Source organism: Adiantum capillus-veneris, chromosome 3, assembly GCF_014529385.1.
Source record: "Adiantum capillus-veneris isolate H3 chromosome 3, ASM1452938v2, whole genome shotgun sequence".
Lineage (NCBI taxonomy): Eukaryota > Viridiplantae > Streptophyta > Polypodiopsida > Polypodiales > Pteridaceae > Adiantum > Adiantum capillus-veneris.
The window spans coordinates 41,001,941-41,074,029 of record NC_140933.1 but is presented as its reverse complement, the minus strand read 5'-3'; positions in this window follow the sequence as shown (position 1 = coordinate 41,074,029).

Sequence of the window (72,089 nt, the reverse complement as noted above, 5' to 3'; positions counted from 1 at the left end):
GGCATGAACAATACTTGTAAAAGAGAGAGAGAATTAGAGAAATTGACAACAGTTGAGGATTGGATTTACTTGGATCCGGTTCCCCCTCCAAAGGACTTTTTGTATTATAAATTCTCCCATGAGGAGAGACTGGGTACAATACATTCTTTTTGTTCCTTGAGACCTTTTTGATGCAATGAAGATGGTAAACTTCATGCACCAAATTTATGCCCATAACTACCTTGCAAAAATATTAACTTGTCCACCTTCAAAGGTGGAGAGAGCTAGGAGGGAGTGAGGGAAGGGAAGAGGAAGATGTCTTAAAATCTATTATCTAACCAACCCAAATGATTTTCTCATATTAAAATGATCACTTAATGTGGGAGAATAGACAGGAACAAGAGTTATAATATAGACATGTGCTTATGGGTCTATATCAACACGGGGCCAATGGTAAAGGGGTCCAAATGAGAGATGATATGTCAAAGAGAAAGGCTAGCCAATGGAGCTTAAAGACCCTAGGGTTAGCTTTATTAAAGACCTCCAATGGTTAGTGTTAAAAGTTCTTTGACCTTAGGGAAGCTAGGGATGTGCTTGAGGTGGGAATCCGGCCCAAGCTTGAGGTGCTTGTTGTGCCTGATGACTGAGATGCTTGAGGTGCTTGTCATGCTTGAGATGCTAGGGTTGTACTTGAGGTGGAAACCCGGCCAAGCTTGAGGGGCTTAAGGGCCAGGCTTGTGGTCAGAATCTGGCCCAAGCTGTCACAAAATTCAACAAATATACCTACAAGGAGGGGGCGAGCCATGCAGGTAGGGGGGGTGGTTGCTTGACCTCTCTCTCTCTCTCCCAAAGGGCACCCATTGCTCAAGAGGCAAGTAGGACACATGTCAAGCCCCTAGCTAGGTTTCCCTCAAGGAGTGTCCAAAGCCTATTGGTTGATCCCTAGAGAGGTCCAATGATAATTTAGTTAGTTTAATTAATTGTTTTTTCATTTATCAATTCCTCTCTCTCAAAGGGGAAAGGGGGAAACTTGTACCAGGGCTACCCTTGTTGCTTGATATGCACCCAACTTGTGATTGGCTAAGCTTGGAAAGGCCAATGAGCTTTCATCTAGAGCTAGAAGAGGGGGTCGACCCAAGCAAGAAGGGGGCCTGCTTGCAGGATATACTCTCCCCCTCCCACACACACACACACACACATTGTGTGAAGTGCAAAGTGCAAGAGCTCCATCTCCTTCTCCAAGATGAAATTGAGAGCCTACACCAACACTCTTGGCTATGGAATGAAAATCCAACCAAGAGCCATGCTTCAATGCTTAAGCTTTCCATCTTCATTACTATGCTATTATCTATAATAGAAAGAAGAGTGATGATAAGTGAGGAACTATTTCTTTCTCCTATGAATGTTTCTTCTTCCTCTTCCCTACCCTCATTCCCCGCTAGCTCTCTCCACCTTTGAAGGTGTTTGAGGCCTTGTGACTGAGGTTGGGGATAGTTAATTCTTTTTACAAATTCTATGTTATTCTCATGATGCATGAAGCTTTCCATATTCATTGCATCACCTAGGTCATAAGGACAAAGTTTGGATTGTACCAAGTCTCTCTTGATGGGAGAATCTATAATACAAAAGCCTATTGGAGGGGACTGGCTCCACATAAATCCGGTCCTCAATTGTTGTCAAGTTCTCTAAACTCTCTCTCTTGAGAAAGTATTGTTCATGACAAGTTAATTAAGTACTATGATTATGTTGATACCATAAATTAAGTTCGCCCTCTATGTTCTCAAAGTAGTCTCACAAAAATGCTCTCTTCAATTCTCTTAATTCCACTATTCTTGTGAGACTAGGGGAACTAGTGCCTTGGAGTCCACCTCCCAACCTCCCACTATATAGCATGGCTCCTAGCCCTTTGCCCTAGTTGCACTCCCTTACTACACTGCCTAGCCTGGCCTTGCCCTAGTCTACTCCAGCCTTGCCCTTGTCCTGACATTACTCCCCCCTTAAAGAAGAGTTTTCGTCCTCAAAAACAAAAGTGGGAAACTTCTTCTTAAGAACACTAATGTTTTCCCAAGTGGCGCCTTCCTCAGGTCGATCTTTACACTTGATTAAGGCTTGTTGATGTACATGATGACGCGTACATAAATCATGATACTCGAGAATGCATTCAAGTTCATGCGGTAAGATAGGAGGTTCAATGAAATCAACCAAAATATGTTGGTCAATGACATTGTCATCCCCATGTAACCGCTTACGTAAACGGCTTACATGAAACACCGGATGAATACGAGAATGTGTAGATAGCAATAATTTGTACGCACGATCACATACTCGCTTGAGTATTTTGAAAGGCCCACAATATCGTGGAGATAATTTAGGTGTTGGCCAAGTTTTTAGACTTTTTGAATGTTCTGGCACACGTAAAAATACTTCCTCCCTTCCTCAAAGGTAACTTGTCGACGTTTCTCATGAGCGTACTTCTTATACCGATCTGCGCTTGTCGGACATTCTGACGAGCGAAAGTTTCAACATATCCATGTGGTCTTGGAGAAAATCCTTAACCTGTTGGATTTTTTCGATTGCCAACCCCACCGTAACAGGTGACCTAGGTTGAAAACCATACATGAGCATGAAAGGACTAAATCCAGTTGTGACATGCTTAGCACTATTGTAGGCAAACTCGAGAATAGGTAAATATTCTTCCCAGTCTGATTGTTTCTTGCTAACGTATGCTCTTAGCATATCCTCTAGCACTTGGTTAACTCGTTCACTCTGACCATCTGTTTCTGGATGATCGGTTGTACTGAGGTTTAGTTGTGTACCCAATTGTTTGAACACAGCCCTCCAAAAATGACTGTTAAACTTGGGATCACAATCACTGACAATGTTACTTGGCAAACCATACAACTTGTATAGGATGGCCACAAATAACTTGGCTAGTTCTGGAGTCTTAATCATTGATTCGGTTGGAATAAACTTACATAGTTTAGTCAACCGGTCTACGACCACCCATACCAAGTCATGACCTCGTACAGTGGTTGGTAAACCCACAATAAAATCCAGAGAGATACTTTCCCATTTACCATTGGGAATCTCCAAAGGATGTAAGAGTCCTCCTGCTTTCAGGCTCTCTGCTTTGTTAACTAGACATTTTTGGCAATGCAAGACATAAGCTTGAACAAAGCCATGTAAACCTGGCCAGTAAAACTGTCGTCGTATGAGAGCATAAGTCTTTCTAATACCCGGGTGCCCTGCACTTGGACTATCGTGACATTCATAAAGAATTTGGCACCGAATGTATGTGTCCGTCAGTACACAAACTCTCCCCTTATGGAGCAGGTACCCATTGTTGATGGTGAAATGCTTCCATCACTGTAGTTCATCACTCGATAGAGGAGAACTATGTGTGGAGGTTAACGCTACACTACCATCATTGGAGCGAGAAGGATTCCTCATTTGTACATGGCTCCACACTTCGGAATATGCGTCATCATGCTCATATTTGCCCTTTAGAGAATCCAAAAATTCACTACGAAGTTCCATGAACAAGAGAGAATTGATCTCCAGCATACGACTTAGAGCGTCTTCAAATCAGTTTGTTGTGTAAACCATTTGATGCTTTCATGGTCAAACACAATCTCAAATTGAGCACCATATAATAATGTCGCCATGTTTTTAAGGCAGGCACTATTGCATAGAGTTCACGTTCATAAGTAGAGTAATTCTGTTGTGCTGCATCAAGCTTTTTGCTTTCAAATGCAATTGGCCTCCCGTCTTGTAACATGACTGCTCCAATAGCACGGTCATTGGCATTCGTTTATAAAACAAATTGTTTCAAAGGATCTACAATAGCTAGTATTGGAGTTGTAGCTAATGCATCCTTGATCATATCAAAACTATGTTGTTGAGCAGGTCCCCATTGAAAAGCTTTGCCTTTGCCTTTCACTTGGTTCGTCATGGGAATAGCAATATACGTATAGTTTTTAACAAACCTTCAATAAAAACCTGCAAATCCTAAAAACATATGTAAGTCTTCCAGATTTTTAGGAGAAGGCCACTACCAGATTGTATCCACTTTGGACTGATCCATATGTAGCCCATTAGCTGAAATAACATGCCCAAGATAGTGAATTTCTTCTTTCAAAAAATCACACTTAGGCATATAATGGATTTGTTCGTAACAATGCGAACACCTGCCTCAGATGTTGTAAGTGTTCTTCTTTAGAAGCACTGTATACTAGAATGTCATTGAGAAAAACGATGACAAATTTACCTAAGTACGGCTTCAAGACACTATCCATAAGTGTCATAAATGTTGCGGGCGCATTAGTTAACCAAAAAGGCATAACCAAAAACTCATAGTGTCCAAACCTTGTTCGGAATGCAGTTTTGGGTTTATCAGCAAGTCGAATACGTACTTGGTGATATCCTGACCGCAATTCTATTTTCGTAAAAATATGAGCATGAGTGAGTTTGTCCAACAACTCATCCACGCGTGGCAATGGGTACTTGTTCTTAACAGTAACCGCATTTAACCCACGGTAGTCTACGCACATGCGCATACTACCGTCTTTTTTCTTCACTAATAGGATAGGAGAAGCCCATGGTGAAGAAATGGGTTGGATAAATCCTCTGCTAAGGTAGTCAGCAAGCTGACGTTCCACCTCAGCAGCTTCAGAGTAACTCATGCGGTAGGGTGGTTTACTGACAGGTTTACTGTTTGCAACCACATCGATGCTATGTTGCACCGATCGTGTCGGCGGTAATCCTGATGGCAAATAATTAGGAAAAACATCGTGAAATCCTTTAATAAATTCTTTAACTCACTAGTAACTTTTGCTTGTTGGGAAGTAGCCATTGGTGCAAGAGATGAGAGAGAAGCATGTGGCGTTGAGGAATGTTCAACAGATTCAATGTTAGAGAGAAAATGAGACAATGAGTAACACAATAAAACTTGATCTATTTCATTATCAGAAACGAGCTGCATAAGCTCAACTATACATATCAATGGTGAAGAAGGTACATCCTTCTCTCCTAACAACAACACATGTGCGCCATGGGATTCAAACATCAAGCTCTTGTGCTCATAGCTACGCTTCAGTGATGGTCCTAGGCTATGCAACCATTCCCTAGCAAGGACCATGTCTGCCCTCTCCATGTTCATAATACTTGTGAGATTCTCATACTTCTTCCAAAGTGGTTGTTTGCATGAATATTACAATTATCTCAAAAGCCTTGCTTAATCTGCATGGAGCTTTAAATTAATAATAATTTATTATTTTTTCTAAAACCAAAAGATAAAATTGTTCAAAAGATTCCTAAAACTCTAAGAATTCCTATTTTGGCCCCACACCTGCATATTAGACACTCACAATCACAACCTACACCATGTATGCCATGGTCTCTCTTCCTTATTATATTTAGTGTATCCTTTAGGAAAATCCTCTTGAACATGATAAATGCAACAACATATATATCAAGCATGTGGACAAAAAAGAACTTCAAAATGTAGAGAATCGTGAGGAAGATTCAAGATGCAGCAGTTGCACCGTGTGCAATGCTTTCTCCTTGCCATGAGTAGCAAATTTCCCCTTAGGACAATCCTTTTTGCCATGACCGCTTCCTAAACATTGAAAACATAATTTCTCTTTCTTAGCTTTATCAAAGTACTCAGGAGAGAGAGGACCTCTGGACCCCTTGGGTTTTTAGATGCTTCTGAATTGGCTACTATAAATTCCTTTTATTGTGCCCATATTGTGTGCATGTATTACCATGCGTATTAGAAGGCACATGATTATGATGTGATTTCTTTTCATTTGGATCATCGTGAATATGTGCTTTCACTATGGCTTCCTCAAGTGTTTAAGGGTCTTGAGTCTTGCGTGCTTCTTAAGCTCTGGTGTCAGACCACGAATAAACCTGCGTACTTGCTGAAAGGTTTCTAGGCCTTCCAACTTGAGGATAACATCCCGATAGTGAGATATATATTCAAGTAATGGTGGGTATTGGCGCATGGAACACGTGCCAAGCCGTCCAATTCCGATCTGCCTCATTTGTAGGAAATAATTCTTTGCGAAGCATAGTTTCAAAAGCTGCCCAACTTTGTGGTATGATACTCCTCTCCTTGAAAGACATCCACCATTTGTAGGCCTTGCCTTCCAGAGTTAAACTTGTTTGCAGTGATCTGACTGTGTCTGGAGCACGCCATAAGGCGTGAATTCCATCCCACTTATTGAGAAAGATATTCACTGCATCCTTATTGCGATCTCGGTCTTCTCCCTTAAAAGTCGGTGGTTTGATGTTTTTCAACAACTCATCCACCTCTTTTGTAGTGAGAGTGTGCAAAGCATCGGCACATGGACCTTGTCCCTGATTAGAAGGGTCGTGCCCCTGTGTAGCAACGTGCTCATGCATGTGCGTGTCAGCAGGACCCTTGGACTACTGTTGCAGTAATTGTATCACTAACATGATAATTTAGTGACATTTTCATTTGAAGATGCAAAATTTCCTTCCATAACTGATATGCGTGTCTGAAATGCACGAAATTTTTGAATATCAAGCAGTTCATAAGTGTCGCACCCGCCGTAGCGTCGCGAGCATTCTCCTTGAGAGCATCCGGCCGTGAGCCATCATGGGCAGGATGCGGCGTATTATGATCGAATCAAAAGTCATATTGATATTTGAATCCATGGCGACACAGTGCAGTGGAAGGAATATCAAGAAAAATACATGATGTCGACAAGATGTTCCGTAGATGTAGGATGTACCGCAACCGGTAAATATCGATAAAGAATCCCGTAGACACCGGTAATTAGCATTGCTAATTTTGTTCGTGCTCCAAGCTTGAAGTGACCGGGAATTTCGTAGGTAGTCCAAGTTGCTTGAAAGAACCCGCCACAAAGATTGTTGGTCGTCCGATCTTTAGGAGACCGTAAATTTACCCGTTGAATAGCACCAAGTCGATTTGACGCAGTCGGCAACAAATTTCAAATCCTTTATTTGTAGTTCTACATCATCATGTCTTTCATGTCGTTATCACAAGCTTACGGTGCCTGGGAAACAATCCCGTTCTTTCACGAGCAAAAGGGAGAATCCCTGCTGTGGGTACCGACCCCTAAGATTTCAAAAAAATCGAATTTGGCCACGAACTCTAAGGGTTGGTCGCCCATGTGTGTGAAAAAAAACCTACACAGCGATGGCTTCTTCGTAGGCAGCATGAGATGTAAGAAGGTGCTCAGCATGCCGCGATTGTGGCTTGAAACCACCCGCCACAGAGACGTAAAATGCCCAGCAAGTCCGTGCGCATCCGGCAAGCCCGAGAGCGGTGGTTTTGGCGCAGGTGCGGATCTCGGCCCTTCTCCTCACAAGCGGGGCTGCCCACCCAAAACTGTCTCGTCGAGGACTATCAATGAGAGAGCTCCATGGCCTTGCCCTCATGCACATGCAAAAAGTTCTCCATGCCTTCCCCAAAATTAGCTGGCTCTTGATACCCCAGGGGATTCACTATTAGTAATGGGGGGATGTCACTTGCGTGCATCGGAATTAGAGAAACCCCCCTATGTACAGTATCTTACATGCTAACCTACCCCCTACATATGGACAAGATACGAACGTTCTCGCAATGAGCCATCCCCCCTCATACGGATTTCGTATGGAATGTAATGACCTGCTATTTTATGTATGCTAGTAACATAACAATTTTAGAGGCACATGCTTTTGCAAAAATACATGTTGAAGTGCAAATGAATAGAAGTGTAGATTGTAGTGTGTTTTCATTTGCAATATATGTTAAGAGAACAAACCATGAAAAGCAACAAATATGATGAATACTAAATTATAATAAACTAATCAATTCAATAATGTAATTTGTCAAAAGACAGACATCATTTCCCTTGTAAACTGACACAAATCTCAGTCTCAAAACAAATGATACTAGCCACCTACTCAGTAGGCTTCCCACATGGGATTTAAGGCACACATATAAAATGGATTGCTCTCTAAATAATAAATATTGGTATGCTCATAAACAACCATGGAGAAGAGTAAAAAATGCCCCCTTGCACAACACAAAAAACTTAAAGAACAAGCATTTTTCAGCACTACCAAATACTTGTTCACGACAAAGGCCAGCAAAGAGTCGTAGCAGCATTCATTTGTACAAATGCAAATTGAACGTCAAGGCATCCATTTTCCATACAGGAAACAAGTAGACTATATTGGAGAAACTAATCAATTCTTACACATAGTTACTCAATATTATATTCACCAACTCCAGCATAACGAACAAACTGTGCCACATCTAGACATATTTAAAATAAGGCTTAGGCATACCTTGTTAATGAAACTTTGCAGCCGGTTAAGTACCACAACATCCAATGACGCAATAAAACTTTGCCAAAGAGATAATCCTTGGATTTTTGTTGACTAGCAGTAAGCCACTGAGCTCAAATTTCCTAGTAAAAAATTACGCATTTGAGGAATGCCAATGTAATATGAGTGAAAGCATCATATCAAAAGAACCAACCAGATTGCACAATGGAACTACCTTAGCTCAATTCCGTTTCATTCACATGTGACTCAAGCTCCTTCAATGTTGGAGGCTCACTAGGCAATCATGATGTGGGAAAGGCAAGCTATGTCAAGGCTCGCCAATGTACCACAATCTACTTCGGATTCTCATGAAGCTGAAAAGTAGCAATGAATAAGCTATGGGCATTGCTTTGGTCTCATCAGATTTTTGAAAGGTACTATGAAAGCAGATTACCAAATGGCTTGCTAATTAATTCAAATTTCTCAATTCTTTGTTTCTATCAAAAAGCATAGATGACCACAACAATGATTAGCAGGAAGACCACCACAACCACGACCAAAATACGAGACCAAATAAATGACTAAAACCTGCATCCCAAACAAATTCATCAATTCCCATACCCATATTTAGGATTACATCTCGATATTTATGTGGGGAGCACTCCACACAAACTCACCCTTGAGCATATATTCAATAGACATGTTAAAAACTATACGTAGGATTGGGTATGCATATATGCTCCACTCTGCACAAGTTACAATATCCAAGCATATATACAAGGAAAAATGTTTTTCCATCAGTCCAAGAACAGCGAATACCCAGCAACCTTGCCTAAAGAGGAGGAAGTCAGACTCCCAAGAAGAGGAAACCTGAGAGGAGGGCAAGGGCAGTCCACTGTCCAAGGCTAAAGCTTAATAGGGGGCAGACTGAGAGCCTGAGAAGAGTCCGAAGGTTTCTCACAAGTCTCTGCTCATGAGTCTTCGTGTTTTCACAAGACCTTCCAAATCTCTCATGCGTTGACGTAGCAAATCCCACATTTCTTTTCCCTCTTTTGTTGCAGTTCCTTTGTTGTGTGTGGGGATGAAGTTATCTCCCAATATCTTTCCAAATCCCTATAGGCACCTACACAGAGAGGCTGAGAGCAAAAGTTACACTTGTGGCGCTTGCGCCACGGATCTTGAGTCTGGCTCATTCAAAATTTTGGGTGAGCAATGAGTTGCCCATTTTCCATTAGGCTAAGTTAGAATTTAGCAATGGCCACTGGCCCATTTCCCATTAGAATTTAGGAAACTATCAAATTATGAATGGCTTAACCACACACCTTGATCCCCCTCATCTACTTCTAATTCCTATCAATATGTAAAATGTGAATGTGAATCAAAATGTCTCCACTCCTACCTTTGGTGGGCCTTCACCTCAGTTCAAGTCCATGAAGAGCTTTCCTAAGGGTTGCCCTTCTAATGACAGGAGAGTGGGTTTAGCAACCTTCCATGAGGATGGGCATATTTTGCCTTCTCCCTTCAAAACACAAGTGTTGCCTCAAAGTGGCCTTCATACGAAGGACTCAAGAGTCAAAGAAGGGAAGAAGGGTGTCAAATCCTAACACTTAGTCATATTACACCAAGGTACTCCTTTGCGAGAAAAAATAAACCAAAGTAATGCTTTGGTTAAATTACTAACTATATCTCATAGCACGTTTTAAACCTTAAATGTTACGTTGCACCATGGTCAACAACGGTAGAGAAAGCTTCTCAATGTAGAAAAGCTAAGTAAATGTTATCTCTCTCTACACTATAGACAAAGGGGGAGGGATTCGAGTCCCCCCCAACCCTCGGCACACAAGTGGCGTGAGTCTAATTCTTCTATGAGAGCCAATATGCTCTACAACTTGACACACAATGAGACAAGGTGCGAGAGAGAGAGAGAGAGAGAGAGAGAGAGAGAGAGAGAGAGAGAGAGAGAGAGAGAGAGATTGGGGGGTCCATCGGAGATGATGCCTTCACTCATCACCTCCACAGTAGTACAAATTATGATCCCAAGATACATACATGAGGCTTCTCCATTCTAGACATTCCTTGTTTATATCAATTCGAGTATACAAACCAGTGTTCCTAAGTGAAGTTGTAAGCTCTCACATCCTATTTTAAGACCTCAAAAACAAGGACAAATCCCAAATCCCCTATACAAGGCTTGGCAAACATCATTTGCACACTTCTTATTTAGGATTTTAAAAACAAAAACGACTCCTAAAGCCCCAGACAAGGCTCGACAAACATCATTTGACTACAGCTACAACCATGCACATCCAATTTAGGACTTACAAAACAAGGACAACTCTTAAAGCCCCTAAAAAAGGCTTGTCAAACATCATTGAGTAAATCCTTGTTGTATTTTTATAAGGGCTGAAATTCAACATTCAAATAGAAAACTCCTCGTAATTTGGAGGATTATGGTGTCCCACTATATAGCATGGCTCCTAGCCCTTTGCCCTAGTTGGACTCCCTTTCCACACTGCCTAGCCCGGCCTTGCCCTAGTCTAGTGCAGCCTTGCCCTTGTCCTGACAATTCTCAAAGTTCATAGGCCATTTCCATTACAGGAAGAAGATGTAGCATACGAGAAAGAAGTAGTTTTCTCACATATCATTACTCATAGAGCATAGCATAGCATAGTAATGAAGATGAAGAAGATGGTAGCATTGCTTTGAAGCATGACTTTTGGTTGGATTTGCAATCCATAGCCAAGAGGTGTTGGTGTAGGCACTCTACTTCTCAATCTTGGAGAAGGAGATGGAGTTCTTGCTCAACACAATGAGAGAGTGTGTGAGTGTGTGGGAGAATAAGCCAAAAGGAGCCTCCCTCCTAGCCTTGGTCGACCCCTCTCACTCCCTACTCTTGCTTGCACCTCATTGGCCCTTGCCAAGCTAAGTCAATCATAAGCTTAGGTCATAACTAGAAATAGAGGTAGCATTTGAACAAGTGTCCTCCTTTCCCCTTTGAGAGAGAGGGCTTGAACAATGCTTGAATAATTATTTAATTATTCTAAATTCTCATTGGACTTCTCTAAAGGTCATCGAATAAACACCATTTTAGATGAAATGGGAAAATCCCACAACTTTGGGACTAATTTCAACGCCTATGGATTCCTATTTTCCATTAAATTTGGAAAAATTTCATTTAATTTGGGAATGTGACAAAGAGATAGATTCTCAAGAAAATGGTGGTGTTGAGAAACACCTTTTAAAAATTTTATTTTTATGTGGGTGTTTCAAAATACTTCATAAAAGAGATAGATTCTCAAGAAAATGGTGGTGTTGAGAAACACCTTTTAAAATTTTAATTTTTATGTGGGTGTTTCAAAACACTTCATAAAAGAGATAGATTCCCAAGAAAATGGTGGTGTTGAGAAACACCTTTTAGAATTTTTATTTTTATGTGGGTGTTTAAAAATACTTCATAAAATCATACATAAGTTGGGGAAATAAAACAATGAGCAAGATATGAAATGCTATTCAATTTCTCCTATTAAGCTAGCCTGTGTCTTCTCCATGACATTTGATGGGATCTTGATTGTTTTCGCATTCTTCCACCCCTTGGAGTCCATGACCATACAATTGTATCAACACACTCCCACCGCTTTGGGTCAGCAAGATTGCAGCACCAACTCTTTTTCCAACAATCCTCATACTGTTCTTGGATTGTGGGATTTCGTTTTCGATGTTTTGGTGCCCAATACTGAATCAGAACTTTCTTGTAGTTAGGAGATGATTTGTCTACATCAACGTTTGACTCTGTCACTCCTAGCCATATCGGATATTCAGGATCTACAGGTCTCACAAGAACAAGATCCCCTTTTCTTACATCAATTTGAGGCCTAAAGGCCTCTTGTGGCCTTGCACTTTGAGGACCAACATAGTGATCATTCAATTCTTCATATCCTTGAAACTCATCTCTGTCTTCCTCTATCTCTTGCATTCGATGACTCCATATAGTCTTTGGCCAAAATGTTGTATATTCACCAATGTGTTTATTGGTTGGTTGTTCAAGCTCATTGATTATGTTTTGTCAATAAGTGATAACAGGCTCCATGTATTTTGTGGAGTCATGGTCCTTTCCCTTTAATAGAGAACATCTTTTCCAAAATTCAAGATATGACTTAATCCCTTGAATAACAAGCGGACTATCTCTCACATTGTCTGCTATAGGTACCACATCTGGACAGCCTGTTGGTAATTTTGGTTTTCCTTGGTCATCTTTTTTCCACAACTCAATTCCCGACTCCTTTGGCATCCAATCGGGTGATTTGGGATGAATTTTGTACTGCATTACTAGGACTTCACCTTGCATATAGAAACAAAATTGAAGTGGTGTAGAGTGTCCAACTAGAGAATCTTGTCCGTCACACATGTACCCTTGCAAAAAGGATTTAAAGTCGGGAACTTGTGTCATCAAAAATGGTGCTGGAGCTGAGCTTTCAAATTTTTGAAAATGTTCCATCAGATGTGGAAAAGTGAATGTCAATCCTGTTCACAATCTTTCTGAGAACCTACTAAACATCGCATCTATGTCCTCATGTGTATGACCCACCATTAAGAATCCCAAATGCACGGTTTTGAAAACTCCTTTTGCTACTAACAAGGATAAGTATGCAAACAAATATCGATTTTTATTCTCTCCTGCACAATTATCTAGCTGTAGCAAAAGATTCTCAGTCAATTTTTGAAATACAGGAGTGGATATGGTATCCACAACACATTGAGAGGAAGTTGATTGTATATGTACAATCTCTTCATTACATCCTTGGATGGCCAATGGTGGTGTCATTGTTGATGCATTCCTCTCACGCTCTTGCTTCATTTTGTTTTGGAGGTCTAGAGCTCTCCTTGAGTTCAATGCATTGAATAACGTTACATTGCTGTGTGGCATAGCATCATGGCATAAATCTCCTAGTCCATGGTTTTCTGTTCTTTCCAGATTCTGTAAGCATAATGCAAGGGAACCAATTGTAGCATTGGGATCCGAAGGCCATAGACCATTAAGTGAGAAGTGACCATACATTCCATGACCATGTCCATGTGTTATCATACATGTTGATGATACTTGCAATTGATATTCATTCGCATAATCTTTTGAGTTCACACGCAACCTAGGTATTGTTGTCTTTTTTTGATCCATTTTATCATGTATAATGCATAAATACTTATCCTTTTGCAACTGGGAGAACTTACGCCACGTGTAGTACACATTCCTACAACTTTGTTGTTGCAACATGTGAATTCGACGTTCATCCTTCAAACGTGAAATCATCTCGTCATACTTTGTTGACTCTAGTTGAGACTTTATCCGACTACAGACAACACATTTGGAGAACTCACTTGTTTTTTACAATGTCAAATGAGCAAACTCTGTATTCCAAATCCTATTGAATGTCGTGCTAGACATTGTCTTGAGACTCATACTGTTAAGTGTTTTATTGACATCATGTAAAATGTCTACTTGCTTGTACGTGTTTGGTATTGCAAGAAAAGTTTCCCTAGTACCATCTTCCATGGTTCTACTCTTATGTGGCTGTTCGACAGAAGAGCGACTCACACACCCATAAAGTGCATGCAAACACTACCTAGATCAACATAATGTCAATCGAGGACATAGATGACATGATAGGCACACGGAGGAAATCTCTTAAGCTTGTCAGGCTGAGACCATCCTACACATACAACACTCTGGAAGGGCAACTAAACCACAATCAAGAACCTCACTGCTCTCAACTACACCACCTAGCCACATACACACATACGAAAGGTAACTCACCTAATCATGCCAGATTCCTACGAAACTTAAGGAACACCATCCCCTCACTAGGATACACCTGTCCCTAAGCTTCTACACTCTAAACCCATCTACAGAAAACGCGTAGGATGACAGAGCTGAAATTTGAAAGTGTCCGAAACTGAAATTTATGAGTACCTATGCGTAGCTTACGTCGCCACAATTCTATAGACTACTAACACGCAGAAAACAGAGATCGTTTGATACACTTACGGCCACAAATAGCTCGTAGATGCGTCGGCGTGTGCGCTTCGTCTCGAGTGGAATGCTTGGTGTTGTCGCGTAGCTCTCCTCGAGCCTACAGCAATGGTGCAGTTGGATCTCCAATGCGTTGAGCGAGCCAGGCGTAGTGAGAGGATGAAACTCACGCTCACTCTCTTTCTATCTCACACACAGTAGACAGCAGCGCTAAAGTTTTGATTATGATAAAAGTCTCTTTACAAAATGACCTAGGTACCTTATATACTAAGGATACCTTGGATTTAACCAAAAATGGAGTTGAATGGGTCAAATGGCTTTGTATTTACAATCTGGAAGTGCCATTGCACCCCGGCTTCTGAAACTAGAATAACTACTCATTATAAATGATGTTTATAGCCATAATCTGCATCATTTCATAACTCGCAGAAGATAAGACTTTGGTACGAAACTTGAGTTATGTTGTGTTGTTGACCCAGCGGTCAACATTCCCCCCTTCCGCGTTCATGTCGTCCCCGACATGACCTGATTGTCGATGGCGATGTGGTCTTTGCTGTCGTTTTGTTGTTGGAAAGAAAGTATAGACTATAGCCTTTGCAGTAGCTTGTCTTGTTCGTCCACTCCGATGTACATAGTCTTCACATGATTCAGGAAAATCATAATTGATGACGAACTTTATGTCTTTCACCTCCACGCTCCGAGCTGCAGCATCTATTTTTGTCATTATAGGTCTACTGCCAGATCTAAATTCAAAAAGAACCCAATGTCGTTTAACTTGACTCTTATCATCATGGATAGAGAAAGCTCCATCCATCATTTGCTCCGGCAAATCTGTCAATTTGGATTATTTGTGATTCTCAGAAACAACTTCCACAATCTGTAGAATTGAGTGATTGTCTTTCTGATCTTGTGAGCCAATGACAACTTTGTAAGGAGTTATGTTGTGTAGTTGACCCAGCCGTCAACACTTTTCTATTGTTTTGGCTTCATCTGTTGCACTGCTTGTATCTTTGTCGAACCACAACAAGAACTATGATCCATTAGAGCGGACGTTTATCATCGTAACCATTCATCTTTTAAGATCCTCTGATTTCTTTTCTGTCTGCTCTTCTTCATTGGGGACTTCTTTGTTCCTATGCAATCATGTTGTTAGTGTTGTCTGCAGCTTTGTCATTGTAGGCCATTCTTCGACTCGCCATTGAGGAGAAGTATGCTATGATCTAAAATTGGTGCTCCAATTCATTTGTCAATTGATTTGAGTAGCATTTCCTTATTGTTGATGTAGAAGGAATATGTACAAGAGGATGGTGATAGGTGTCTTTAGATTAGGGTCTAAAACCTGGATGACCAAAGGGAAAAAACCCGGTGGGAAAAAAATGACTTTGGTATACGCTCTTATTGGAGTTGAGTAGTTGAACGTGAAGTACATGTTCATGAAAGGTGAGTGCTTGGGTGAAACACGGAAAGAGTGCCTGATGCAAGTGCCAATTATGGGACACTCTATATGCATATGAGAAATTTGTCAGCAAAAGCATGCAATGTGAAAGAAGGAGATGATGGGTGTTTCGAGGAATAAATGTAGCACATGTGACATCAAAAGATGTCTCAATAGCTTCCACCTTTCCAAGAAGGGTTTTTGATATAGAAGTTTCTCCACTCGTATCTCACTGTGCTCAGTATGTGAGTGTCTTTTGGACCTTCTCCTTCACTTCACCAGACTTAAGTACTTATACTTCGAATCTTTTGCTCACCTATACTAGCATGAGTGACACAACGTAAATATGCTCAACTCTTCCAGCTTGAGCAGTACCTAGAATAGTTAAGACGCTTAGACCACAGAGAATATTACTTGAAGCTTTGGGACTAAAACCTCACTCATTTTGTGGCGTAGCTACTCGACTCTGACTTGTATGACTTGTCGGTTGCATGTTGACACTACTTTGTGACAAGTTCTTCGGCTATTGTAGTGGCTGCTGAGACATACTTCGTGAAGTTTCATCGTTTCCTTGTACCTTCTTCTCTTTGTAGTGCTCAGGCCTCTCGTCAGTCTTTTCTTCATGTGGATTATGGATTTTTTTATTTTTTTCTTAATAATAAACAAAGAAAATCTTAAAACAACTCAACAAAAGAAAAATCATTCAAATAGAAATCCAAATGCTATGTACACTATACACATGTCCCTAGGGGCTCATATATGGATTTTGTCCCCATACTCCTTTGTAACACTACTATGAGGGCATATACTCTAAATTTCGTCAAAAAATTATCACAATAAAATGAAAAAATACAATGCCTCTCACAAAACATTTCCCTCTAATAGTCATAATATTAGGTCCGCATTCAGAATGCCTCCCCCCTTCCTATTTGGAGTCATCCTTTACGACAGGGTATCATAAAGGGTATGTGTTGTGCTTGGGCAATTAAAAGTTGTGCCTATGCAGGCCTTGTAATGTAGCCCTATTATGCATACACAGTCAATGCATAAAAAAGATTTATGTTGTGCAAGATGTGGGTATAAGCAATTTGCTTATTGGTATTTGTTGGCGAGGCTTCCTATTCTAAGCAATGTAATGGTCTTTGAAGCTCCTGTATCGTTGCTTGATTGAAGCGACTTGCTCTCTTCTAACTGTACTATAATCGTAGGAAGAATTGTAAGAATTCAAGCGGCGATGCACTGACAGCAGTTTTGTTGTTCTTCTTTGGGACCCATTTCTTTGTGATTATTGGCTATTTTGTTGTTGATGCTCGTTTGGGAACCCATACTTGCCCGTGCTTCGTTTGTGTTTGAAGAGACTTCTTTGGGATCCACCTTTTTGTTGTGTGAGTCGACAGTGGTCTTTGCTTCAGCCCTTGTATGCTTGATTGGGGACAGGATTCAGGCTTTGAAAGTTCATATTGTGGTTGTTTTGGAATCCAAATGAATTCCCGACTTTTTTGTGCTTGAATCAACTTCTTTGGAGCCCAAACTTGAGTTGTGAAAGCTTGCGACTTTGTGATAGTCTTACCCGTTCGTGCACGCTTTCCTTGTTTTTGTTTTGGTGTTGGATCTTGTGATTTGTCATTAGAGATCTTTGTCTTCTTGATCCATATCTGTTTTTGGCCGATCTCGCTTTTTGGTATCCAGATTTGTCGAGCTTTTTGGCTTTGACTTGTTGTCCTGTTCTTTTGACCTGTCATGGTTGTTGCTGAAGGGGTTGGTGATAGTGATGGCCTAAGTTGATGATAGGGGATGTCGTAAGATTCATCACTATCGCTACTATCCTTAGCAAGGTTGTCTTCTTGTACTTTCCCTTGATTTTTTGGCTGGTAGTGGAAAGTTACTGTCTGTTTGCTCGTGGGTGGTAGTTTCTTGGAGGACTTTTCTAGCCCATTGATTAGAGCATTGTCAGCTTGTTGCTCTGGTCGTATTCCTCCTAGCTGAGTCTTTGCATCCTTATTAGGAGCCGTGTATGAGGATGCTTGTGGTGGCTGTGTCTTCACCGAGGACTTTGGAATCCACTTTTGATGCACTTTATTCGTGTAGCGATGACATTGATTCCCGGGTCGTTGATCTTCTTGAAGCTCAAAGTGATCTACAGAGTCATAGAACTCGTCGTCTTCTTCATCTTTTGATTCTCCACATTTCTTTGTTTGCTCCTTATTTTGAGATCTTGTTGACGTCTGGATCTCTTCGTTTTCCTGGATTACACTCACTGCAAAATAAGGAACGACATCATAGCCATTTTCATCACAAAACTTTGTTGTGGGAGCATCCTCCACGGCGCACACGTCCAGAGTAGCCAAGATGTGTTCCCATCCAAAAGGCTCTAACTCTTCTTCAGGAAATGGTTTTGGGATATAGTCCATATCCTCTATAACCTGCTCTAGGATACATTCCTCACGTTTCAAGGTGCCACATTGTGAAGTTCCACACATCCACAGTTCGTTAGGCTTACCTAACCAAGCTGGAAGTTCTGATCCTTCTACTGTGGCGGAATCAAACTCCTCAATCGGTGTTCTCGTCACATCTCTATAGCTATGGTCCCTCAAGTTTACCTTTGTTATGGTTTCCATATGTCTTAGGTATATATGGTCATAACCCCAATCTTGGACCATCTTCAATTGTCGCATGAATGGTCTTCCCAGAATGATGTCATAGTTGTTCTTCTTGCCAAAGTCAACAACAGCAAAAGTGTGTTCATATTCAATGCCACAAGAAGTAACAAGTACTTTTTCTAGCAGTCCTAGGGGATTTTCCTTGTGTCCGTCTGCAAGATGTAGGGTCATTCGTGTGGATCTCAAGGCAGGTTTTCCCCACTTTTCCAAACCTCTTTGGTTGCAATGGCCACACCAGCTCCACCGTCAAGGATTGCCATGGTTTTCACACCATTGAATTCCAAAGGAAGGGTGGTGTCCATCTTCTCCCTCGTAATACTCGTCTACCTTGTTTAATGGCACTGGCCTAGTATTTAGTTGAGGCATTTCAAGCTCTTTGATGCCTTCCTCGATTTGAGTCATTGGGGTTTTTACACCAAATTTCTTTAGACATTTACCCACATTAGCCCACATGTTTGGTCTTATTTTGAGCAACTCGGCTAACATTATTGTACAGGTGACTGGGGTAGATAGAATATCTACTAGCCCCTTTGAATCGATGGCCTTGTTGGGAGACAGTCTCTTTGATCGGACTGCAACCACATCTGACTTGGTCTTGTACTCTCCCATGTAGGACGGTAGTGTTCTTAGCGAATGGGGTTGACTATCCATAGATTGTACAGATCCTTTGTCGCCCCAACACGATTGCACGTCTAGATTCATTTGAGATCCAGTCTCAAATTCCTCTATTGGTGGTAGAAACACTCCTCGTTCATCACCAGTCTTGTCTACTCGTCTTCTTAGGTCATCGGCTTCATTGGCCTCTCTGACTTGTTTCCACAATTCGTCAAGACCATCTATCTCTTTACAATCCTCAGGTATAGCTTGGTGAAATTCCTCGGAAGAGTTATCCATGGTATTCAGTACTATCCTTGGTTCTAATGCTGGGTCTTTGAGTTTTGGTCTGTGCTCATGACTAGAATCTGGCTCTTTTAGTTCCTGGTTTGGTGGGATTACTTGTGTAGGCATGACATGGATCACATCCTCAGGTTTTGCAACTGGTGGTTCTAGTAAAGCTTGGGCTGTTTGAATCGTTTTCTTGCACATTTCAAACCTTTGCTTTTCTAGTTCCGTATAGGGATATGTCATCCACCTGTGTTCTTGGGTTTGGTTGTTTTTGAGCCTCGCATCATAGGCTTTCAAGAGGGCATCTAGTGTCTCATTAACCTTCTCTACCAACACAGATCCTCCTAAACTAGCACTTCTCAGTTTCTCATGCGTGGATGGTTCTTCTAGAGGTTTAATCATCTGTGTAAGAGGAGGTTCCTCCTTTTCCTCATGTTGTTTTATCTTCTCCTGAGCTTCGGTAAGCTTCTTAGATAGGGATTTTTGCTCTCGTTCCCTACATGCTTTCATCCTAGTCTTTCTAGCTTTCCAACTATTTCGTTTGCTCTTGGTTTTCTAACTAGGTGTGTCTGTCTTTGGACTCATGTCACTTTCTGTGTTCTTTGTCTCTGGATTCTCATCAGCTTTCTTTTGAGCTTGTGCTCTCGTAACTACTTGAACTGGTACAACATTTTCATTTTCTGAGCTACTAGGTAGCTGAACACTCCCTGATACATTTGTCGTAATTTTCGTGATTTGGTTTGGTTTTTTCGGGCAATCAGAGATCAAGTGAGTGATGCCACACTTAAGACAATAGGCATTTACTTCAGTGATCTCCGTATGAGGACATTGTTTGACCAAGTGGTTGTCACGACTTTTGTGACAATCTGTCTCTGGTTGAGGAGATTCTTTTAGCATTTCCTCTTGGCTATAAGCAAGCTTTGACCTAGATAAGCCGCTATTTTCAATGAATCGCAATGTCCTTTCGTCCATTTCATACCTTCTGTCTTTCAACTGAAACCCAGGAGGTGGAGGTTGTACCGGCCTCACCACTCCATGTGTTTCTCTCACATTTTGTTTCTCCGAAGGGTAGTACTGTCTTTGGTTGCTATACCACATTGTAGCTAGTGCTGGCGTTGGTTTAATTGATGCTTCCATCATTGGCATGTATCTCATGTCTATCGGCATTCTAGCACATGGCAGCGGAGGTTGTTTTCCTAAGACAGGCCTTAAAACTCCTACTGGTCTTGGTGCATTCCCCGTAATGTATCTAGGTGGAGTAGGTGCTTCTGGAACAGGTTGTACATACCTCTCCCTAGCATTTTCCATGCTATAATAGCACTCTTCCCCCGTATGGTTCGTCCATTTTCTCTCAATTTCACACCACTTCGGCTCTCCCAAATTAGACCTTACAAGAGGAATCAACCTCTTGACCAAGTCGTCGATAAGCTTTTCTTGATCAATAGGTGTCGTTGGCTTGTCAATGGACTCACTTATCTGTGAAACACTGTGCTGAGAGGATGTGTCATCTCCTTGACTCTTTAAGTCCTTTTCTTTGTACGCCTCACAGTTATCCACTAGATAAAGAGCTTCTTTGATCAACTCGTTTAGCGTCATCCTCCTTAGCATATGCAGATCCTTCTGAAGGCCCGCATGTCTCATTCCCTGGATAAAGATTAGCATCAGTCGTGCTTGCGTAGGTAATTCCGCTCTCGGACAGAGCTTAACATATCTCTTGAGTCGTAATGATGCTTTGCGTACTGATTCATTCTCTTTCTGTTTGAATCTATGGATTTGCGAGACCGTATTGTGAGCAATGCCTTTTGGTGAGAATTCTTCAATAAACTCCTCAAACAGCTCATTTAGGGTCTCAAAATCTCATTTTTCCACCGAGTCGAACCATGTAGCGGCATCATCTTCTAGAGTCAATCCAAATCCCGCAAACTGTGTCGCAAAATCTGAAACTTCCTCTGCTCTAATCACTCTTCTAAAAGCCGCTACGTGATCTCTCGGATCTTTATCTCCGAAGTATTTTCTGTTTACCCATTTCTGGACTTGGGATGGTCTAACTCGTCGATTGTCTACAAGTCTAACCAGAGACTCTCCCAATCCTTCTCTCGTTATCGCTCTTGAAGGGAATCCTGGTGGCTCTCTTCTTGGAATTCCTATAGGAATTCTCGTGTTTGGTGGAGGCATTTGTGGTCCTTCATTGACCAAATATCCACCTCTTTCTAGTACATTCTGTGGATTTGTGCTTTCTACAACTCTGTATTCTCGTCCATACTTGTCGACAACTATAGATCTCCATTGACAGTCCACTCCGTATGTGTAGACATATAAGAGCTTGTAATCCGTTATCTCTTCTAGGTATGGATCTGAGCACCTATAAAGATTGACCTCATTGTCGTCAATGTATCTATATAGTCCTTCACTCTCATGACCAATCATCCAAACTCTCTCAACAAGATGGGTCTTTATCAATTGCAAGTTTGGAAGATCCATTGTGGGAGGATATTCCTCTATCGTCAGGATCTCCAAGCTTGTGTAAGCTGTGTTTGAATCTATGGTAGACATGATTTCTGGGCTTAAGAGCTTTTTCTTGGTTCAAGTAGACTTAGTCCACTGTGTTCAAGTTCTTTGGTTAGGGAAAAGTCGAAACTATGTCAAAAACCGCGATCGTTTAGTCACAATTCTCGCAAATTGTCGCTTTCAAACACCCCTAACTTCCGAATAAATTTTGAGGCCTTAAACGATGTTTTTTTCAAAGTTGAACTAAATGGTTGCCGTAGGCATATATTTAGTTTAAGTTTTGCTCTAAGATCTGTAGAGCCGCTCTTAGGCTACGTTTTGATATAAAAACTTTTTCGATCCAATACCGTTTGTGAAAGTTATGGCCAAAACAGTGAATTGCAGTTTAGAATGGTCAAAATGAGTCCAAATTCAATTTTAAAAAAAGATTTGGGATCTCTGTGACACTGTGAACACTCCTGTATGGTCAAAAGTATAGTTGGACCCTAAAACTGGCTTGGAGACATCCTACGCGTAGTATGTCTATATGCTCAGAATTTAACAAAATTTGGTCCAGAGACTCCCCTTAAGTCCAACAACACAATGGTATGCTTAGAATTTAATTTGGATCTAAAAATGGCCTTGAGACATCCTACGCGTAGGATGTCTTTTTGCTCAGAATGACTTGAAATTTTCACCCCAGCTTCTCCTTGATGTGCTGATCACAGTGGTGTGCTCATAGGTTGGTTTGGAGTCCTAAATCAAGCTGGAGACATACTACGCATAGGATGTCTTTTTGCTCTATTTCAGCTCAAACTTGCACTGTAGCTTCCCCTTGATGTGCTTAACTCACTGCTATTTTTACTGTTTGATTCTGACACCGATAGGTTGGTCAAATGCTCAAGAATTTGTTCCAAAAGCCTGATGTCTATTCTGATGAATTCCTAAGTCAAATCAACTCCAAATTGGACCAAATTTTCCTAGGAGGCTTGCCTAAGGCTATATGACAGCATGGTATGGTCACAGTAGAATTTTGGTTTCAGAATTATGCATTAGACATCCTACGCATAGGATGTCTAACTGCTCAAAATTTCCCCAAATTTGAACCACAGACTCTCCTTAAGGTGCTGATCACTGTGGTATGCTCAGAATTTTGTTTGGAGTGCCAAATCACACATATGACATCCTACGCGTAGGATGTCTTTTTGGCATGTTTGACCTCAGACTTGTCCCACAACTTCCCCTTGATGTCAGTAACCCAGTGGTATGCTTAGATTTTGGTTTGGATTTCAAAAGTCCCAAATTTTAGCTGTTCACCTTTTTCAGTCAAAAATGCTAAATTCTGTTCAATCTTCCTTCCACTGACCCAAATGAGATGAAATTTATCACATGCACTCAATACAACATTTATAACATGCACATGAAGTCACCCTATGGTTTGGTCTCAAAAATTATGCCTTGGACACAATTTGGGTAGGATGTCTGGCAATTCTCGTCTTTTGGCTTTGATCTGTCATAATTTGGTCAAATTTCCACTTTCCATGTGAAAATAGGGTAAAGCCTACCTTCTGAACACACTGGTCAACTCAGAATTTCAAAATTTCCACCAGATCACCCTGTACACATCCTACGCGTAGGATGTCTACTGCTGATTTTTTGAGACTGAAGTGTCCCTGATGCTTCCTTATGCTCTCAGCAAGTGCAAGTATGCTTCACAATTGCAAAAACATGCAAAAATCACTCAATTTAAGCCTTTTCTAAAATTTTATGTTTTCTGACTCCGCCTTTTGGCTTTTGGTCAACAAAATTAGGGAAAAACACCCAAGTCAATATGTTACTAGGGTAAAACCTACCCTCTGAACCCACTGGTGCAGTCAGAATTTTCAAATTTGGTCTCCAGAACCCCCTTGAGACATCCTACGCGTAGGATGTCTATGTTTACAGAATTGCAGGTTTTCTTCACAGAACCCTTGCAAATGCTCCTTTATATGCACAGCATCAGTCAGTCATACAAAAATATCCACAAAAGCTTGTTTAATGCATTTTTACCCTCAAAAGCACACTTTTCCGTGATTTCAAATGCAATCAAGCACTTTAGCAAATAATTCAGTGATGTATTAATAGCTTTAGATCAGAATCGGATCACTTACCTAAAGCTACTCCTACAAGTCATATGGGGTTTTGCATCTATGAGTAGAAAAACGCTTCACTGCCACACACGGACTAGTAAACGCTTTTATCACCTCACAAATCACTCAACCACCAACAACTACTCTAATCCACAGATCCTAACTAAACCTATCTAGTCGCAGACCCTCGGCAAGACACACGCTTCCTGGCTATCCACTTGATCGCAGAATATCCTCTTCCGGATCCACTTAAGAAAAACGCTTTCTTTAGCCGAAACTAAATCAAGCAACCATCACACGAGTGTTAGTAGGAAACCTAAGTCTTAGGTCCTTGTGTCCCCTGCAGCGGCGCCAATGTTGGACGGAAGAGCGACTCACACACCCATGAAGTGCATGCAAACACTACCTAGATCAACATAATGTCAATCGAGGACACAGATGACACGATAGGCACACAGAGGAAATCTCTTAAGCTTGTCAGGCTGAGACCATCCTACACATACAACACTCTGGAAGGGCAACTAAACCACAATCAAGAACCTCACTTCTCTCAACTACACCACCTAGCCACATACACACATACGAAAGGTAACTCACCTAATCATGCCAAATTCCTACGAAACTTAAGGAACACCATCCCCTCACTAGGATACACCTGTCCCTAAGCTTCTACACTCTAAACCCATCTACGGAAAACGCGTAGGATGACAAAGCTGAAATTTGAAAGTGTCCGAAACTGAAATTTATGAGTACCTATGTGTAGCTTACGTCACCACGATTCTATAGACTACTAGCACGCAGAAAACAGAGATCGTTTGATACACTTACGGCCACAAATAGCTCGTAGATGCGTCGGCGTGTGCGCTTCGTCTCGAGTGGAATGCTTGGTGTTGTCGCGTAGCTCTCCTAGAGCCTACAGCAATGGTGCAGTCGGATCTCCAATGCGTTGAGCGAGCCGGGCGTAGCGAGAGGATGAAACTCACGCTCACTCTCTTTCTCTCTCACACACAGTAGACAACAGCGCTAAAGTTTTGATTATGATGAAAGTCTCTTTACAAAATGACCTAGGTACCTTATATACTAAGGCTACCTTAGGTTTAACCAAAAATGGAGTTGAATGGGTCAAATGGCTTTGTATTTACAATCTGGAAGTGCCATTGCACCCCGGCTTCTGAAACTAGAATAACTACTCATTATAAATGACGTTTATAGCCATAATCCGCATCATTTCATAACTCGCAGAAGATAAGACTTTGGTACGAAACTTGAGTTATGTTGTGTTGTTGACCCAGCGGTCAACAGTGGCATTCTCTCCGAGTTTTCATCAACAAAAGAGCGCATCAATTCCCTTCCCATTTCTGTATGGTCTCTTCCTTTTCTCATGACACCATCATTACCATGCACTGAGCGTCTAACCCCATTCTCAAAATGTTCACGGTAACAATAAAATGAAGTTTTTGGAATGCCATGAATTTCGTACCAAGCTCTACTGCAAACCTCACTGCCATTAAAAGAAAACACATAGCATGTCTTTGTAGTTGTTTTGTTCTCATGCCATGCAGTCAACATTGTAGCATACACATAGTTTGTTCTATTTTGCAAACTCTGTCCCCAAAATTCATTGCGCATAGCCATGACCTTATCTTGATTCGCATATTGACAACACCTTTTGGAACAACAATCTATGGTTGAAACAAGCTGGACAAATGCTAGAGATGCTTGATTGGATCTCTTAGAAGCTTTCACTGACATTTTTGGCTTCCTATTTACAAAGTAATATTTCCACTTTTTTGAAATAGGATCTACCAAATAAGCTGATTCAATGCATGTGTCTTGTAACGCATGCATAGCATGTAGATCCTCATAGCATAACAATTCTTTTCCATCCATAGTTGTCACTCTCTTGATAGGCCAACAAACTAGATTAATGTTGCATACACTAGCTTCTGCGAAAATAGTAGCCTCATCTGCAAAGGATGTTTCGATACCAATACCAATGTTATCTTCACCTAGCTCACCAAAGTTTACAGAGTCAAACGGACACATACATGACAACCCCTTCGGCTACTACATGTGTTTTGCTTTCATCCCAAAGTTGATCCCTCTTATCCTACCAAACCTCTCTGTAGCTCATTCCATTACATTTTGCATCCAATGCTCCTTCTGCTTTGTCAGCCTCATGCACAGAAGCCCCTTTGTACTGCATCTCATTTATATGTTGCAACAACCCACTACTCCATTTCACAATACTATGAAAAGCATCTCCCACTGTCAATGCATCCATAGTTGGAAAAGGGATGAGTGCTTTCTTTTCAAAACACAAATTAACTGACACCAATACATTGCCTTCCCCAATAAGCATGCAAGAACAATATGCACTTGGATTTATTTCAAATACAGTCCCAATGGCAACCTTTTGTGTCGCTACAAACATGCACACTCTATCACCATGATTGAAATTAGTCATACATGTAAGAGATTTGCAAGAATAATTGTTAAACAAACCGCTTGCAGAGTATATTGATTTACGTAGCATAAAGCATAACAAGTATGTATGTAGGTGTTTCATGAGAAGCACCCTGTGGCCTGAAGGTCATAGGGTTCCCTCTATGCTACTAAGAATCTCTTTGTGCTCTATGCTCTATCGTCTATGCTCTATTATCTATATTGACTTCCTATGGCCCCTAGACCACAAGGCGCCCTCATTGTTTCCAAAAAACCCTCATTGTTTTGCTATGGCCCTTGGGCCATGGCTCTCTATGCCGGTATAAAGCATATTTGCTCTATATTAGCTCCCTAAGGCCTGAAGGCCATAGGGTTGTCCTCAAGATCACCTCACGGAGTTTCATGTCAAGTATATATACATCTTATGGCCTTAGGGCCATAGGGAGTTTCATGTCAAGTATATATACATCCTATGGCACCCCATGACCCTAGGGCCATAAGATCTCCAAATGAAACATACGGCAATGTATGGCCCTTGAGCTTATACATTGCAACCCCATGACCCTAGGGCCATAGGATCGGCATATGAAACATACGACAATGTATGGCCCTTGAGCTTATACATTGCAACCCCATGACCCTAGGGCTATATGATTTCCAAATGGAACATAGGGCAACGTATGGCCCTTGAGCTTATACATTGACACCCTATGGCCCTAGGGCCACAAGACTTCAAAACATATAAAAAGACAACCTATGGCCCTAAGCCCAAGGGTGTGAGTTCAAGGGTGGCCAAGATGTCAATGCAACCCCATGGCCCTATGGCCATAGGATTTCCAAATGGAACATAGGAAAACGTATGGCCCTTGAGCTTATACATTGACACCCTATGGCCCTAGGGCCACAAGACTTCAAAACATACAAAAAGACAACCTATGGCCCTAACCCCAAGGGTGTGAGTTCAAGGGTGGCCAAGATGTCAATGCAACCCCATGGCCCTGTGGCCATAGGATTTCCAAATGGAACATAGGACAACGCATGTCCCTTGAGCTTATACATTGACACCCTATGGCCCTAGGGCCACAAGACTTCAAAACATACAAAAAGACAACCTATGGCCAAGATGTCAAAGGTGGCCAAGATATCAATGCAGCCCCATGGCCCTAGGGCCATAGGATCTCTATATGGAACATGTGGCACCCTATGGCCCTTGAGCTTATACATTGTCACCCCATGACCCTAGGGCCATAGGATTTCCAAATGGAACATAGGCAATGTATGGCCCTTGAGCTTATACATTGCCACCCTATGGCCCTAGGGCCACAAGATCTCACAATATACAATAAGAGAACCTAAGGCCCCTAAGCTAAAGGGTGCGGGTTCAAGGGTGGCCAAGATATCAATGGAGCCCCATGGCCCTAGGGCCATAGGATCTCTATATGGGACATGTGGCACCCTATGGACCTTGAGCTTATACATTGCCACCCCATTACCCTAGGGCCATAGGATTTCCAAATGGAACATAGGCAATGTATGGCCCTTGAGCTTATACATTGCCACCGCATTACCCTAGGGCCATAGGATTTCCAAATGGAACATAGGCAGTGTATGGCCATTGAGCTTATACATTGCCACCCCATGGCCCTAGGGCCGTAGGATCTCCATATGGGACATGTGGCACCCTATGGCCCTTGAGCTTACATATTGCCCCCCCATGACCCTAGGGCCAAAGGATCTCCAACTAGAAAGTAGGGCAACGTATGGCTCTTGAGCTTATACATTGTCGTGGACCTAGGGCCATAGGATCTCCAACTGGAACATAGGGCTATGTATTGAAGCTTATCCATTGTCGCCCTTAAACCCTAGGGCCATAGGATTTCCAAATGGAATATAGGGCAACTTATGGCTCTTGAGCTTATACATAGCCACCCTATGGCCCTAGGACCACAAGCTTTCACATTGCCACCGTAGGGCCACAAGGATCTCACAAGATAGAAGAAGAAAACCCTAGGACATAGGATTTTCAAATGGAAATGAGTGCACGCTTTGATCCTTGACCTCCAACATTGCCATCCTATGGTGTGAGCCCAGGGGTGGCTGAGGTGTCTTCATAATAATTTCGGCCATTCAAGGGATATCCGCAAGTGGCATAAATTTAAAAAATAATTAAAAATAATTAAAAATAATTAAAAAATAATTAAAAAATAATTTTAATTTACACTACGACAAACTTTGTCATAATGGGTTTTCAAATACACTTGCGAGATAATAGTACACAATTTTTGGGATAATTTTTTTAAAATTTAGCTATTTTTAGTGTATTTTTTACTATGCAGATTTTGATTCTGGAGTCAAATTTTGCTTCTTGGGTGTCGTTCCACTCGTACTACAAAGATATGGACATTGTGACGAAGCCTTGCACCAACATTTTTTTTTCCATACTCTTTTTTTTTTTTTTTTAAGCTCTTTCAATTTCGGAGCCGACGAGCTATGTCTCATTTTCGCACAAAGCCTAGAACTCTAGTAATCTCGACTGCAAACCCGTGAGAATAGCCCCTATATTCAAATTCGAATTTTGAATTTCTAACCTAACCTAACTAACCTTATCTCTCTCTACCACAATTTTTTTCGCGCTGTCGCTCTCTTTCTCTCTCTCATTTCTTGCTCGAAACCTACACAGAAACCTGCATAGAGCTTGTCTTTCTTTGTCTCTCTCTCCCTCTCTCCCTACGCATACAGTTCTACGCCATCGTTGCGATGCACACACAGATCTACGTGAAGCCATCGCCACAACCTTCAACAGAAGGACTGCTGTCGCGACCTCCCAAACACAGGTCTATTACCATCATCGTCGCGGCCTCAACACACCTAAGTGACTGCTTGCTACTGCTGCAGCCGGTTTTCATCAAACACAGATTTACTCAGAGGTAACCTGTAGAAACCCTAATCTTTTTGCTTAATTCGGTTTTAACTGTTCTTAATCTAATTACGTTTTAGCTAAGTTGTGAAACACCTCTCTCCAAAACAATAAACAAAAATCATTAATTACATCTCTAAAACTGTAAAACTGTAGACTTTAGAACTATAAAACAGAAAAATCTCTAATTAGAGATCTAAAACTGTAATACAGAATACTCTAATTAGAGACCTAAAAATATAAAACAGAAGACACTAATTAGGGACCTAAATTTGTAAAACGAAAAACTCTTATTAGGGACCTAAATTTGTAAAACAGAAAACTCCTCATAAGTGACCTAATACTATAAAACTGTAAAACTCTAACTGCAAAAATCTCTAATTACAAAAAAAATTATAAACCTGCAAATACAAAAGACAATAACTACAAAAAATGTTGAAACTATGGATACCTGTAATTGGGTTGTGGGGAGTTGGACACACATTGTAAGAGGACGAGTAGAGCGCGCTGTTGTATGAGGATGGATTAGGGTTCAGTTGTTGCAGGAGGATGGGAAAAAAAAGAGGCAAAAAGGTGGGAAAGAAAGTGTACACTATATGTGTTTGTAAGATATGGTGTAATATAGTTTCTTTAATTTGTAGTCACCACTAAAATAAAACTAGACATCGAATCTTTAGAAGGGCAGACATGGTGTGGCTACATAGGGTTTCAACTCATACTAAAGAGTAACATATGGCCCTAAGTCACCCTATGACCATAAGGCCATAGGGTGGTCTCACATCGTACTATAGGGTGACCAATGTCCCATTTGGCCATTGGGTGCCAATGTACAATCTCAAGGGTCATAGGTTTCGCTATGTTCCTATTGAAGATCGTATGGCCATAGGGCCATAGGATCTCCAAAACATATATATGGCACTATGGCCATAGGATCACATGGTGCTCTATGTCCGATCTAGAGACCTTGTGGCCCAAGGGCCTTAGGGTGGCAATGTACAATCTCAAGGGCCATAGGGTTCCCTGTGTTCCTTTTGGAGATAGGGTGGCACTAGGGCCATAAAATCTCCAAAAGCAACATAAAGAACCTAGGGCCATAGGATCAAAGGGTGACCTATTGGAGACCTTGTGGCCCAAGGGCCATAGTATGGGAATGTACAATCTCAAGGTCCATAGGGTTCCTTATGTTCCTTTTGGAGATCCTATGGTCTTCGGGCCATAGGATCTCCAAAATGAACATATGGCCCTACGGACATAGGATCACAGGGTTCCCTATGTTCCTTTTGGAGATCCTATGGTCCTCGGGCCATAGGATCTCCAAAATGAACATATGGCCCTACGGACATAGGATCACAGGGTGCGCTATGTCCCATCAAGAGACACTGTGGCCCAAGGGCCATAGGATGACAATGTACTATCTCAAGGGCCATATGGTTCCCTATGTTCCTTCTGAAGATCCTATGGTCCTAGCGCCATAGAAGCTTCAAAAGGAACATAAGGAACCTATGGCCATAGGATCAAAAGGTGCCCTATGTTCCATCTTGAGACCTTGTGGCCCAAGGGCCATAGGGTGTATTTGTACAATCTCAAGGGCCATAGGGTTCCATATGTTTTTTTTGGAGATCCTATGGCCCTATATCCATAGGATCACAGGGTGCCCTACGTCCCATCTAGAGACCTTGTGGCCCAAGGGCCATAGGGTGAAAATTTAAAATCTGAAGGGCCATAGGACTCCCTATGTTCCCTAGGGTCACAAGGTGCCCTACGTTCCATCTGAAGACCCTATGGCCCAAGTGCCATAGGGTGGCAATGTACAATCGCAAGGGCCATATGATTCCCTATGTTCCTTTTGGAGATCCTATGGCCCTAGAGCCCTGGTGCATGGGGATGCCATGGTGCCCATTAATATGCACCATGGTGTACCCTATGTACGTAGGCCACCCTCGGGCCCTTGGATGCCCTCTGTCCCATCTAAAGACCTTGTGGTCCAAGGGCCATAGGGTGACAATCTACAATCTAAAGGGCCATAGGATTCCCTATGTTCCCTAGGGTCACAAGGTGCCCTACATTCCATCTCAAACAATGAGGTCACCTTGTGGCCTTCGAGCCTTAGGATCTCTATGTAGAGCATAGAGCAAAGAGCATAGAGAGCTTCTTACTACCATAGAGGGAACCCTATGGCCTTCAGGCCACATGGTGTCAATATAGAGATAATAGAGGTTCTTACTAGCATAGAGGGGACCCTATGGCCTTCAGCCCACAAGGTCTCCTCAATATAGAGAAAATAGTGTTTTTTACTGGCATAGAGAGCACCCTATGGACCTGGGTCCATAGGTTGCCAAAAAACTGTCATGAATGGCATAAGATGTGTAGAGCATAGAGAGGTTCTTACTAGCGTACAGGGGACTCTATGGCCCGAAGGCCACAGGGTCCCAATATGGAGCATAGATCGGTTCTTACTAGCATAGAGAGACCAAATAGTGTTTTATACATGGGGCCATAAGGTGTCAAAACAATGAGGGTTTTTTCAAAACAATGAGGGCACCTTGTGGTCTTGGGGCCATAGGATGTCAATATAGAGCATAGAGAGCTTCTTACTACCATAGAGGGAACCCTATGGCCTTCAAGCCACAGGGTGTCAATATAGAGAAAACAGAGGTTCCAGCATAGAGGGGACCCTATGGCCTTCAGCCCACAAGGTCTCCTCAATATAGAGCAATAGTGTTTTTTACTGTCATAGAGAGCACCCTATGGCCCTGGGTCCATAGGTTGCCAAAAAAACACTCATGAAGGGTTTCTTTAAAACATACAAGGCACCTTGTGCCCTTAGGGTCATAAGATGTGTAGAGCATAGAGAGGTTCTTACTAGCATACATAGGACCCTATGGCCTGAACGCCATAGGGTCCCAATATAGAGCATAGATCGGTTCTTACTAGCATAGAGAGACCAAAGAGTGCTTTATACCTGGGAGCATAATGTGACAAAACAATGAGGGTTTTTACAAAACTATGAGGGCACCTTGTGGCCTTGGAGCCATAGGATGTCAATATAGAGCATAGAGCATAGAGCATAGAGAGATTCTTACTATCATAGAGGGAACCCTATGGCCTTCAAGCCACAAGGTGTCAACGTAGAGAAAACAGAGGTTCTTACTAGCATAGAGGGGACCCTATGGCCTTCAGCCCACAAGGTCTCCTCAATGGCATAGAGAGAATCTATGGACCTGGGTCCATAGGTTGCCAAAAAACCCTCATGAAGGGTTTCTTCAAAATATATAGGATGTGTAGAACATAGAGAGTTACTTACTAGCATAGGGGGGACCCTATGGCCTTCAGGCCATAGGGTGTCAATATAGAGCATGGATTGGTTCTTACTAACATAGAAAGACCAAATAGTGCTTTATACATGTGGCCATAGGGTTCCAAAACAACATTGAGGGTTTTTTCAAAACAATGAGGGCACCTTGTGGCCTTGGGACCATAGGATGTCAATATAGAGCATAGAGCATAGAGAGCTTCTTAATAGCATACAAGGAACCCTATGGCCTTCAGGCCATAGGGTGTTAAAGTAGAAAAAATAGAGGTTCTCACTAGCATAGAGAGGAACCTATGGCCTTCAGCCCACAAAGTCTCCTCAATATAGAGAAAATAGTGTTTTAACTAGCATAGAGAGCACCCTATGGCCCTAGGTCCATAGGTTGCCAAAAAACCATCATGAAGGGTTTCTTCAAAACATAGAGGGCACCTTGTGCCCTTGGGGTCATAGTATGTGTAGAGCATAGAGAGGTTCTTACTAACATACAAGGGACCCTATGGCGTGAATTAGGGTGCCAATATAGAGAATAGATCGGTTCTTACTAGCACAGAGTGGACCCTATGGCCTTCAGGTCAAAGGGTGCCAATATAGAACAAAGATCAGTTCTTACTAGCATAGAGAGACCAAATAGTGCTTTATACCTGGGGCCATAGGGTACCAAAACAATGAGGGTTGTTCAATGGCATAGAGAGCACCCTATGGCCCTGGGTCCATAGGTTGACAAACAACCCTCCTGAAGGGTTTCTTCAAAACATAGAGGGCAACTTGTGGCCTTGGGGTCATCGGATGTGTAGAGCATAGAGAGGTTCTTACTAGCATACATAGGACCCTATGGCCTGAACGCCATAGGGTCCCAATATAGAGCATAGATCGGTTCTTACTAGCATAGAGAGACCAAAGAGTGCTTTTTACCTGGGAGCATAATGTGACAAAACAATGAGGGTTTTTACAAAACTATGAGGGCACCTTGTGGCCTTGGAGCCATAGGATGTCAATATAGAGCATAGAGCATAGAGCATAGAGAGATTCTTACTATCATAGAGGGAACCCTATGGCCTTCAGGCCACAAGGTGTCAACGTAGAGAAAACAGAGGTTCTTACTAGCATAGAGGGGACCCTATGGCCTTCAGCCCACAAGGTCTCCTCAATGGCATAGAGAGAATCTATGGACCTGGGTCCATAGGTTGCCAAAAAACCCTCATGAAGGGTTTCTTCAAAATATATAGGATGTGTAGAACATAGAGAGTTACTTACTAGCATAGGGGGGACCCTATGGCCTTCAGGCCATAGGGTGTCAATATAGAGCATGGATTGGTTCTTACTAACATAGAAAGACCAAATAGTGCTTTATACATGTGGCCATAGGGTTCCAAAACAACATTGAGGGTTTTTTCAAAACAATGAGGGCACCTTGTGGCCTTGGGACCATAGGATGTCAATATAGAGCATAGAGCATAGAGAGCTTCTTAATAGCATACAAGGAACCCTATGGCCTTCAGGCCATAGGGTGTTAAAGTAGAAAAAATAGAGGTTCTCACTAGCATAGAGAGGAACCTATGGCCTTCAGCCCACAAAGTCTCCTCAATATAGAGCAAATAGTGTTTTAACTAGCATAGAGAGCACCCTATGGCCCTAGGTCCATAGGTTGCCAAAAAACCATCATGAAGGGTTTCTTCAAAACATAGAGGGCACCTTGTGCCCTTGGGGTCATAGTATGTGTAGAGCATAGAGAGGTTCTTACTAACATACAAGGGACCCTATGGCGTGAATTAGGGTGCCAATATAGAGAATAGATCGGTTCTTACTAGCACAGAGTGGACCCTATGGCCTTCAGGTCAAAGGGTGCCAATATAGAACAAAGATCAGTTCTTACTAGCATAGAGAGACCAAATAGTGCTTTATACCTGGGGCCATAGGGTACCAAAACAATGAGGGTTGTTCAATGGCATAGAGAGCACCCTATGGCCCTGGGTCCATAGGTTGACAAACAACCCTCCTGAAGGGTTTCTTCAAAACATAGAGGGCAACTTGTGGCCTTGGGGTCATCGGATGTGTAGAGCATAGAGAGGTTCTTACTAGCATACAGAGGACCCTATGGCCTTCAGGCCATAGGGTGCCAATATAGAGCATAGATTAGTTCTTACTAGCAAAGATCAGACCCTATGGCCTTCAGGCCAAAGGGTGCCAATATAGAGCATGGAGAGGCTCTTACTAGAATATAGGGGACCATATGGCTTTCAAGTCACATGGTGCCAATATAGAGCAAATAGTGTTTTTACTAGCATATAGAACATCCTGACCTAGGGGGATTGGTTGTCAAAAATCCATCACAGAAGGGTTCCTATGGTCTTCATCCCACAAGGTCTTCTCAATATAGAGAGAATAGTATTTTTCATTGGCATACAGAGCACCCTTGGGGCCCTTGAGGCCAACCCTATGGCCTTCAGGCCTTAGGGAGCTAATATAGAGCATGGTGCTTTATATCGGCATAGAGAGCTATGGCCCTAGGGCCATAGCAAAACAATGAGGTGTTTTTGGAAACGATGAGGAAACCTTGTGGTCTTGGGGCCATAGGAAGTCAATATAGATCATAGATCATAGACGATAGAGCATAGAGCACAAAGAGATTCTTAGTAGCATAGAGGAAACCCTATGACCTTCAGGCCACAGGGTGCCATTATAGAGTAAACAGAGGTTCTTACTAGCATAGAGGGGACCCTATGGACTTCATCCCACAAGGTCTCCTCAATATAGAGCAAATAGTGGTTTTTACTTGCATGGAGAGCACCATATGGCCCTGGGGTCATAGGTTACCAGAAAGCCCTCATGAAGCGTTTCTTTAAAACATTGTGGCCACCTTGTGGCCTTGGGGCTTTAGGATGCCAATGTAGAGCATAGAGAGGTTCTTACTAGCATGCAGGGGACCCTATGGCCTTCAGGCCACATGATGCCATATGGTGTTGGTGTAGAGGCTCTAAAGGGGTATTTAGGCCATTCAAGGGATACTTCTTTGAGGGTCCTGTAATGTCATAAGGGAACATGTGATCACACTACCATAGAGTGGCCTAGGTACACTTGTAGAACCATTTTGTTGGCACCCTTTGGACCTAGGATCACATGGTTTAACATAGAGGTGACTCTATGGCCCTAGGTCCATATGGATGTAATAATATCCATCTTGTCTAAATATATGTCATTCTTTTTACAGAAAATGTCTCAGAAGAGAAAGTCAAAGTCAGTTGATGCAACAGGCTCAACACCAATTTCTTGGTATCTAGATTTTCACTTACCAAATGGTGGAAGTGATGAGAAAGTCCACTTGTTCTTTCAAGATAAAGAGCAATTGCCCTTCAAGGACTGTGGTATTGTCAAGGAGATAAAGAAATATTGTTTAGATCTTGAAATGTCTCCATGCCTTGGAGTAAAACTACTCAATGGTGACTCCTACTTGTTGGAGTCTGTGGCCTTTGCTCAAAAATTGGTGAAGGTTGATTATGAAGGAGTGACAATGACAAAAGCAGGGTGGGTGGAGCTTCAAGACGACACTCCAAGTGAGAACTTTATATACTTATATATTGAGGGCTTTAAGAAAGTCAATCAATATTTAGGTAAATTGAGCAGCACAAAGAAGAATAAGAAGCGAAAGAATGAAGACACAGCTACAGCAAATCAATCTAAGACGCTCAAGGAGAGTCAGACTCCCTCACTTGGAGAAAATAGTGGAAATGTGGCCGAAGAAAATCTTTCAGTTATACCCTTACAAACTCAAGAAGCAGGAGATTCTAGTGTACTTGCAACCCTAACGGTTGGAACCCCCTCACTGGCAATGGTTGTGGACTCAGCATCCTTAGCTGTGTTGGACTCTATTATACAGCCCAAAGAAAAAGATCTTGATAAAGAAGTTGCCAAAACTTCTAAGAGTGGGCTAGATGGATACGTCGGAATTGATCACTATTTTAAATTTGGTGTACAATTTACCCAATTGATCCTAGTTGAGCAATGCAACCTTGCACCAGATGGCTATAGATGCAGACCATTGTCAGATGTATATGTGAAATATCTCTTGGTGTACAATTTACCCAATTGATCCCAGTTGAGCAAGGCAACCTTGCACGAGATGGATATAGATGCAGACCACTGTCAGATGTATATGTGAAATATCTCTTGAAGCAATTTGCAGGGCACTTTAGGCCAGTCTCTAGTGCAGCAGACTTGATGCCGTATAACCCAATTACAAAAATGCCTTTACAAGCAGCTGAAGTGCATGGAGACAAGCTATCAACATACCACTACTAGATTCTAGCTGGTCAGCATTCCATCATAGCGGCTAGAGCTTTTTTGCTTAACAACAGCACTAAGTATGCTTTGAGAAAAGAGTTCTACAAGTTTGAACTGCAAGGATAGTGGTAGACGCTCTGAAAGAGGTTTCTGTTCGAATTTCCAAAATGGAGAACATGGAGAGAATAACAGCAATGAAACACCAACCTTATGTGGAGGTCTTGAATCATGGCTATAGTCAATGGCTTGCATATTCTAAACCAACAAAACCCAAGGCAGGTGTTCTTGTTGGTCATCCGAGTCGAGCAGGTTGGGATGTAAGTTCCACTTCCCTATACTTGTTTTTGTTACAAATATGTCTTGAAATAAATTTAATTTTCTTTTCTTTATTTTGAAGGCCTTTGTAAATGTGGCGAACATCGTGTTCAACCATAAATCATTTGCCAACAAAGAAGCACACATGGTCATGTACGATGATGAAATCTATGATCAGTGGATACACATCTTGGAGAAGCATCAAACATTAACTGCTCGTGGGCGACAACCAAGCATAACAACCTTTAGATGCCTAAATGGTTTAGAAGATAATGATGTCAAGCTACTACAACAAGAGCTGGCAGATGAGAAGATCTGCTAAGTGAAGCAACCACGTCAAGCGGGCATGCTCGACCTCACTGCACGTGCAACGGTCTTAAAGAAGATCGGTGTTTTTGAGCCTCAAATGTTGATGGCATTTAAAGAGATAGATCCATCAACAATAGCAATTACTTCATAAGATAAATGTAAGTCTCATTATAAAATTATAGATGAGATTTACAAATCTCTCTTCACGAGTTCTACGCAATGGCTAAATCTCCTACTACAAAAAGGAAAGGAGAAAGAGCCAATTCCTGAGATCACTAGGGGATATGTGTAGTGGATCATTGCACAAAAGAATGTCACTTCTAGTTTGCAATTCATTTTACCATGGATAATCAAGTGTGTTGGAAAGAATTTGGAAGGCATTGAGTTTCTCTGCAGTGAGAATAGCTCTAAAATTCGTGTTGGTGTTTGCATCATAGACACAACACACAAAAGTATTACATCTAGTGGTTGGAGTGCTGCCCAATTTGGTAAAGTAATTGATGGAGTATGTGGGGTAGCACATCAACCATCAAAGTTTTTAATTGTCGGCTTAGTCAAGTATCAGCATGCTGCTTCCCTAGAGAAGGCAATTTCTGAAAAAGCTAAATGGTATGAAATGTTAAGTTTGGAGCCTAATTTATCCTTGTAATTTTCTGTGGTAAAAGCCCACATTTGTAAGGCCCCCATTATGAGGAGAAGCCATCGTGCGTGAAGGAAAATCACTCGCCGGAGACCAAAATTTTCACGGCCAAAAATCAGGGGCCCCCGAGACTTTTTTTTCCCTCGCCGGAATATTCCTTTTCGTCGCAATATTATGGCCGGATGGCGGCCGGAAAGTGATCGGGAAACAATCGTCGGTTGACCGGTGGCCGGTAGTCAATGGTCTGTGGCCGGTGGTCGGAAGTCAATGGCCGGTGGCCGGTGGCCAAATTCAAAAGCGGACTTGTCTTCTCAAGTGCGGCCACACATGGGCGGATTGAAGGGTCCGATTTGGACTGATCTACACAAGGGCGGCTACACATGGCTGCCTCTCATGAGAGAGGGCAGCCCTTTTGGCCTATAAAAAGAGACCATTTCTACACACATTTCATAGTGTGTGAAGTTGATGCAACAAGGTGAGTGTGAGGTGGTGAGAGTGAAGCAAGGCGGGAGCTCCATTAAGGGTATAATCTCTTTGTAAACTACTTCTTGTTTTGAAGTACTAAAGCCATTGAGTGGCTACTTTCCCGTGGACGTAGCCCACATTGGGTGAACCACGTATAGCGTGTGTACTCTCTCTCTCTCTCTCTCTCTCTCTCTCTCTCTCTCTCTCTCTCTTTACTCTACTCTATAATCTTGTGTATGTAAATCTGTCTCTCTCCATTAAGTAATCTACTCAATTATCTATTTAGCTACGTCTTATTTCCTAACATGAAATGCACGTTCTACCTTTGAGCTCCTTAATGGGATCAGAGACCATCCAAACATGTGCTCTTCGCGAAGTAATTTTTTAGGTTTGGTCATTTTTCAATCAAGGAGAGAAGTACACCAACTACTCTAGTGTTAAAGAGTCATTGTTGGAGCCAATGCATACTCTCTGCATCAATGACGACGAGTATGATGCTGTGACCACAGCCAAATCCTTTTTTGTACGTCGTGCAATCAAATCTGTCTCAAAGAAGATGATCAAGTGATAGACATCTTCTCATTAGGCTATGGGACTAAAGAGGCACTACAACAACAGAGAAAGGTGATATCAGTTGCATGTAGTAGGGATCAAATGACGCAATGGGAATCTCTTTGCCATTCCATAGTGGAATAAGACCTTGATCTTAGAAGGTGGGCAGGTGTGGATAACACAGAGAAAGTCAATGCCAAGGATTCAGAGGAAGAAGAAATTGAAGAACCATTGGATGCAAGTACTGCGGCCATTCTAGAAATTCTACAGGAAACAGGTTAAGCTAGCCACCCATGATATTACATTACTGATATTTAGATTATTATTGTTGTCATTTTATTTTATTTTTCCCATCTCAAATCTGCCCATGATGTTAAAAACATTGATGTTTGGCTCGTTATTTTTCTCAATTTATTTTCTTTGAAAAAATGTGAACTTGTGAGTTTGAGTCTTTTCACAATAAATGAATTAGACTTAAGTGTATGATATTATATGGACATGTTTTGGTAAATAGAATTCTACATTTATATATGGTCATAAGATATATATTATGTAATACTTTAAAGTTAATTGATCATATGAGGTTTGGGAAGAATACACTATGACTTGAGGATCATAGAGTTCTTTGTAGACATGACACCCTATGGCCCTAGGGCCATAGAATCCCCCAAAAGAAAATGGGATACCCTACAACCTTACAGATGTAGGGTGATTACACTGAGTCTCTAAAAGGGCACATAAGCATCTGGGTTACTCTATAGCCTTAGGCCCATAGGGTGTCAACATAGAATCCCCCAAAAGCATTTGGCTACCCTACAATCTTACGGAAATGGGGTGATTACATAGAGTCTTTAAAAGGGCACATAAGCATTTGGGCTAGTCTACAGCCTTAAGGCCATAGGGTGTCAACACAGCTATCCTACAATCTTATGTATATAGAGAGATTACACAAAGTCTCTAAACGGGCACATGAGTATTTGGGCTATTCTAGAAGGAAACATAAGTTATCCAAGCGCATTTGGGATACCCTAATGCCTTAGGGCCATAGGGTGGTGACATAGAATCTCCACAGGGGCACTTAAATCACCCCATGGATGCAAATCACCTAGCTCTTATGGACACATCTCATAAAACATCACATGACACCCTATGGCCTTTAGACCATAGGTTGGTTATTCTAGGTCACCTAAAGACTCTTTAAGTGTTTCAAGAACATTTTTCTTTGGCCTTATATCTTGTGTCCATATACATTAGGGACATATATTTCTTATCTTGTGATTAAGGTTTAATATTCTATTGAGAATGAAATAAGTTAGAAAAAACTAAAAAGTATTTAGTCCTCAAAATTCCAAAATGAGAGTTTGAACAATTGATGTATGATCATTTTTTGTTGGGTGTAAGTTCTTCTATTGTGAATTGATGGTGTAAGCGTTTGAAATAATTATCTTTGTATTGCAACTAACTAGACATATATTCAACATTTTTTGTAAATGCCAATTATTTGCTTAGATAGTAAACATCGAGTATAAATGGTTATTGAAACATTTGTCCTTTGGATTATGTGAAGATCTAGTTCTTTGATTGTAACAAGATTTTATTCAAAGATATAAAGTGCGAGTATTTTGTTCCAAACTATGTTTTTGTTTCTCTTCTAGATGATGCAGAGAATTGGAATTTATATCTTGAATCTTTTTCAATAGAGGGAAGCAGGACTAGTAGAATTTTTTAGCTTCTCATGTAGCAATTGGAACATTGTATCAAGGTTTATTGCAAATAAATGATTGTATAATGTATAACCATTGTTTAAGTTTGTAAATTGGAAGTAGAAGGCAATGCAAGTTCCAAAACATGTGCAATGCCATAAGGAGAATCCAGCACAAATACTTTTGCCCCTCAGGATTTGTAAATCAAAGTGTATGGTGAGCCGGACCTTCCATCCACCAACAGATCAATGCATTTGTGAATTAAAGTACTTGCAAATTTGATTTAAATGTTTGAATGTTATGATGATATTTGAAGACAAAGACCCCTTCAACTCTGTGGCAAAGCAACAAATGTATTGTGTATGATAATGATTCAATTTTGTATATTGGATTGCATATTTATCGCAGTATTAACTTACACATTTTGCTAGCATAGAGGACACCCTATGGCCCTAGGACCATAGGATGCCATCATATCCCATGTACAATTTCTCTTTTACTATAGAGGACATCTTATGGATCTAGGGTCATAAGACGCCAACATAGTGCATAAATGGCTTCTTATAAGTATACACGTAAACATAGTGCATAGAGGTAATTTTACTAGCATAAAGACCGCCCTATGGCCTTGGGACCATAGGGTGCCAACATAGAGCATAGAGGGATTTTTATTAGCACCTTGTTGTCCTTGGGACGCCATAGTGCCATAAAGTGGTTTTTGTATATATAGTAGAGAATTCTCACACACATGATACCTTGGTCACTATCTAGCCCTTGGACCATATGATAGTAGCATAGAGGACACCCTATAGCCCTAGGGTTTCCTTCTATCCCTAGGGCCATACACTGCCAACATATAGTATACATGGTTTCTTCATAGAGCAAACCTTTTAGCCCTACACTATAGAGTGGAAACCTAGACCATATAATGTATCCTACTAGCATAGAAGGCACCCTATGACCCTGTTGAGCCAGCAGAGGATCACACCCACATTTTTGCTCACACTCATCATTTTGTAACCATTGATTGTAATAAATGTCTTTCCGACATTAATTTTGATTTGAGCCATTCATTAAGTAACGGGACTCAATTGAGTTTCCAGCTTGTAATCCCGAAGTAATTTCACTTGCTGATGTAATTAGTTAGAGATGTTCTCACCTCCAAGGCTGAGGTAAATAAGCCAAAGTTTTTGTAACCTAAGGGCGGATTATTAATCAAAGTGAGTTTTTGAGCGCCGTGACTGTGTCTGAGAGAGAGAGAGAGAGAGAGAGAGAGAGAGTCTTATCTACTTGCTACGCGAGCTACGGAGCCGCCATTGGAGAAGCGACACCTCCATTGTGTTAGCAACGGCAAGAGCTACGCACAGATACCAAGAGTGCGCGCTATCGGCTTCTATGTGTGGTAAGTTCCTACGAGCTTCGGTGTGAGTTTTCTTCCAACTCGTGTGTCGGAATGGAGCGTGCAGCATATCTATAGAACCACAACGAGTAGAGCTACACATTAGTACCATCGGGGTCAAGTTTTGATCACCTGTATTTTTCGGCCTGTTTTCATACGCGTTTTCCGTACGGAGTGGTTACAGGTTGATTTTGCAGTTCAAGTCTTTAGGGTGTTGTTCTTACCTAGTGTATAGACTTCCCCTTGAGTTTGAGATCGATTCAATGATTCTAGATCCTGTTTCGTATAGCATTCGTTCGTAGTACGGATTTCAGTCACTTGCGTATTTTAGAACTTAGATTTGATTTCCTTAGTAGTGATTGTCATTAGAAGGTCGAGTAGGTGATTTGACACCCACCTAGTTGTTTCCATGCGCCTGCGGGTCAAGCTCCGTCCTCGTCTGACAAATTTTGTTGTTGGTTGGGTTCTCGCTATTTAGCTTCCGCTAGCGGCGTAACCGCCTTAACATTTGGCGCCGTTGCCGGGGACGAGAGCCCTAAGTAGGTGACCTTAGACTAATCCTACGAGGTGAGTCGTATAAACTACTTTGTATACTTTAGTTAGAAAAGATCTAGGAGTGGTGGACTCCGAAGATCTCGAGAGATACTAGGAAGTGGGGTATTCATGGGTCTTCCGTGTTGACAGTATTTTTAGTTTAGGTTAGATTTGTTTGTTGTTTTGTTGGTGTTGAGTAGTTGTTGATAGAAGAAGAATTTGCTAGTCCGTGAGTGGCAGTGGATCTCTTTAAAATCACAATTACCAAACCCATTTTATGATTAGGAATAGCTTAGGTAGGACTTCATTTGATCCTGATCTAGAGCTAGTGATCATTGGAGTATTTGCTTGATATGGTTGATTGCATGTTAGATCACTAAACCGTCGAGTTAGTAGTGAAACTTGCAATAAACAAAAGTCAGAGAAATTTTCTGTGTATCTGGGAGTTGCTGAGCACTTGAGAAAGCTTTAGGAAGGATTCTGTGCCAAAAAAACTGGAAATCTGCAACTTTAGACATCATACGCGTATGATGTCTAAATGACCAAACAGAGACCAAAATAGAACTTTGGACTTTACCAGAGTGTTCAAAAGGGGGGTGATACCCTAATTTCAACTTAAAACAAGAGCATTAACACTCAAAGAAACCCAAAAAGACAAGCCGGAGTCCAAGAAACGCAAAGAATAGGAAATTTTGGATTCAGATGTTGTTTTTACATTCAAACCTGACAAAAACACTTGAAACTCAATTATAAACATTGGAGAAGGCTTAAAACCAAGAATAGTCAAAATCTGGGACAAAAGACATCATACGTGTATAATGTCTTTTAGCACATCCACTGCTTATTTTTTATATCTGACCTGACAAGATTGTTACAAACACTGTAGAAAGCATAAATATCAAGTCTTGACCCAAATTGATGAAAAAAACATCATACGCGTATGATATCTTTGACCTAATTTTGGACATATTTTGATACTTTGCCAACACAGATCCATTGTAATAGCTATCTAGAGGTTATATTTCAAGTTTCATTCCATTTGGATCACAATTGACCCAAAACAAGTCAAAAGCGGGAAATTGCCAAGAAAAGCCTAAATTAGCCATAACTTGCTCAAACAGAGTTCAAACTGAATTTTGTGAGTGGACAGAGCATAAAGGGGCTACTGAGAGTGAGCATAATCAAAATAGTCCAAATCTATGAAAAAAGACATCATACGCGTATAATGTCTTTTTCAGCATAACTGCAACAAAATTCTCACTTGATGAAACAGAAGTTGTCCAACTGACAAGATTAAACAATTGACCAAGTATCAATCAGTTTGGATCAATTTTGACCACAAAAACTTGGGAAAACAAATTGCCGAGACGGAAAAGTTAAAGTCCTTTAGGGGAATTGATGAATTTGAGATCGGGCAGGAATCTCTAACCAACCAAAACAAGGGGAACAAGCAAGTGTCATATTAACCGAGGGAAGTGTAAACCAAAGTTGGGTGCAACCTTTAGAGCCGATCTTTGAAGGAAGTGTTTCTAATACTTCTTCGGAGAGGTCTTACGAGATTTTCACCGAACACTTGGAACACTTGAACCTGAACAACAGAGAAAATATGGCAGCAGGACTATCAAACCCTTCCGCCACAATGAAGCTATTGTTCATAAAATACCAGTACGACAATGAGCAAGGTGCCAAGATCTACAAAGATGGAATGGACCGCTATTGTGTAAAGATAGAAGATAGACCTAGTGAGTTCAAGGACTTAGTGCCTGTGAGCTATAGCGGAGATAGATATCTAGATGACGAGGGTACCATGTACTTGGTAGTCCTAAACCCTAACATTGTGGACAAGCGGGGATTGATGGGCACCAAAGCCAAAGTAGATGCAGAACTTGAGGAGAAAGCACCAATAATGAACTTCCCTGATGTGAGGTTAAGAAGAGAGAATGAAACTACAAGGATCAACACTGATAACATCTATGTGGGGCTATACAAATATAATAATGGGGAGTAAGATCTCTATTATAGATGTGAAGAACCCTACACCGGAGAGTTGACAGACCAAAAAAGACTTTATGTCTTTACCTACACAGAGGGATCGGAAGTGAAAATTTCCGCTTACGACAAGTATGGGAGGCAATACTCAACAATGGGCAAGAAAGAATTAGAAGGATATACATACTTTGGGGGACCACTACATCAGTATTATGTTACTTCTAGCTCACAAAGATCAGCACCAACAAATGGAGTGCAAAACCCAATGACAACAGGAGGACAAAGAACTCAGGCTGCTGACTCTTTCAGCCAACCTCAGTACTCGAAGCCCAGACCAATGGGATCATTACATTCCAGAGAGTCAATGGATACGAATCGAGGTAGTGCAGTTCCAATCCCCACGTACACCACTCCAGGTCCAAGGTTCGAAGCGGAACCATCACATTTACCTCCTAGTAGTAGACTCAGGGCAGGGGAACCGACAAGGGTAACCCATGAAGTCCATGATGCTAGAGAAAGCTTTAGCCGGGACACAGGAGCAATGAGATTGGTAGCAGTCCATAGACGTATGAGACCATCTCAAGTAGCCAAGTGTATGCCAAAGAAGTATGGTGGTCCAGGAGATCCGTATGCACATGTGTCACTCTTTAAGCAAGTCTTAAGAGCTGAGCAGATAACAGATTTCCATACACAATACGAGGGATTTGGTCTTACTCTAGAAGGTACGGCATTGACATGGTTTCAACCACTGAACAGAGGGGGATTCCATGACATTGACCATTTTCTAAGAGAGTTTGCTGAGGAATTCTCAAAACGAGGGATTAAGCACAATACGGTCTCACAAATATATGCTTTTAAACAGAGAAAACACGAAAAAGTGAAGGAAGCTTCACTTCGCTTCAAACAATACATTGAGAGATGTCCAGTACGTGAACGACCACAAGATGATAGACTATCTGTTCTCTTTATTGAAGGATTGAGAAACGACACTCTCAAGAAGGACTTGCACTTGAAAGCTTGTACAAGTTTCAAGCAAGTAACGAGAGAAGCATTGTACTTAGTGGATAACTGTACAGTTTATGGAGAGGTGTCAGCGGATACAGATTTTGCATCCAGTAGCTCTTCCTCCATATCGAGCGAGACTACCACTAAAAAGAATGTTCAAACAACAACCATGCCAAATGTAGAGAAAATGATAGAAGATGCTCTAAAAAGGATGGCACCATACCAAAAATCATTGCCAAAACCACTGAAATGGTGTGCTATTGAACAAAAATGGACAAACCATCCAACAGAGGAGTGCTATTACAACAAAGGGTATGTAAGGGAGCGTCAGTATGCACCTCCTGCACAATTAGCACCACCTCACGTACATCCAGTACCTCGATACCCAATGGGAAATGTACCAGGACCTATGGGGATAGAAAGACCGCAACCGATATTGGGACAACAACCACCTTTACCAGGAGCAAGACCAGCGGGCATTAGATATGCACCAACCTTAGAGAATCAGGAAGAACAAGCCTTAGAGCCTGTTCAAGCCTATTATGAAGAATCTGGTGCACACATGTCTCCAACTGTGTATTACCCACCAGAAGAACCCAAACAATCAGAACCATGGGGCATGATTGGGAATGTTGGAACACCAACAATTACAAGTGCTTCTGATGAAGAGAGATACAATTTGGACGCAAGAACATTGATGTTCATAGCTCATGGAGGGTTAACAGGACAAAGACCATCCTATCCACAAAGGACGAATCAAGTGGGACCAAGACCAGCACTAGGACCCTGTTACAAGTGTGGAGGTGACCATCTGATGAATGTTTGTCCACATACGGAAATCATTAGAATTAATGCTTATTGCACTGAGTGTGGGGTTACTCATTTCATTGAGGATTGTTCAAAGAATCCAAACAAAGTGCAAAAGACGACATTGAATATGCTAGAAACTATTCCTACCAGCAGTGGGTCTGAAATTGAAACTCTGATACCAACGCAAGTTGTTACTAGAGCTCAAGCTAAGAAAACCACTAGAGAACCTGAGAATGGAAACTTAGCGACTGAAGTGGTTAGTCAAGGACCGCGGAGTCAGAGAAACACATGGAAAGCTAGAAAAGCACGCATGAAGTTGAGAAAAGAACATGAAGACGCTATTCTAGCTGAGGAACTAAAGCAAACTAAAGATAGATTAGAAAAACTTGAGAGTCAAAACGGGAAACGAGAGATGAGCCCAGAAAGAACGAAACAAAAGAGTATCAAAGAGACAACGAGCTTAAGCTCAGAGGGATCAGTGCTAGTCGACAAAGTATACGAACCATTGGACGCACTGATGAGAGCTTACGAAGCTAGGTTAAAGAACAACCAAACACAAGAACAGAGGTGGATGACATACCCAAACGCGGAATTGGAAAAGCAGAGACTTGAAACGTGCCAGAGAATGATCGAGACTGCACAAGCCTTATTAGAACCACCAAGAGAAACAATGAATTGTGGAACGGAAAACCCAATTCAGCAAGAGACTATCATTTCACGGGTAGCTGAAAAGACTCCCAGTGCACAAAAGCCTGAAAATACACACAAGGATGACCGCATAGTATTGAACACAACCGATCAGGAGATAGAGAGTTTTCATCCAGTCATACAGAGGTCTTACAGAAAAGATGAGGATTACAATGAATTTTGGAAACAAGTGAGAGAGGCAAACTTTGCAAACGAGCTAAGTTGCCAAGCTAATCAGACAAATTGGGAAAAGGACATCAGGAATCCTCCCATAGTGGAATTTGAGGCAGGATCTCAAGTGGACTTGGATCTGCAATCTTACTGGGGAGATGGGGGCTCTGTTAGAACAATGGAGAGCAAACCTCATTCACTGAATACCTTACCTTCATACTTAGGAGAGTATGAAGCAAAATCCGAGATTAGAGCACTTCCCTCACGAAGAATTTCATCAGAAAAAGTCATGGACTCATAAGGATTGATAGAGATCTTGTCAACACTAGTGACATGCACTATCACTCTAGCTGAGCTTTTGAGGCTAAGACCACAAATGTCGACCACTGTAGGAAAATGCTTGGAGAAATTTTGGATAAAAGACTTAACATCGAGACTGCAAGAGGGTATACAAGAGCTGAGCAAACCACAAAAGAACGCTAAGCCTGTACCCTTAAACAAGGTCGGAGAGTATTGCGAAGGAGAAGAGGGGAATACAACCTTACCAGTTGAATTCCAAGGTGTGAACACGATGGCAATACTAGACAGCGGAGCTGGGGTAGCCATTGCTACAAAAGAAATCTGGAAAAAATGGGGGAAACCAGCAATAAGGAAGACTAGGTTGAAACTCCAATTAGCAGATGGACACATGGAGAAACCTATGGGGTTATTAGAGAAAGTCGTAGTGACTTCTTGCAGAATTGAATACGAACATACTTTTGCTATTGTCGATTTTGGTAAGGAGAATAACTATGGTATCATACTGGGAAGACCATTCATGAGACAGTTGAAAATGGTCCAGGATTGGGGCTACGATCACATATACCTGAGAAATATGGAAACCACTACACGTGTGAACCTGAAAGACCATAGCTACAAAGATGTGAACCGAACACCGGTAGAGGAGTTTGATTCAGCTACTTTGGTGGGATCCGAATTTCCAACTTGGTTAGGTAAGCCCAAGGAGTTATGGATGTGTGGAGCCTCGAAATGTGGAAGTCTGAGGCGAGAAGAATATGTTTTAGAAAGGGCTATCGAAGACGAAACTTATATAGGAGAACCCTTTCCAGAGGACACGCTTGAACCATTAGAATGGACACACATTCTAGCAACCCTAGATGTTTGTGCAATTCCGGATGGTCCCACAACAAAATTTTGCGACAAGGACAGGTACGACGTGGTTCCGTACTTCATGTTGAGAACTGTACTCAAAAAAGAAACTGAAAAGAACGATACACTGGAAAAGGAAGATGAAGAAGAGGTGTTTCACGACATTCCCGATCATCCAGAGTGGGGAAATGAAGCAGACAACGAGTCAACAGACAATTCAAGCGGAAACGAAGAAACTATAACGGATGTCAGATTTTATGATTCTCCGAACCAAACTAAACAATGCCAGAAACGCTATAGAGCAAAGAGAAAAACAAAGGGGGTTAGAACCAATCCGATGCCTAAAATAAGAGGAAAAAATCAATTCCTAATGCTAGTAAAGGCGGAAGATTGTGTTAAGGACAAGATTTCTGGAAGAATGAGAGGCAATGATCAAAAGAGCTTACGAAAAGACAAAAGAAGCTCAAGAAATCAAGTTCAAAGGAATGAAACAAAAACTGAAACAAAAAAATCAGAAAACAACAAGCGCAACAGAGAACACACGGAGTCCAAGTTAGAACGTAGAAACAAGTACAGAGAGCTCAAGAAAACTCTGAAAGAAGTTTGGACGACAGAAGTTGAGAGTGGAGAGGATGAAAACGCCAAAATCAAGGAAAACATGGATGTTCCCTCTCACTAGAGGAAATTCACAATAGAGGATAGGAAGGTGGTATTAACCCAACCTATTTGAGAGAGAAGGGAGAACAAATCTTATGACGGACCGGAAGATGCAAAAAAAGTTGATTTAGCAGCTCCAGGTGAGACACCTAGACCGGTGTACATAGCCACAGATTTGTCTCCAGGCGAGGAAGAGAGACTTTTGAGTCTTCTCCGAGAGTACAGGGATGTGTTTGCATGGTCTTATAAGGACTTAAAGGGAGTTGACCCATCAATATGCCAACACACAATCCCACTAAAACAAGATGCAAAGCCTAGCAGACAGAGACCATACACATATAATGATACGTTTGCTAAGCAAATCAAAGAAGAGATAGATAAGCTAATGGAAGCTGAATTCATATACGAGATTGAACACACCGATTGGGTATCTCCAATTGTGGTGGTACCCAAGAAGAACGGAAAACTCCGAGTGTGTGTCAACTTAAAGAAAGTGAATGCTGCAACAATCAGGGACAATTATCCCCTGCCGATAACTGATCATGTTCTAGAGCGTGTATCAGGGAAAACAACATACTCCTTTCTTGATGGTTTTTCAGGATATAACCAGCTAGCCATAGCACCGGCAGATCAACATAAAACAGCTTTTGCAACGGAGTGGGGAATTTATGCTTATCGGGTTATGCCTTTTGGTCTAACCAATGCTCCCGCAACCTTCCAGAGGCTGATGACGCATGCTTTCAAAGAATACTTAAGGTTGTTTCTAGAAATATACAAGGATGACTTATGTGTACATTCTCTTCTGAGAGATGAGCATCTAGAACACCTAAGAAAAGTATTTGAGAAATGTAGGACATATCGCATTTGTCTCAATCCTGAGAAATGTGTGTTTATGGTCCGACAGGGCAGAATTCTGGGACATATTGTCTCACAAAACGGAATATCCACGGATCTAGAGAAGATAAAAGTTATAGTGGATATGCCTAGACCAACCAATGCGAAACAAGTACAGAGCTTTATGGGACATTGCAGATATTATAGACGATTCATTTACATGTACGCTATAATAGGCCAACCACTTTACAGGCTAACAGTGAACTTTGAATGGACAGAGGAGTGTGAGGAATCATTCAAGAAATTGAAAGAGGCACTCATTACTACTCCAATCTTGAAATCACCAGATTGGGAGAAGATATTCCATGTGCATATAGATGCTTCGGCATATGCAATAGGATGCATTCTGGCCCAACCAGAAGAAGGAAACATGGATTTTTCTATCTGTTACGCCAGTCGACAGCTCAACAATGCAGAGAAGAATTACACCACAACAGAGCGAGAAGAATTAGGAATGATATATGCTGTGAAGAAATTTCGGCATTATCTTCTAGCCAACAAGTTTGTGTTTTTTACGGATCACCAAGCCTTGCTCTACCTAGTGAATAAACCATGCAATACCGGGAGAATAGTGGGATGGTTCATTATCTTACTGGAATTCGACTTCACGGTAGTAGTAAAGAAAGAAAAAACACATCTTAGAGCTGATCATCTTTCGCGATTGACAAATGGGGAAGACCCTATAGGAGTAGATGACGACATGCCAGACGCGTACTTGTTCAACATAGAAATGATACCAAAGTGGTCTCAAAATGTCGTTAGCCTATTAACCTATGGAGGATAGTTCGATAGAAGAGAATACAACCAGAAACATATTGCTATTCAGCAATCCAAGAATCTTCAATCGGTTGCAGGAAGGTTGTATCAATTGGGAAATGATCATGTTTTACGACTATGCATCAATCCTGAGGAATATAATATATATTTGTGTGAAGCACATGTTCAGGAATGTGCATTTCATTGTTCAAGAAGGAACACATATAGGAATTTTTTACAATTGGGAGTCTATTGGCCAGGAATGAAAGAAAGCATACATGAATATGTCACTGTATGTATTGTATGTTCATCAAAACCACCAGCAGAGTATTCGACATTATATCAGATAATGATCGCTCCGGAATGGAGTCAGTATATTGTTGAATATCTCACAAATAGAACTTTCCTAGAAGGAACGTCAAAAGCTCGTCAGAAATCTGTAGAGACAGAAGCTAGAGATTACGCTTTAATAGGAGATCAACTCTATAAGAGAGGTAAAGACAACCAGCTTAGGATTTGCGCATCAGAGTCTGAGTATGTGATAATCCTGGAGCAAGCTCATGGAGGAGGAGGTGGAGGCCATTTCTCAGGTGATAAGACAGCAAAACTTGTCTTAGCCGTAGGAATATGGTGGCCAACATTACATATGGACGCTGAGGAATACGTTAAACGGTGTGATGACTGTCAGCGGACCAAAGTACCACTTAAAAGAGATGATATGCCGCTTAGACCAATGATGGGGGCAAGAGCTTTTGCAAAATGGGGGATTGATTATGTCGGACCCATTTCACCTCCTGCATATAAGACTCATGCACAATACATCGTTGTGGCTACACACTATCTAACAAAGTGGGTCGAAGCAAAGGCAACTCAAAAAGAAAATGCCAGGACCACGACACAATTTCTATATGAATACGTCTTTGTACGATATGGATTGTCAATAGAAATTGTGAGTGATCGAGGCACACATTTTATAAATGAAGTGATAGAGATCCTTCTAGATGAATTCATGGTAATCCATAGGAAATCAGCCCCGTATCATCCACAAGCAAACGGACAAGCTGAAGCAACAAACAAAACCATATGCACGGTCCTTACGAAGATTGTATCTGAGTCAAGAACTGATTGGGACCAGAAGTTGCATTCAACATTATGGGCATATAGGGTAGCATATAAAACATCAATAGGAACGACCCCATATAACATGGTTTTTGGGTTAAATGCTATCTTACCAATAGAATTCTTGATTTCAACCTTAAGGGTGGCTAAGGATCTAGAGTGGACAGGGCACGAGCTTTCTAATAGAATAGATGACCTGGAAAAGCTAGACGAGCTTTGCCTAAAAGCAGTAGCTTCTATCTACGCTCAAAAAAGGCGACAAAAGGAATTTTTTGATAAGCATGGGCGGACTAAAGAGTTTAAGGTTGGGGACTATGTCCTAGTTTACACTCTGAAACAGCATGCTAAGAAGCTTAAAAAGCGAGGGATGGGACCTCTGGTGATTAAAGATCTATCACCAAGTGGAGCCGTCAAGCTTTCTACATTAGACGGAGAAGAAATGCCCAATTGGATTAGTGGATGCAGAGTGAAAAAGTATCTTTTGCCGCTAACCCAAGACATGCTTCTCAAAATACATCAAGAAAAGCTGCGTGTCCAGAAAAAGAAAAAGATTGTGGAGGAAGAGCAAACCGAGGCGAAGGAAAGAATAGGGAAAACAAGACTACTACGTCCGAAACAGCGCAATGAAGGAGCAATACGAATAAACGCAGTCAGTATAAAAGAAATGGATAATGACAAAGAAGAGCCCATCATTGAATGCAAAGTAGGAACCAACCAAATCAAAGCCAGAGCACTATTGGATTCAGGAGCTCAAACTAACCTACTTTCACTCAGTTTGTATAGACAATTGACAAATGACACTAAATTACAAACTGCCAAGCAAGAGTTAAAGAGTTACTCTGAGAATTCAATCAAAACTGTCGGATGCACAGTTTTACATATACAGATTAACCAATATGTGTATCCTCATATGTTTTACGTGGTTGAAGACCAAGCTACACAACATCCATTATTGCTAGGACAACCATGGCAGAAGCAATACAATGCAATGATTGACTGGAGTTCTAAATCAGTGCTTATCAAATACGAAGGTGAAAGTCAATCAGTTAAGTTCACCAAAGGAGCAGAGCCAACTCCAAAGGAAGAATCCAAGAACAAAGGTAAACAAAAACCAGAGAAAAAGAAGAAGCAATGGCAACCAAAAGTTTCTATACAATTGGATTGCTCTTCGACGAGGAACTCTCAACATTGGATAAGGAAGACAAGCAATAATATAACAGCTCAACCTTGGGAAAAAACGGAGTCAAAGTTGGTATGGAGACCAAAAAAGGTTGTGCCAGAGAACACAAAGGTGGAAAACAGAGTCTTCAATACCAGACAACAGAGTGATTCCAGACAATCAAGGACAGTGAAACAGATCTGGATTCCAAAGAAGTTCATGACGGCACAAAGCTATAGCAAGCAAATTTGGATCCCAAGGATTTGTAAACAGGAACTCCCTTCAGTAAATTCCACGGAAACTCCTAGGTATTTCAAGGTGAGGAAATCAACACAAAGAACAAAGCAGGTTTGGGTCGCAAAGAGTTTGTGGCAAGCACAAGCGAAGCGGAAGCAGATTTGGATTGTGAAAAAGAGCAACAAGGTAAAGAAGAATCCATCTACTGATTCTACTACCGAAGTGCCAAAACCAACCCAAAACCCGACCACCAATCCTTCAATCAAACAAAGAGCAGCTTTATTGGAAAGACTGTTGTATCATCGCTCTACAATTGCATTGGGAACTTATGACCAAAACAACTACAATGCTTCGCCCACAGACACTTCATAGTCGTCCAGGAGGACTCAGACTAGGAGGGGGGGAGGTATACAAGAGCTACAAAGCAGCTACAAGCGACAAAACAAAGAAAAACAAAAATTATATTACAAGGGCAGTGTCTTACATGATTTCGTAATTTTTATGTTTGATTGTGGATATTGATAATATTTATGCCCTTATATACCTTGTTTTGCAACAAGAAGAGGTCAAATGATGAATTTGGGTCTCTAGACGTGTAAATATCACTAAATAAGAGTGTTTTTGGAGCTAAAAAGTGGAAAAAGTGGTAATCCAAGTCCAGAAATCACAAATAAGTGTATATTCATATACACAGGGTTACCAGCTATTTATTGTGTATGTTTGGAATTTTTTGGCTTCAATTTGCTATTTTCCTTTATTTTTTATGATTTTCTTGATAAACGTAAAAGAAAAATAAAAAAGCAGGTGAAACAAGATCAGAAAAAAGAAAAGAATAGATGGTGATGATCCTAATGACAAGGGCAACCCATGGTAAAAATTGAGCACAATTCGGGAAAAGTTGCGGAAAGCCCGAAATGACAGAATTTTGGCAAAGTGGACAGATTTCTCAGAAAAAGGTCAAATGGAGTCCAAATTAAGAAATTTCAAATCCTAAAGTGCATTTCACGACGAGATAGGAGCACATGTCAAATTTGGTAACAAGTGATCCAAGAAGTCCAAAGTTAAGTATTTTTTACTTCACTTACAGGCTCATTTGCACTATTACCCACTTGGAGAGAGCAAAGAGCACACAGGAGCATCCAACCTTCTACAGCCTTCTACGACTGCTACGAGAGCTCAGAGGACACCAGACATGAGAGGTAGACTCGTTGCCATAAGCTTTTGATGCTTATCATTAACTTTTGTCGCGAAAACTGAGCAAAACCAAGAAACAAGAGCAGACGGGGAATGCGGTAGAATGCTAGGTAGCAGCACAACCGCTTAACCAAACCTTGCAAGAACTTATAGGTGGGTTACCCTAGTATAGAAGATGGGTTTCTAACACTCAAAGCTCGAGAAAGAACGACTGGAAAAACCCTAGGTCAACAGAGCTTGCAAGAGGCAAACAGGAAAAAGTTGTCGAAACGACACAAAACTTCTCAGGAAGCTTAACAACATCGAGGACAATGCAACCATAGAATATCTCCAGGTTTGGACCACCAAAAGTGGGTCAAAACAACCGATTCGACGACAGACACACAAAGCGTCATTTTGGCATAACGGCTGAAATTGACGACCGAATGAAATGAAACTTCACAAGCAGCTTCAAGTAACTATTGATGACTTATGTTTGTAAGCAAAACCCAAAAGAAAGCTGATTCACTTACCGATGGTGAAAAAGACGCTTTCGGACAACCAAAGGGAGAAAGATGGAGAACGGGGAGCCAAAGTCAAGTTCAACCAAATAGATGGCTTCACAACATATCCAATGAGCTGGAAATGCAACTCTCGAGAAGAAAAGTTGAAGAAATTCAACTCCAAGGCAAAAAGACGACTTCGGAGACTGAAATGCCTATAAGGGGGCTTTTTAGCTAAACTGATGACTTCTTAAGTTGAAAACTAGTTAGCAGGGCTTAGGGCACTAGCACAAAGCATTCTTTGCACAAAAGGACCAACATTTCAAGAAAAGACATCATACGCGTATGATGTCTCACAGCATGAATTTCACATCCATTTCAACATTTGAGGGCATAGCCTCATTCCACATGTTAATCACATCCTATGAACCAAGTATCATGAGAATTGGAGCTAGAAAACCCAAGGAAAACCAAAAAGACGCAAAGTAGGCCATAAAATTGATTTTTGGTCCTAATTTTGTCAAAATAACTCCAAACTCATCGAAACTTTGTAGGATTGTTGTTAAACACATCTACAAGCTATCTGGAACCAAAAAGCACCATTTTGTCACAAAAGATATCATACGCGTATAATGTCTATTTGCACTTACAGAGCCAAAACTGCTCATTTGTCATCATACATCCATCATATATATCTAATACATACTACATATGAAATTTGGAACCATTTGGTCAAGAGGATCACCCCATTAGCCCAATTGAGGGAAAATCCTTCACCTAAAGCCTATTTTTGGCCCAAATCCAACATACTCAAGTCCAAACCAAGATTTGAGTAGGAACAGTCCTTCACTAGTACATGGGGAGTCCACAGAACCAATCCCATGCAAAATTGATGAAAAAGACATCATACGCGTATGATGTCTCCAGAGCCATTTTTAGCCCAAAATCTATCCAAACTTCATAAATCCACTGAATAAGCCTATCTAAAGCCAAATCCAAGCTTATAGAGAAATTTGGTCCAAAAATACACTAAAAGACATCATACGTGTATAATGTCTCACTATGTGATTTTGGCACCTCAGGGCTTCAACCACCAAACAGAAGTGATCTACATGCCATTTGAAAGTGAACCACCAAGTTTTATCCAATTTGGATCATAAAATCCAATTCCCTTTCAAAATTTTGCCAAGAGCCAGAACTGGACTAAATTGGCCAAAACTTGACCAAATGGAATCCAAACTCAAATCCAAGCATATGATAATCATGTATACACTATCAGCTACAAGCACAACCAATATGAAGTCATTTTGACACAAAAGACATCATACGCGTATGATGTCTCCAGCATGATTTTGAGCCCATTTTGCATATTTTTTCACCTACCTTGCATCCTTAGGCCCTGAATAGCTCATGTTTCAATTTTCAAGTCATTTGGATAGTTAAAAGCTTCACTTCGGCTTTCAGTACTAAAAAGACGCTAACTTCTGAAATTGGAGTTACAGGATCCATGGATTCCACCAAGTCATCGGCAACGAAGAGAAAAAGACCGACAATCAAAGATGCTATTGCAGAAGCGGAACCCTTTGACATTCCAGCAGAAACCCTGAAGCCAACCAAAACTTGGGTGGAGGAAGCAGTATTGGAGAAAGAGGGAATAAAGATCTACCAGGGGACTTTCAGAGATCCTCAAGGGCAAGCGGTGGATGTACCGATGATCCCACAGGAATTGGTAGATTATAGCAGGTTAGGAGACATCAGCAGGTACCTGGAAAGGGCAGACTTGCACAGTTTCTTCACCTCGAGACCATCAGGTGTGGATACAAGAAGAGTGTACGAGTTGGCAACATCCATTCAGAAGGATGGAAAAGCCACATTGACAGCCATGGATGGAGAGAAGGTAGAAGTACAGATCACTCCACAGCTAATTGCAGACGCATTGAAGCTGCACAACAAAGGGAGCTTGGTCAGGGAAAGAAGATAAACCATAGAGGTCTATGGGCCGAGGAAACAGAATGCGACCTATGGAGATATGGCGGACCCAAGAGCGGCAACCCTTTGCCGACTGTACAACCAATTTCTTCATGTTTGCAGTAAAATACCGCAAAAGTATACGACACCACCCCATGCCATTGCGACCACCATCACATGGGCATTAAAGAGCAATATGCCAAAAGAGGTGAATTACGCTCAACACATCCACGAGCAAGTAATTTCCATGCACAACGAGAAGCCAAAATACATAGGAGGAGCGGAAATACTGACAAGAATAGCTTATGAAGCTATTGGAGCTAGAGATCAGTGGCCAAAGGCTCCCTCCCAGAATGAGTGGCTTAGAGAAGCCGACGAGGAGGAAGAACAGCCCGAAGTACCCAAGAGGGCATCCACAAGAGCACGCCGAAAACTAGAAGTGGTTTCAGAACCTGAAGAGGATGTGGACGAGCCACTTAAGAAGAAAGTAAAGAAGAAGGTTGCTCCCAAGCAAACCAAAAGTCAGAAAGCGGCAAGAATGGAAAGATTAGTGGAGCAGTTTAGAGTGGAAAGAGCTCTAAAGGGTGACTTTGAAGAAAAGTGGGTGCCAGACCCCACTAAAGTCGGAACTAGCTCGGCCAGGCCACATATTGATCAATACGATCAATATATTAAAGCTTATGAGGAGTCAGAGGCTATTTTGGAGCAGCAAAATAGCCATACACTGAAGAGGAGGTACAACAATTAAAAGCTGAGCTGAAAAAAGACGACAAGGGGAAAAGGAAAGTAGATGAGTCTACTAAGCCTCAAGAGAAAGATGGGCAAGCCGACAAGGGGAAAGCCAAGGAAGCTGAGGACAAACATTCCTCTATGACTGATGTACCAAGCCCGAAGAAGACGGAAAAAATTGTGGAAGAGACCACAGTAGAGGTGGACACAGATGTTTTGGAAAAGCCAGAAGCCGAGACCAAAGAAAAGAAGATAGATCCAGTTCAGCAAAAGAGAAATGATTATGAGGATCTGGTAGAGATAGGATACACCGAAGAAGAGTCCCTTGAGGCAGTTTATGGGATCACCCTACAAAAACAAGATGAACGGAGAGGGACGGAGAAAAAGACAAAGAGTAAAAAAGAAAGTGAAGAGAAACTGGACGAACCGAAAATACTAGAAGAGCCAAAGCCAGTGGAGGTGGTGGCGGAAAGAGCTTTAGAGTTGACAGATGATGATGAAAAAGACATGCACATGGTGCATGAACTACTCAGCAAGATAAAAGAAAGGTCCAAGGCAAAGGAAGTAGAGATTGAGACAGCCAAACAAAGGGAAGCGGAGTTGCAGAGAAATTTAGAGAATGCTATGACTGAATCTGAAATTCATAAAGCATCACTCTATGACGCGGAAAACGAGAGAGACGGCTTGGTACTCCAGCTAGCCGAGGCTTCAAGAGAAGTAACAAGTGCACAGGAAGCAAGGGAGCGGATAGAGGATGAGTTGGAGGCGGCTAAGGATGAGCTCATTGAGCTAAGGGAAAGAGTCGAGCTCCAAGAAAGAACAATCACTAGACTCAGGTCTACCCCTAGAGCTATCAGAGCAGGAACCGAACAAGAGGGAGCTATCGTACCAGTTTTGGAAGACCAAGTCCGAAGCTTACAAAGAGAGCTAAGATTAGAGCAAGTGCAAAGGTTGCACATTGCGGAGGGATAATTGGTCGCAGAGGAGAGGCTCACATTAGAAAATCAAACACTACGGACAGAGAATGAGGCCCTCCGCAAATAGCTCCAAGATCTACAAGAGCAACAAAGAAGAGAGACAGAGACACCACAAGAAGAATCAGGTGGAGCAGCCATAGAGCTACCAGAAACTGGAGAGGCAACCACAATTGAAGATCCAGCCCCAGCTCAAGAGGTGGCCTCGACTTCAAGAATCTCTGAAGAAGAAGAACAAAGGCTCCATGACCAAATAGAAAAGTCAGCAGAGGAGAGTGCCAAGGCGGAAATGGAATGGGAGAGGAGACTCCTAATCTCCATTAGACTTCAGGGACTAGACACAAAAGTGCTCCATGAACAGTGGATACAACCCAGCCTGCCTTTCCCTTTGATGAAATTTGAAGTGCTAAAGACGAAAAAGAGAATAGAGGAGGAGCAGTATGTCGCTCTTTACGAAGGCGACATCACAAAGGAGGAACAATCAAAGAAGATAGTAGATTCACAACCTAGATGGAGGAAAGGTTGGCTGAACAAATACCCAGCCTACCTCATCTACTTGGTGGAGGCACCAAAAGAGATTCGGGAGGATGCAACCTTCTGCCCGGTGCCAAGAGTCAGAAACTGGAAAGAGCATGGCAGGATTGCAGAAAAGAAGCCAAATTGCCTTAATTATCCCAGGATGCCAGGCCCAAAGGCAGGAGAGAGAATAGGTAAAGCCTACATGGTGAAAACCCTAACGGGCACCATCAAGCTCTTTACTGGCTCTCCTGACCTTTCATGTCAGATGCTCAAGAAAATCTGCAGGACTCTCTTAGCTTGCATTGAAGTGTTCGCGCCAGATAAAACCACGACCTCGAGTCTACTATCGACGGCCGACACGGTGACTGATATGATGTACGATCTTTCATTTCAGCCTTCTCCAAAAGTGTTACACCTCCTATACCAAAGGATTATGTTTTTGCCTAGCTTCCACATGCAAACATTCGAAGAAGCTTTCTACACCGGCTTTTTCACCCACGAGAGCAAAATATTCGGCCCAACTTTGACCATCGGCAACCTACGATACGAATCACATTTGCAGATGCTCAAGACGACAGGACTTTAATGACCAAGAATAAAAGTCATGTCAGGGACGACATGAACGTGGAGGGGGGGAGTGTTGAGCCAGCAGAGGATCACACCCACATTTTTGCTCACACTCATCATTTTGTAACCATTGATTGTAATAAATGTCTTTCCGACATTAATTTTGATTTGAGCCATTCATTAAGTAACGGGACTCAATTGAGTTTCCAGCTTGTAATCCCGAAGTAATTTCACTTGCTGATGTAATTAGTTAGAGATGTTCTCACCTCCGCTGAGGTATATAAGCCAAAGTTTTTGTAACCTAAGGGCGGATTATTAATCAAAGTGAGTTTTTGAGCGCCGTGACTGTGTCTGAGAGAGAGAGAGAGAGAGAGAGAGAGAGTCTTATCTACTTGCTACGCGAGCTACGGAGCCGCCATTGGAGAAGCGACACCGCCATTGTGTTAGCAACGGCGAGAGATACGCACAGATACCAAGAGTACGCGCTATCGGCTTCTATGTGTGTTAAGTTCTTACGAGCTTTGGTGTGAGTTTTCTTCCAACTCGTGTGTCGGAATGGAGCGTGCAACATATCTATAGAACCACAACGAGTAGAGCTACACATTAGTACCATCGGGGTCAAGTTTTGATCACCTGTATTTTTCAGCTGTCTTCATACGCGTTTACCGCACGGAGTGGTTACAGGTTGATTTTGCAGTTCAAGTCTTTAGGGTGTTGTTCTTACCTAGTGTATAGACTTCTTCCCCTTGAGTTTGAGATCGATTCAATGATTCTAGATCCTATTTCGTATAGCATTCGTTCGTAGTACGAATTTCAGTCACTTGTGTATTTTAGAACTTAGATTTGATTTCCTTAGTAGTGATTGTCATTAGAAGGTCGAGTAGGTGATTTGACACCCACCTAGTTGTTTCCATGCGCCTGCGGGTCAAGCTCTGTCCTCGTCTGACAAATTCTGTTGTTGGTTGAGTTCTCGCTATTTAGCTTCCGCTAGCGGTGTAACCGCCTTAACAGACCCTAAGGCCAAAGAGTACCAATTTAGGACATAAAGGGTCTCTTCCTAAGTTGAAGGGCACCTTGTGGCCCTAGGGAGCACCCTATGGCCCCAGGTCCATAGGGTGTTAACATAGTCAAATGGGGTGTAAACTTAGAGCATAGAGGGTTTCTTACTATCATGGAGGACACCCTGTGTCCTTGGTGCCATAGGGTGCAAACATATAGCATGGAGGGTTTCTTGCTAGCATAGAGAGCACCCTATGGCCTTGGGGTCATATGATTCCAACAAAGAGCATAAACGGTTTTTTGATAGCATAGAGGATAGCTTATTTCCGTGGGGCCATATGATACAAAAATAAAAGAGTCTTAAGAAGGGCACCTAGGCCACTAAATCACCATGGGGCCATAAGGTGGTCTTTGTGGGGAATGCTTCTAAAGGGTTCCTTGGCTATTCTATGGGCTTTGGGCCATAGGCTACCAACATAGAGTTTAGATGGTTTCTTACTAACATAGAGCTCACCTTGTGGCCTACGGTCTTTAGATTCTAATATAGAGTTTCAATGGTTTCATACTAGGCGTAAAGGGCACCCTATGGCCTTGGGGCCATAGAGTGTCAATGTAGAGCGCAGAGTTTTCCTTTCTAGCATAGAGGGCACCATGTGACCTAGGAGCCATTTGATGCACCCTATGGCCCGAGGGCTATACGTTGCCAATGTAGACAAGGTTTCTTAGTAGCATTATAAAGAGTACCTTGTGGCCCTCAAGTCTCCATAGGGTGCCAACATAGAGCGTAGAGGGTTTTTCTTACTAGCATAGAGGACATCCTATGGCCTTGGGGCCATAGGGTTTCAATATTGAGCATAGAGGATTTCTTACTAGCATAGAGGCTACCTTGTGGCCCTAGGTCCATAGGGTGCAAACATAGAGAATAGAGGATTTCTTACTATCATACAGGGTACCTTGCGTCCCTAGGTCCATAGGGTGCAAACATAGAGCATAGAGGATTTGTTACAAGCACAGAGGGAACCCTATGGCCCAAAGGCCATAGAGTGACAACATGTAGCATAAAGGGTTTCTTACTAGCATAAGAGGCAGACCTTGTGGCTCTCGGGTCATAGGGTGCCAACATAAAGCATATATGGTTTCTTACTAGTGCTCATAGAGGGAATCTTGTGGCCCTATGACAACCCATGGCCTGTTGGGGTATAGGCGCCTGTGCCTTGCCCGGCCGCCCAGAGTCTGGGCGCCCACTCACTTGTATACCTTATACATAGCATAAGTGTATAGGGGACTGCTCACTCCTTGGAGTCTCCCCACCCACATTGTGTGTCGTGTGTCTCCTTCTCTCTCTCTCACTCTCCGTCTGTGGTGCTCCCCGATCCCCTTCAATTAGTATCAGAGCTATGGTGACCGCGGAGAGCACGACGGCTTTGAGAGCTTCGAGGCGATAGCTCTCTCTCTCTCTCGACGGTAGAGAGATTAAGAAAGCAGAAGACTTGCTGTGAGAATGCAATGGGAGCTTGTGAGCTCATGTGAGAGTGATGTATGCTCTTGTGGAAGCTCAGAAAGGAGTGTGGAAGATTGTGTGTAAGTGAAGGTGCTGCCCTAAAAATGTGTGCGCAGCAGCACAGTTTTCAGATTTGTTTGTTCTCCTTGTAGAATTCAGATCTGAGAATTCTGTCCTCCTCGCCCATCCGTTGCGACGTGGTCTGCAACTTTGCAGAAGAAACTTTTTGCAAATTCCTCATCGTTTTGCTGATATTTCAGCTCAGACTGACTGTATACAGAAATTCCATATTTTCTGTTGTCGCATTGTGTGCAAGTTTGATGCACTTTTGGAAGCATGGGAGATGCTTGAAGTTGAGTGCATAAATTCTGAGCTGAAGATGCAATTGCAGCTTGTGTTAAGCTTGTGGTTTGAGGGTTTTTTGGTAGACTTGGGCAACGAAGTACGGAGGCGTTTACACACCACCGAAGCGGTCTCTTGAGAGACACAATTTTTTGGAGCACACAGGTGGAGCTTCTTTCACTAGTTTTCACAGGATACTTTGGCAGTGATTTTGTGCTTGGATTCATGGTCTTTGCGGATGGTTTGCATATGGTTATGGCGCATGGTCGATGACCATTATACATGCATTTTGGCGAGCACTTTCAAGTGCCGGTGAGCTCTCTTGAGAGCATTGTTTTCACATTGATCAAGTTTCCGGATTGCAAATCTTTTGGCGCTTGCTTATGCGCGGTCACTCCGTTGATGTACGTTGAGTGCGGATTGCCATTGTATGTGAAAATGTGGAGCCATTTTGGCATTTCTACTCATTGGCATTGAGTAGTGTTATGGTTTATGGTAGAGATTGTACTTGAGTTTTTTGCTCAGTTTTCAGGGGAAATTCTGTCGGATTTTTCCCAGATTCTCGCCATAGTTTGTGATCGAGTGTTTACTCTCACTTTGACAGGTTTTGTCAGTTTGGACACAGTTTTGTGTTTTTGTATCCACTCTCGCAAGAGTGAGGAGTTGTGTATCTTTCTTTGCTTGAGATAGTGGTTTGCTCTCGGGTGGGAGAGTCTTGTGATCTCGAGCATTGTTTGCCATAGTTTTGTAGAGCTTATGCAGGTATGTTGAGTGTAGTTTGATGCGCATTGATTGCTCATTGTATTGAGCTTGCAGGACAATGGTTATTTTGTGTTGATAGCCATTGTGCGTCGAAACTCTGCCAAAATTTTCCCAGGAGTTTTATGCGTGTGATCTAGGTAGAGATTGCAGGTTGCACTCAGCATTTGTGTGCGGTGTTCTCTGCAGGTGGGAGATTTGTGCATATGTATGCATCGATACCGCACAATGTGGGCTTGGTGATTAGCTCACATATTGCAGTGTGATACTAGAGCATTGCGGGAGCTCTATTTTGGAGTGTGTCTCACAGGTTTTACATTGTGTTTCTGGCCATATTTGTAGACAGTTTCCAGGTGTTGTTGGTGAGGTGGTTTTGCTATCTAGCTTGCTATTTGTGCTCATGGCAGAGACAGGTGATCGATCAGATTGTGACCTCTCACAGATGCGCGTGTTTGATGGGTCAGACTTTGCGGCATGGAGAGAGTGTATGCTTGATGCATTGACACAGCGAGGGTTGCATCGACCATTGAGTGGTGATGCAGGTAGACCTTCAAACATGTCTGACGATCAGTGGCAGGATCTAGAGGAGATGGCACTATCTACACTCTCTTTGCACCTTGTGGAATCTGTATATGCTCTTGTTATGTATGAGACTACTTCGAGAGCACTTTGGCGCAGATTACATGATATGTATGATAGATCTGAGTCATCAAGGACTCGTGTGAGACATGTACATTCACGAGCACGCCGACAGGTGACATGTTGGTATTGTGGTCATTCTGGACACGTTAGACGGCGTTGTTTTCGTCGTATGCGACATCGTAGGAGACATGGAAGTCTCAGAGATGTATGTAGTGATGCCATGGACTCAGTTGCTTTGATAGTTGAGGCAGATGTAGTGTCGGAGTATACTAGTGATGGGGATGTCACTTTTACCTCGAGCTATGCACGAGATGCTATACATGTGGATAGTGCACTCCCTTCACAGTGGTTGCTAGACGCAGATGCTATGTTTCATGTCACGCCGCATCGTGAATGGTTTTGTAGCTATTCTAGCGGGATGCTTGGCAGTGTACGTTTGACCGATGGATCGGTGCATGCGATAGCAGGTGTAGGAGATGTGATACTGTCATTACCGAGTGGTGCATCTTACTTGTTACGACATGTGCGCTATGTACCAGATTTGACAGTGAGTTTGATCTCGATTGGTCAGCTTAGAGATTGTGGATTTAAGATTTTGCTACGAGAGAGAGATTTTGTGATGCATTTGGGTTCGCTAGTGATTGCGAGAGATGCCAGAAGTGGTACAGGTTACCCATTGCATGTGGATCACGGGAGAGACGGTGTTGTCTCTGTGATCATGCAGCCAGGTAGAGAGCGAGAGAGCAGGCGAGTCTCTTTTGATTGTGGGTTCCGGGATGCTTTGCATGGAGTGTAGAGCAGTGACCTTGTTGTGCAGGTTGCATCTACGGATGCACAGGTAGAGCGGGACAGCTCTAGTGAGTCACAGCACGATGAGTCATCAGAGGTGATGACAAAGATGACTCACATGGATGCTGAGATGTTGGCTATTGTGGAGTCATTTCTTGATATGCTTATGCCAGAGCTTGATGCAGATTCAGGACAGATGGATACTCTTGGTACACATGTGATATGTGGTGGGCACGAGGAGTCACTCCAAAGCTCGGAGTCAGAGTGCCATGGTCTCTATGATAGGGGACAAGATTGCCATGAGTTGAGTTCTGAGTTGGAGGTGGCAGAGGTTGCCAGGGTTGCATCAATGTTCGGTGTCCTCATGTATGAGATGCTGATCTCGAGGCCCGACATAGCAGCTGCACTGGGAGCATTTGCAACAGGGTTGATTAGTTGTTCGATGACTGATCTCGGCATAGAGCATAGGGGAGGTTTGCAGGTATTGGACGGATACTTGCAGGAGTGCATGAGCTCTTGTAGACTATTTGCAGAGCTTGGAGCTAGCTCTGTGTGGCTTTCGCAGCGGGATGTTTGTCTATCAGTGGAGCCGGATGCACTAGCTCATCGAGAGTCAGTGGGCATAGGTTGAGAGAATATCTCACCTTCTATTAGTTGTACACTAGTAGATCTTGCTTAAAGGCACATTGGCCTTTAAGTGGGAGGTTGTTGTGGTTAAGGCCTATGTGCCTTGACCGGTCGCCCAGGTCATGGGCGCCCGCCCACTGTTACCCTATACTTGCAGTACGTGTGCGGTACGTCTGGTGGTGTATGGACTTACACGGGAGCAGGACATCCGGATGCACACGATCACAGCCAGCCAGTGGGCATCGGTTGAGAGCGGTTTTCTCTCGCCTTTTGTAGTCTTTAGACTGATTCTCTTGCTTAAAGGCACAGTGGCCTTTAAGTGGGAGGTTTTTGGGGTATAGGCGCCTGTGCCTTGCCCGGCCGCCCAGAGTCTGGGCGCCCACTGACTTGTATACCTTATACATAGCATAAGTGTATAGGGGACTGCTCACTCTTTGAGTCTCCCCACCCACATTGTGTGTGTCTCCTTCTCTCTCTCTCTCACTCTCCGTCTGTGGTGCTCCCCGATCCCCTTCATGGCCTTAGGGCCACAGGGTGACACATAAATAAAGTATCATATGGCTTTGAAGCCATATATCTATTTATATGTTGAGACCTCCCAACAATCCTAACCCTATGTCCTTGAGGCCATAAAGAAACATATTTTGGATTATCTTAAAGTCATAGAGATATCTACCAAGAGAACCATATGGCCTGAAGGCCATAAGAAACTTAGTCAAGGAAATCATCCAATGCAAGAAGATCATGGCAATAGAAAATGAGACTTCTGCTCTAGAGCTTAAAGGCATAAATGTTTCTCCAAGTATACTTCTAAGCGCCACCATCATGGACAAAGAACTAATGTAGCTAGATAAAGATTAGGAATCTCTAGACAATAAGGAGCATAAAAATAAATTCATTGTAGATGTGTTGTCGGTTGGTAAATTTTCTATTTGTGATTAGTTTTTTCTAAGAGTGTGACAAAAAAGAGTTATCAAAATGTAGACACTTTGGAATCTAAAATTAGGTGTTCTTTAAACTTGCAGTCCTTCAACAAGATATTGCGGCTGACAAAGTTTTACTCGAGATTGTTGGTATAGAGGATGCTAATGCCATTGACCCTATTGAGAAAGATTCTATCATCTCCATGTCAACCAAAGAGTTTCTGACGAAGATGACAAGAATCTACAAGTCTTTGAAGGTCAACTGCTACAACGAGTGGAGATAAATTTAAAGAGTAATCCAATGGAAGAAGACAGTGAAAGTTCCAGAACATGTGCAAGGGAAGAAGAAGAATCTAATGAAAATATTCTAGTAGCCCAAGAGTTGGGAATTGGATTGCATGACACCACAATGGAAGTAGAAGGTTTTTTCTTTCTTTTTTTTTTCTGAAAATCTCTTTCAATTTCGGAGTATTAACTTACACATTTTGCTAGCATAGAGGACACCCTGTGGCCCTAGGACCATAGGATGCCATCATATCCCATGTACAATTTCTCTTTTACCATAGAGGACATCTTATGGATCTAGGGTCATAAGACACCAACATAGTGCATAAATGGCTTCTTATAAGTATACACGTAAACATAGTTCATAGAGGGAATTTTACTAGCATAAAGACCGCCCTATGGCCTTGGGACCATAGGGTGTCAAGATAGAGCATAGAGGGACACCTTGGGACGCCATAGTGCCATAAAGTCGTTTTTGTATATATAGTAGAGAATTCTCACACACATGATACCTTGGTCACTATCTGACCCTTGGACCATATGATAGTAGCATAGAGGACACCCTATAGCCCTAGGGTTTCCTTCTATCCCTAGGGCCATACACTGCCAACATATAGTATACATGGTTTCTTCATAGAGCAAACCTTTTAGCCCTACGCAATAGAGTGGAAACCTAGACCATATAATGTATCCTACTAGCATAGAAGGCACCCTATGACCCTGAGACCAAAGAGTACCAATTTAGGGCATAAAGGGACTCTTCTTAGGTTGAAGGGCACCTTGTGGCCCTAGGGAGCATCCTATGGCCCTGGGGCCATAGGGTGTCAACATAGTCAAATGGGGTGTAAACTTAGAGCATAGAGGGTTTCTTACTATCATGGAGGACACCCTGTGTCCGTGGTGCCATAGGGTGCAAACATATAGCATGGAGGGTTTCTTGCTAGCATAGAGAGCACCCTATGGCCTTGGGACCATATGATTCCAACAAAGAGCATAAACCGTTTTTTGATAGCATAGAGGATAGCTTATTTCCCTGGGGCCATATGATACAAAAATAAAAGAGCTGTCTTAAGAAGGGCACATAGGCCACTAAATTACCATGGGTCCATAAGGTGGTCTTTGTGGGGAATGGTTCCTTGGCTATCCTATGGCCTTTGGTTACCAACATAGAGTTTAGATGGTTTCTTACTAACATAGAGTTCACCTTGTGGCCTAGGGTCTTTAGATACTAATATAGAGTTTCAATGGTTTCATACTAGGCGTAAGGGGCACCCTATGGCCTTGGGGCCATAGAGTGTCAATGTAGAGCGCAGAGGTTTCCTTTCTAGCATAGAGGGCACCATGTGGCTTAGGAGACATTTGATGCACCCTATGGCCCGAGGGCTGTAGGTTGCCAATGTAGACCGTAAAGGTTTTCTTTCTAGCATAGAGGGAACCTTGTGGCCTAGGGGCTATTTGGTGCTCCCCTAGAGCATACAAGGTTTCTTAGTAGCATTATAAAGGGTACCTTGTGGCCCTCAAGTCTCCATAGGGTGCCAACATAGAGAGTAGAGGGGTTTTCATACTAGCATAGAGGACATCCTATGGCCTTGTACTAGCATAGAGGCTACCTTATGGCCCTAGGTCCATAGGGTGCAAACATAGAGAATAGAGGATTTTTTACTATCATAGAGGGTACCTTGTGGCCCTAGGTCCATAGGGTGCAAACATAGAGCATAGAGGATTTGTTACTAGCACAGAGGGCACCGTATGGCCTAAACGCCATAGAGTGATAACATGTAGCATAAAGGGTTTCTTACTAGCATAAAAGGCAGACCTTGTGGCCCTCGCGTCATAGGGTGCTCCCCGATCCCCTTCATGGTGGTGCTCCCCGATCCCCTTCATGGCCTTAGGGCCATAGGGTGACACATAAATAAAGTACCATATGGCTTTGAAGCCATATATCTATTTATATGTTGAGACCTCCCAACAATCCTAACCCTATGGCCTTGAGGCCATAAAGAGACATATTTTGGATTATCTTAAAGTCATAGAGATATCTACAAAGAGAACCGTATAGCTTGAAGGCCATAAGAAACTTTGTCAAGGAAATCATCCAATGCAAGAAGATCATGGCAATAGAAAATGAGACTTCTGCTCTAGAGCTTAAAGGCATAAATGTTTCTCCAAGTATACTTCTAGGCGCCACCATCATGGACAAAGAACTAATGTAGCTAGATAAAGATTCGGAATCTCTAGACAATAAGGAGCATAAAAATAAATTCATTGTAGATGTGTTGTCGGTTAGTAAATTTGCTATTTGCGATTAGTTTTTTCTAAGAGTGTGACAAAAAAGAGTTATCAAAATGTAGATACTTTGGAATCTAAAATTAGGTGTTCTTTAAACTTGCAGTCCTTCAACAAGATATTGCGGCTAACAAAGTTTTACTCGAGATTGTTGGTATAGAGGATGCTAATGCCATTGACCCTACTGAGAAAGATTCTATCAATCTCCATGTCAACCAAAAATTTTCTGACAAAGATGATAAGAATCTACAAGTCTTTGAAGGTCAACTGCTACAACGACTAGAGATAAATTTAAAGAGTAATCCAATGGAAGAAGACAGTGTGCAAGGGAAGAAGAAGAATCCAATGAAAATATTCTAGTAGCCCAAGAGTTGGGAATTGGATTGCATGACACCACAATGGAAGTAGAAGGAAATGGAAGTTCCAGAACATGTGCAACGCCAGAAGGAGAATCCAACACAAATATTTTAGCACCCCAGGATTTGGAAATCGAAGTGCATGGTGAGTCAGACCTTCCATCCACCAACAAACCAATGCTGACTATAATAGTGAGCTTGTGTGGATTGTTCCTGAGGAGATGCTGGCAAAAGTCCAAGAAAATAAAGAGCTTAAAGTTTGGACATGAGCATATTGTTCTTCATCCAGGATGCATTGAGTTTTTAAAGGCTCTATTTAGCAATTTCAATGTAGGGATATGGTCAGCCGCTAATGACATGCATGTTGTGGACATCATCAAGATTTTAGAAAAGGAAGCTAAAGAAAAATTTCCATTCTTTATGATCTAGGGGCAAAGCCAATGTCAACCATGCGTAGAATTAAGGATCACTCGCTTAGATAATCCAGGAGTAGAAGCACTTTTCAAATCGTTGGCTATTGCATCATCAAAATTTGGGCTTGATGCAAGAAGATTGCTTCTTGTAGATGATGAACCATTTAAGGGATGTGTGAATCCTGCATTGAATTGTATTTTCCACCATCATTTAATGTTGATGATGAGGAGGATAATATCCTCCTTGGGGAGCTGCTACCATATATCAAAGCTCTCAATCATGTTAATGACATTCGCACAGTTATAGGGTCTCATTTATATGGACAAGGACCCATTGCTCAAGGTCATGAGCTTTATAACCGTATACACAAGGTTGTTGCAGAGTGGGAGGAGAGAAATCTAATTTTTCTAGGAAAAACCTACTCCACGGGAAGGCTACCAGAATTTTCTCGTCCTCTTCACGATGAGAAAGTTACAACATCTAGCACTAGTGGAATGTCCACTCGAAGTCAAGACAAGAAACTTTCAGCACGTGATCAAGAAAAAGTAAGGGTCTTAAATAATATCAAATCATTATCAGTCTTGAAAGGTACAGAAGAAATCATGCTTGCCCAAAAATTGGGATACAAGGAGCCTGTGATCAAAGTACATGAAGCCAGGAATTATATAAAGCATCTAAAAATTCAGTATGACCTCAAATAGCCCTATATCAAGAAATGATGGAGCAATGTTTTGTAACATTTTGTCATTTACAAAGATATTTATGTACTCAGAGACTTTGTTAGAGTGCTTAGGGTTTCAAGATATATGAAGATGTAAATGATAAATAGTTTTTTAAATTGTCTTTCAATACTATAAGTAACTTCTGAGTCTTATGTGCCAAATGCTCCTTTTTTTATGCTTTTATAGTTGTTTGCTTTGAAATTTTAGTTCACTGTGCCATCAAGGACAATCTACATGCTCATAAGGTCAAATCTTGCTCTATGGGAATTTCACTTTATGGTCTCAACACCCTATGAATGTAAGGCCATAGGGTCATAGTTTGGCATGTGTTCTTGCATAGGACTTACTAAGTGTAACCACAAATTAGCACCCTATGTCCCTAAGGTCTTCAACACACTTAAGATCTCTATATTAACTTTTTTTTAAAATCATTTCAGGTCTTCTAAGAAAAAATGTTTTGCTATTAGATTATCACCAAATAGAGGAGCTCCCTTTCAAATTACATCAAATATCACATTCAAACCAAGAGCAATGGTTTCATTATCTACCAAAATCTTTCAAACAGGACAAAAGAACACTTATCTTGGATTTAGAGGGTGTGCTTCTTGCAACATTTGAGCTTCAATCAAGGCCAACTTGGACGAAGTACATGTGCATTGTAGAAGATAACAATGAGGTGTATGCGGTGCGTCCAGATGCAGAGTATTTCTTAAGATTTTGCTTTGAGTTCTTTGAGGTTTGGATTTGGAGCTGCCATCGTTTACAAAAAGCTCAACACATAATCAAGACCTGTTTTCCTACACAAAGTCACGAATTCAAGATGATTATGGATAACCGGTGCTGCCAAAATTCAAATTTCATGATCGGTTACAAAAGAGCCTATCACAAAAATCTTTCGACCATATGGAAGCTATTTGATTATTTAGATGGGGGCAAATGATAGTCCATATCGAGTGATGTGGAATATGCAAGGAACTTATATGATTTTTCCAAAGTTTTGGAACCAACCTACTCAATTGCTTCAAAGTTTTTTAAAAGATGAAATTGTTCCATGGTTATGTGGATGGTTGTATGCTAAAGACAAGAGAGACTATACCACAAGAAATTTTGTAATGTTCCATCCTGATCCTGAGACTCACTATGTAATGTAATGTTATATGTCTCAAAGGACTCAAAATCTCAAGAGAAGGAGGCCATTTTAAGTGTACTAGTTAAGTATTTGAAATAGCGTCTACCAAGTATTTGGCAATGTGTACTTTTCAAATTTTAAACTTGATGGAATGTTGTGGGATATCTTGAAACATCTTTAAACTGTTTTTTTAATGAAGTGCATCCTATTGTGAGGAGACTTCTCTCATTCAAGTTCTTGGTTTCATTGTTTGATGCTTCTATGGTATTGTTAACTTTTTCTTCTTATTAATTGTCTTTATTAAGTGATCCAAACAATCAGAATGTTCTTGACATTTGGTAGTGTTACAAAACGGTGTTTTTTGAACACCCTCAATCTTGGAGATATCATACTCTTTCTAGTTAGTACTTTATTGTACATGCGATGAAGACCATCATTTTTATGAAACTGTCAAGTTGGTGGTAATCTTTATGTT